This window comes from Haemaphysalis longicornis, unplaced genomic scaffold (genome assembly GCF_048455015.1).
Source record: "Haemaphysalis longicornis isolate Haplotype H1 unplaced genomic scaffold, Haemaphysalis longicornis Haplotype H1 scaffold_13, whole genome shotgun sequence".
Classification (NCBI taxonomy): Eukaryota; Metazoa; Arthropoda; class Arachnida; order Ixodida; family Ixodidae; genus Haemaphysalis; species Haemaphysalis longicornis.
Genome location: NW_027526233.1, coordinates 86,874,365 through 86,945,821, shown reverse-complemented (window position 1 = coordinate 86,945,821; position 71,457 = coordinate 86,874,365). Strand labels below are relative to the sequence as shown.

Here is a 71,457-nt window from a genome sequence, read left to right as displayed (position 1 = left end):
ACACGCCTGAGCACGAGTACTCCTTCTTGCCATGCAGGTACCCCTCCATTTCATCTGTAGGTGTCTTGCCGTCCTCCTCGTGTCATGCCGTCCTCCTCGGTCTAAAAACAGACCGAGGCACCTTCTTTTCGAAGCGGGCTCTCGAACGTCATTGTTCGTTTCATCTTCACCACCTTGGCTCATTGCTTCAGTGATACGGGCAAGCAGCTCTCTGACGTGCGCGTACACTTCAAGGCGCTCGTCCTCGGGCAACATGCGCAGTTGGCGGAATTGAGGCCAGAGGAATGTGGCGGTCTTGTGAAGGAGAGAAATTTTAAGCTTTGTGTTCAGCAAGTGACGAGCACGGGCCTTTAGTTTCTCGATTTCCACTGCCTCTACTGCAGACACCGGAGCAGCTTCAATATGTTTCCTCAACGCGGAAGCGTAGAGCACGACCAAAGGAAGTGTTGGGCGTTTTTCCTCCTGGAGTGCGTCGCTAGCATCTTTGAAGGGTTGCAGGAACTCGATTAAATCGTTGAGTGTTGACTTGTTGACACTTTCCATTATAGGATTGTTCCTTGACTCCAGTAGAGCTTCTATCTCCTCGAACTGGGAGCAGACAGACTTTAGCATGGATACCTTTGAGTTCCACCTGGTGGGGACTTCTTGGCTGACAGTTTGCTTTAGCTGGCTTGCTAAGCCACTTTGCTTCAAAAAAGTCACGACGGCGTTAGTCGCCTGCACCGTTTCGCTAACCAACGGAACCTCATTGGCGACAAATTCCTCGGCAAACGTGTTTCGCAGAACAGTGCTGAGCACGTGTGCGCTACAATCAATTCTGTCATAGGTCTGCAATGCGCACACAATGTTTGCTCCTTGGTCGATTACGAACGTTGCTTTTTTCAAAGTGGCATCACACACTCCCAGCTTCATGAACATTCGTACTAGTTCCTTCCGAATGTTGTCCCCGGTTTTCCGTTCATTCGGAAAGTCGCACGTGAACACAACGCGGCAGTGCATGCTCCACTTAGAATCAATATAATCCGCCGTAGCTGTCGCGTAGGCGATCTTCCTGAAATCATCTGTCCACATGTCAGTTGTTATTGCGCACCTGCTTTCACTGAGCGCAAGTTGGATCTCGGGCATGATGCCGTCTCTTAAAGCCCCGGCAAGTTCGGCGACTTTTCGCGACACAGTTGTGGGATGCGGCAGGATATCTTGAGCGTTCACGTTGCCGTATCTAGCACCAATTTTAATCAGCTCCTCTGCAACTGCCTTGAAGCCGCTGCCACTGACTACATCAAAGGGTCGCATGTCTTTCGCACAAAGGCGCGCGCACGCGATTGTCACTTTCTCCTTTACGTCCGTGGGCACGGAATGTTTGGGGCATTGAGGTGAGAAAAAAGAAGAAATACTTGCGCTGTTCGATGAAACCTTGCACTTGTGACGACTGAGATGGGACGTCCCGGTCTTTGCAGAATCGTAGACGAAGAAAGATTTGCACAACCGACACTGAACATGTCCTTCGGGGACTGACGTTCTGGAGTCCACGACGGTGAGAAATTTTTCCCACACAGAGCTCTTGGAGTTCGTCTTCTGCACAAGCTTGTAGTTCCCGCAGGATAAGCCGTGATTAAGCTCGCCGGGCGTCGCCGATGGTGCACCACCTTCCATTGCAGCCACTCGGGCAGCGAGTGGCAGTATAGAACTTTTCAACTAATCGAAGGCGTGAAGTGCGCGTCGCAGTGTGTCACGTGCGGGACTCTCGCCGACTCGCGAACCTCTTCGGCCGTTAATAACTCTGGGCCGCCTGCAAAACATACGGCGCTCCCTACCCTTGTCACCTCAGAGCGACCTCGTGGGGAGGCAAGGCCGAAGAGAAGCAATTGTTTTGACCGCCCTCTGTGCCTCCGGCTGTTAGGGAAAGGCCATGACCGAAGGCAGTGGAATTCGGGTGCAGCGAGCTTCAGCCGGAGCCAAAGTCGGGTTCTCAGAACCGCGCTGCTGGGGCGGTCTGCGCGACTGGAGCCCTAAACAGAAGAAAGGGAGAACCGGAATTGTCTTCGGGGCGCGAAAGGAAGCGGCTGCCTACGAAAGCCCCTCGGAACGACGAAGGGCCCGAGGGTGTCAAAATAAACGGCCATTATTTTTCCTGTCACTGGTCCGTGGGCTGGAACTCTCACATCAAGCGCTTTTGCTCGACGAGGCCCACTTAGCAGGTCTGCCGGCAGCTTGAGGGGAAGTAGGAAGCTTCAGCTAGAGGCGCGGTAAGCGCAGACAGCCGGCGTAGTAGACGGGACGATAATCGTAGCAGCGGTCGCAGTTCTCAAGTTTGCGTTACAGCGTTTCATATCGCACGAAGTCGTTGCGCGCCTATACCAACACCGCCGCCACGTGGAGGCACGCATTGAAAGCCGACCGGTGGCCCCTGCGAGCCACCTGTTTTCTTCCCTTCCATTATATAACTCCATTTCAAACTATATTGCTGCCAAGGCTTCAGAGCGTAATATGGCGCCTCTTGCGACGAGAAAAATAGTGCGCAATGCTGATCAAAGCAATGAATGGGAAATACTGTGATCACAATAATATAATTAGGATTTAGTTAGTGTTGACTCAACAGACTAAGTTTACGTACATTTACTGCTGGAATATTTTACAGCATTTTTATTTTACTATCTGTTTCTAAAGGAACTCGGAGATTGCGCCACGGGTTCAATTCGGGCCCATACACGAACGCGCCTGATATTTGAGCAGATGACGTGTCCGCTTTCATGACTTCATTTCTGTCTTTCCCTTCAGTGATGAAGGCAGCTAGCATTTTGTCTGCGTTTGTTTTCTTTTCTGCCTTGAATCATGGTTTTAAAACTTTTTATCCGAAACATTGGCTCTGCTTCGAAAATTGGTCCCCGAAGCAATGCACTGTTATGACAGCACCACCCATACGAAAATATGTCGGCGTCCGGCGTTACTACTTTCGGCAATAGAATGGGGATGAGCGGACCTTGAAGGCAGCAGCTGATGTCAACAAATCTTGTCTGCGTTGCCTCGGCATTTTTGGGTGACAGCTTTCTTTCCGAAGTGGAGGAACCGCTTCAGTAGGGTTTGGTTTCGCCCTCCAGGAGCATCCCGACGACGCTGCGGCCGCGCATGTGCGCTGTGACTGACCCAATTATTTTGTTCGACGACGACTTCGAGCCAGCGCGCCACCACCGGGGGGGGGGGGGGGGGGGGGGGGGGGGGCGGTCCGGCAACCGTTCGAGACAAAGCGAAGGCGCGGGCCGCGCGCGACCCTTCGTGGAACTTCTGTGAGGCGGACCCCGGCGACGGAATCTTTACGGCTCCCAGGGATGTGTTTGTGTTGTTTTGTGAATGACTGCTTCTCCCCGCGTCTCCTCTCTCGTGCTTATTCCACCAACCCCCCTCCTGTACACAGCAGTGTATTCGACGTGTGCACTCAAAAAAAAAACTCCCATTCTTCAGTCTCCCGCTTCTTATAGAGGCCCCGGCGCTTGGAATGCAGGCCACACGTCGTGACCAAGAAGCTGCTCGCTACCCTGGAGGTGGCAACATTAGACAGTGCGAAGTCTATGTCGCCTTTGTTCTGTTTGTTTTAGTTCAAAAAGCAGAAATAAAAGACAGTCATGTTGTATTGTGTGTCTGGAGTGCCCTCGTCTGGCCTGCTCTCTCCCACTATGCTGATAGGGCCCAGACTGTTTGTTTTATAATTGATGAGCGGAATCGTCTATTTATCATGTTTTTTAACGGCGCCATAGTGACATTGCACTTCGCTTTTTATTTTTTTTTTCACTTAACCTTAAATATCAATGGGAAAACTTCTTGCTATCAACAATTTAGAATTAGCGTCACACCACTGCCATGCCTCAGGCACTGCTCGGGCTGTGCTCGGGCCGGCTCGGGCCAGCAAGGCCCGAAACATTTTTCGTTCAAGCCCGAGCCCGGCCCGGGCCCGAGAAAATGTGTGCTACCCGGCCCGAGCCCTGCCCGCGGGATGGGCCGGGCTTGGGCTTTCGGGCCGGCCCGGGCCCGTGCAGTGCACTAGCGCACACTCCAGAGAGGGGGAAAGGTGGCCCGCGCGCCGCGACCGCCGAGGGCGAGAGTTCGTTTCCCCCTCGCCCGATGGAAGGGGAGAGGTCGTGGCACAGGTACTCTACACGGCAGGGTTAGAAAAGAAACTGGAAGAAAGTCCAGTAGGGTTCAACCCAACGGATATGCTCAAGGCGAAGTGGTACAACAGTGTATTCCGGGAATGTTATACGCAGACGACATTCTTCTTTTAGCTGATAACCAGACCTATATCCAACGGCTCATAAATATTAGCGGCCAGGAAGCTAGCCACCGACCTCGGATTAAATTTTAGCGCAGAAAAATCGGGAATAATGGTTTTCAATGACACTACCACTGACGCAGTGTCTATCCAGCATGGCGAATTACCCAGAGTGAAGGAATATAAATATTTGTGAGTGTGGGTAAACCAAGGGGATAACTTCTTAAGAACTCACGATGAGCAACTTAAGGGTAAGGGAAAGCGAAACGCAGCTATAATGATGCATAGAGCTCTATGGATGTATAACATATATGAAGTAGTGTGAGGAATGTGGAAAGGAGTAATGGTCCCGGGCCTCACATTTGCGAATGCTGTACTCTACTTAAAATCAGACGTTCTGTCAGGCCTTGAAGTGAACAAGAGGCTGTTTGGCCTTACGTGCGTATGGAAAAACAACTAACGAAGCAGTGCAAAGAGGTATGGGATGGGCGTCGTTTGAAGTTCGAGAAGCACAGCGTAAAATATGTTTTCAGAGCAGGGGTAACGTTTATGCAGGATTTCTATTTGTTGGGGGGGGGGTCGATGAGATGTTTGGGGGGGGGGGTGTATAAATCCCTAGGCAGGGTGGTTGTGGTTGTGGAATCTTCTTTGGGGGGGGGGGGGTGTCGAAGTCCTTCTGGGGGGTGTTAGGAGGGTGTGTATAAATCCCTGTTTGAGCTAGACATCAATGGATCAACATAGGCGGGCAGCTAAGGTGTTTAGGTACCTATACTTGAAAAGCGTGGACATGCAGTGGTTAATTAAGGAAGACTAACGATGAAATACAGAAAGAACAGTGGAGAATCCAAAACAGCCAAGTTAACCTAAAATGAGGTAAGGCAGATGGAAACGGATAAATGGAGAGAAAAAATGGAAGCTAAAACGTCGTTAGAGATGTACAGGGCGGAGAAATTGGACATCAGAAAGGGAAAATTTCTACGATAATGCCCAGGGCAGTGCTTCGCTTTTTGAGGCTAGAGCAGGTTGCCTGCGAACTAAGAGTTTTGTGGGGAAGTATTGGTATGCATGGTCTGAGGAAAAGAAGCAGGAACTATGCGGCACATAGTGCTAGAATGCGAGGGTATCCATCCAAATATACACGAGGGAAATATTCGGCTTCCAGAAACCCTAGGATTTAAGGGCATCACAGAGGAAGTTAACTTCAAGGCTTTCGAAGCGACGAAAGTAAGATTAGTATGCGGGTGGACGAAAAGCAGAGAGGTGAATATTGCCTAGGACAGCTACCACCTGTAACAGGGAAAAATATTTTGTGCCTAATAAATTTTTTGTGCCTGCCCTAAGCAGCGCTAGTATCAAACCAAGAGTATAAAACATTATGCATATCAGTCATTTTTGGTAAGATGACACGTCATCACCCCGCTACAGAGGGGAAACCAATAGAGCGTATTCACATGACGTCACCGCAGCGCAAAACGTATGCTGGCAACCAGGGTTGTGCAAGCGGCGGCCATAACAGTGGCGGCGACCAAACTTGCTTGGGCGAACTGGGAGGCGGTGTCGTTACGTTAGTGTTGTTATCGTGCACGGAGTTGACAGTCACCAGACCAGTGGTGGTTGTTTGGTTGTGTATGAACACTTGTGCTTCAATTTGTGTGCAGGCGCTTAAAAGTGCAACGAAGAAAAAGCATCGGTGGTGGTGGCGTCGATCCGTCGCTGCTCGAGAACCTCGAAAACCGACGCTGTGCTTCTGCCTACAGTGGAAGGCTCAAACATTGAATATTACCTTGTTCACACGATTAGTTCCGTGAAGCATCAACCCTTCAAAGCCGTTAAGTCACTAGGTGACCACAACCGTTTGACTAGTGGCTGATCGTTCAGCGGCCACAGCTGAAGCAAGTTGGCGGCGGCGTCGTTGTGCGCGGAAAGGTAAGCCCTTTTCGCTACGTTTTGAAAAGACCTTGCCCGTATCAATTTGGATTAGCGGCAGTGACTGTTTATAATTTCGTACGACAGAAACATCGGTGCAGGAAGCTAGCGATCGCACTTGCAGCAACTCTTGCGAGACTGCGGAAAGACGGGGCGAGGCAAAAACGCGAAAAACAACGGCGCGCTAGTCCTGTCTCGTTTGTTTCAATACGTTTTGGCTCTGTTTCATACGTTATGTTATGTACTGATAAGGTCACACGCGGGCGCTCTGCAGCTAGCGGCGAAAAATGCTCGAATGAGCGCTATCCGAAGCCAGTGTTCGTACGGCACATTTCGTGCTCGGCAGATCTCGGCAGCGTTCGAGCTCAGCAATGAAACGGGAACGCTCGCAACTCACTTCCCGACAGGGTAATGCTTTTCGTGGACAATTGCAACCACGTTGCGAAAAAACTGCACGGAGAGGGCAGCCAGGTAAATCAGTTTCAGCCCTCCCGGCCTAGGTTTTGTTGAGCACCTCGTAAGCATTATTTTGCTCATACTTAACTTTTCCTCATTCGCTCACTGATGCTTATGCCCCTCTGTTTCAGTTCAGAGGCCCATTTCATAACGACTGACTGCAGTAACCTTTATACAAGCTTTGTTATTGATGGCTATAATTTGACATTTGTTTTCACTGTGCCCAATACATACTTCATCACCCTTTAACCACGCTGTTTACATTTGCAAGTGAACAACTCCTAGGCTCTGTCAACACAGCCACCCGTGCCATGGCTGCTGCTGAATGGATGTAGAGGATTAATGTGTCCGACTCACCTCAATGCTTATTTTTTGTGGACGTCTGTGTGTAACGACGTATCAATTAGTAGTTGCATACTGGAAGCACCACGTTGTGAGCACATTGCTTATGATCTTTTCTTGTAAGGAGGCAGTCGCAGCGTTTCTCCTGGAGTTGCCGCTGGTGAGCTTAAAATGAAAGTTGTACCCCAAATGTGTCTCGTCGTTCTTTGTTCCCTATCATCGCTTAATGTTTGCAAATGTGGGTATGCAAGTGTTCATCTCATTTTTAATCTCAATTGCCGTTTTGTTTTGCACACTGAAGCAGCCTGTTCAGTGTCTTTTTACTTGTGTAAAATTTGATTGTTTGAATATTTATAAGAACCACTTACCCACACAATGGTCTATGAGAAAGGGGAGACGTTTATTACGTGAATTTCTATGTACACAAGAGCAAATGTATGCACACAGGGCCGTACCCAGAAATTTTTTTCGGGGGGGGGGGGGGGGTTATGAATTTTGAAAAGGGGGTAGTTTTGCTGAAAGCAACAGTAAGTATTGTTTACGTGCTGCCTGGAAAAAATTTAGGGAGGGGTTCGAACCCCCAAACCCCCCCCTCTGGGTACGGCCCTGTATGCACACGTCTCAGAGAGACGAGATTGTCAGTCTATGATTCCTAAAGCAGTCGAGCGCATGTTACATTCGAACCACCCACAATTTTTAATAATGCGCTATCACCTGGTGGCAAGCTGTCGAGTATGCTGTACTCTGTCACATTCCTGTTGCTTGTCTTGCCTCTCCAGCCTTCACAAATAAAAGTCATGACTCGCTGTCGGTCAATCCCAAGTAGAAACGTGGCAGTATTGTGATTATTGTAGCTAGATCACGTCTTTGCACCAAAGGTGACCTGTCACAAAACACGTCTAAACCGATGCTACAACTGCCACTAAAGTTCGAAATGCCTGTATGAAGCACGTAGGCACGGTGTGCCGTAGGTATCCTTGTTCTGGTCCCTTTGAAATGTAAGCAGGTGCACATACACATTGAGCCCCCAGCGTTCCACAATCCTTGTCCGAGTCGCTTGACTGACCTGCAGAAAAGGGGAGGGGCTGTGTAAATAGTGTCATAGTTGCACGTCTTGTCCTCAAATGCAACTACAAGCTAAACCATTTTGTTTTGTACCTCCTGTTATGTGTGTACATCTTTCAGAATCACTGTAGTTCTGACCCTGCAAACAAAAGGGCAGCCAGTAAGAAAAAAAGAAACATGAAAAATTCACTGCAATAAATTACGACCTCTAGCTGTGTCACCGATGTCAACGCATCCATTCACACTGCCATTATTTGGACGATTTGTGGTGGAAGGTTGCAGTACTGAGCTAGGGTCTGCAACTTTATGGTGCTTCTTTTTTTCAGCTCTCATGGACCGTCATTTACGCCTGCAACAATTGTACGGAAATTCCTCACCCTGCATCTTATGCAGTGGCAATGAAAATATCCATGGCACAACAGCACACATTTCCATGCACATGAACATAACAGCGCAGCATTCACTGGACTTGTCAGTGAGCTTTGAACTCTCAGACAAATGACTATATCGCTTGATTGTGTGTGTGCTTTTTGTGTGCGTTTGTGTGTTTGAGTATTCATGTGTAAGTGAGAGTTTTCATTATTCTTCATCACACCTTCACCCCCATTTGGTGTAGCAAGTCGGGCGCCCCGCCTGGCTGACCTCACTTGTTCATTAAAGATGTTTCTCTCTCATTCAGAACAATGCCTCACAGTGTAATTAGGGCACAACATCGCTTTCTGCTGGCAGTACTGCTTTTTCAAGTAAACTGGTGGATGTAATAAAACACAAGGAAGAAGATCCACCTAATGATGTACTGCACTTGGTGCAAAGAGTGAGCAAATACCTCAATCGAAGTAGCTTTGACGTACTTAGGTTGTCTTAGAGCCGCGTTGAGTTAGTGTCATCTATCAGGTAGTTTCCCCGCAAAATGCAAGCAGACGCAGAATTCTTGGCGGCGATAAGTGGAAAAAATCAGGACATCGAGGGGTTTTATTTAATCAGCGCCGAGCCGGGTGCATGTGGGAACATAACAGCGTAGGTTTCCAGCTTTTCGATAGAACATTCTAGCTGCCATCGCTTCGCACTTTCCGCGTGAAAAATCCGGGTGATAAGGCAGGTGATTACGGTCAGGGGGACGCGTACTGTCAGATGAATTTGCGGTTGATTACACGACTGCGAGCACCTAAGCTCGACGATTGTCGCTGCACATTGTTTGTGCGCGTCGTGGGCAGTAACGATTATGCGGAGGCACTTTCTGCCCTTCTGACACGCAACTCAAACCTATTAGCGCGCACAGGCAACATTAGGACCAGATGGCATCGTTCATTACATTTTTCTGTTGTTTTCAGTCCCAGCGAGATCGCGCTTGAGAAGGAAAGTGAGAAGCTCGATACGGTGCCAGCGCGCTTCTCCCGCCAGCGCGCTCGCTCGGCACGCTCGAAAAAAGCGCATGCACATGTGGAGCTGTAAATATACTTACCAGAAACTAAATGTTCGCAGTAAACTTTGGTGTGTATCTTGCCTGTTGATGCCACCGCCATTGACAGGACGAAACCACCCCGAGTGCACTGGGCGCGACGCTTTGTCGACATCTTTCGTCTTATGCACAGCGTCAGACTCCTAAAGGAAGCTCACCAGCTGACCCGTTTCCACATCCACCTCTATCGCATCGACGTGCTGCAGCAGTTTACGCAGTAGTGAAGTACTATTAACCGCCACCCACAGGCTGCTAACCAACAAGCACACCAGAAAACTACCGCCAACGTTATGGCGGATCGCCGAGTCGCCCTTCCCATAAGGCCTTGCGGCATCGTGGCTGAACCGCTTGTATCATTATCGTGGAAATACGGGGAAGAACTTGGTGTCGAACGCAACAGATTCTCCTGCTGCCAATTACGTTCTGTGCAATTGTATACGTGGGCAGCCCGGCCACGGCAAGATGCAGCAGTTTTGTGCTCTTTGGGACCTCAGTCGGTCGTGTTTCTTCCGTGAATGTGCGCAATCCAATGAAACGGCTTCACTGCTCAATTCGTCACAACAATTCGGCCTACCACTTTTTGAATGCAAGAGCCTTACGTGTCTCATCAAACGTGAAAAGTGACGGTGGTCGTCAGCAGCAACAATTCGAATTCTACTGAAACTACCGCCTTTGTAAAGAGAAAATAAATTGGGTTCATGTGGGACTTGAACCCAGGTCGCCAAAGCGGCAGCAAAATCCTTAACCAACCAGGCACCCTGGCAGAGTGGAACAATTACCGTGATGAGCGCAATATGGCGGGTGCACGTGGCGCCAGCACGTTTGTAAAAAGATGGACGCACACAGGGAGCCCTGACTGCGGGGGAGCTGAACCGTGAAGTGCATAGTCTGCTTGCCAGGCTGGCACGTGCACCTGTCGCGGGAGTACATGCATCTCCTCACGGCTACTGGTCACCGGCTCATACCAGCAGGAAAATACATGCACTCACCAGACGAAAGTTCATTGCCTACTGATTCCTTGACTGGAAAGAAAGCTGTGGATATTATCATCAACCCGGGGAGTGAATTTTCAATTCATGCAGTTATCGACGAGTACTGAACTAGATCCCTCTCGAAAGACCTCGGGCAAAACACAACACTCCGGTCTTGATCCCAGAAACCATATGTCTCCAAAGGGGGCGTTCAAGAAAGAGCGAAAACCCCTTTCGAAATAATTAATATGAACATATTGATTGGCCACAAGAACCAACCAATCCTACACATGTCCCCACCTGCGGTCACATGACCCAACGCTCTCTCTCATGCACTCAGTACGTTTCCTGTGCAGCTTATTGCAACCGACAAGCAAATACAAGACATCTGCCACCTAAAGTGACTGACCGTGCGGAGTGGTCGAATCATTACGGTGGTGCCTGCTCAAAGCCAAAGCTGAACGCTTAGAGCGGTCTTCGCGCGGCTAACATTTTACAGTGTACTTGCCTTGCCACCCCGCATTTGTACGCGCGCACTCGCCGGCACAATGAGGGAGACTTGGCTAATCCCCTCCCAGACTGCCACCAGACTACACTTCAACCCCAGGCGAGTGTTCCCGCGGCGAATGACCCATCAATGAACAGCACCGACGCCGGCTTCGCAAATTCTCAACAACTACGCCGCGCGCCTTTTTGACACTAAGAGACGGCATCCTTTCGCTTCCCGTTAGCTTGTCCACCTTGATGACGAACGACTGAGCCACTTCCCAAAATCGGCAAGCGCACTGTCCGATAGGGAACCCCGCGCCGGGGCTGTTTTAACTGCTGTGCACCCATCCGCCGTTCACTGAGACTGCCCGGCATACCAACGCAACAGAGGTACTCACGCTAATCACCCCGTCTTTTGCCACACAAAAGGAAGGAACACAAAGCATGCACCCGGCGACCCCCAACTTCGCGTCCCTGCGGTTGCATGAAAGGAGCGGAGCATGACAGCTACAAGCGGTGGCGACACCGATACATGAGCCACCGGCAGCTTTCATTAATTACATGAGGAGCCCGAACTTAACAGAGGGGGAAATGGAATACATGATGCACTCTAAAAAAGGCACCCGTACCATACCGTGAAACCGTTCTGCTGTTTTTTTTTGCTATGGTTATAAATGCGTCGAACTGATCAGAATAACGGAATGGTATACTACAACTGCCTGTGTATGCGGGCAATTAAGCAACAATACATCAACCGACGTCGGTTCTGAAAGCATGTACGCGCTCACTTTAACAAATTTTGATGCGATCCTTCAGACATTTGCTTAGATTTTTAGACTCCCATATGTCCCACCCCTTTCTTCCATCAGCTTCTCTAGCCGTGAGCGAAGTGCAGGATATATAAGTAAAATGATAAAAAGTGGCCCAAACGGAACACAGGCAGTCAGACAGCGCCACCCCGGAGCGCACTTGCGGCGCAGAGTATGGCAGCAGCAGACAACGCCTGCAACAGGGTGTTCTTGCAGACGTTAAGCGAGCCTCCATGGGCACTCACGCTCGCGTGGTGCGAGGAGGAGGATGAAATGAGGGTGAACCTTGGCGTGGGCGAAAATGCCATGTTTTGATTTGCTACAACTCTACTACGTAACACTCAACACTAACGAAATTCTTGAAGGAGGTGATTACCGGGACATTGGTTTACCTGAAAATGCGAACACCCAATGTATCGGCAAAACATCTTTCAGGGCCTCTTTAACGATCGCCAGGTGGTCTCAGCACTATGGCACGTCTCACAGCCCAGGCGAAGCTTCGGTGCGTTATACGGATTGATTGATTGTAGGGTTTAATGCGCCGTCGCAACGCAGGCTCGGGATTAATTTTGACCACCTGGGGATCTTTAACGGGCGCCGAAATGTCGTGCACACGGGCGTTTCGCTTTTCGCCTCCATCAGAAAAGCGGCCGCGGCGGCCGGGAATCGAACCCGCGACCTCGTGCTCAGCAGCGCAACGCCTTAGCCACTGAGCCACCGCGGCGGGTCGGTGCATTAAACTCCCCAGTCCCTCACTGGAAGTTCCAATGGTGCAGTTCCCAACTGAGACGGAAATTCACAGAGGATCACCTAAGGTTACCAGTCAGGGCCCGGTCAATTGGACATAAGTGAAGGTGAAGAAGCGAGACCGCACTTACTTCCTCTGTACACTCCCCTACCTGCCGCCTTGAACGATGCCTACAAAAAGCGCTGAAGCAGCAGAAGAAGGTCTGATGACACACGGGTGCTCAGCATTCCAGAGACATCTGCAAACCTATCCCCAAGCATGGCCTCTCTCTCACTGGGCCCTGGACGGGCTGGCGTGTCCCCTTCCCAATAAAGACAGTGCTCCTCAAGACTGCACAAGCAACAGCTTTGTTTCTCGGCTCTCCAACAGGCAAAGCGAAACAACGCCCTCATTCAACGGGGAACACAGGGGTGAGCAGAAGAGAGATTAAGCGAAACACTGATTTTCGCTTTAATGTGCAAATCTGTCACCCCCAGACACCACTTTGGGAGTAGGCTAAACAGTAAGTACATCACTCAGTGACTTGCGTGCGATGCCTGCACTGGTAACAATGGTGCAGCCAGCAATGCCAAAACGGCAGAAACGCGTGTGCGATGCCGCACCTCTTCTGGGCGGTGCACCGGTAAGGGGGTGTGAAGCGCTGCTCCGAGAAAGCTGCGCCCTCATCACAGCGCCCGCAACGCTACGACCCCGCGCTTAAACTGCCAGTCGGGCCGGGGCACATTACACCCGCTGCACACAAGACCAATCCTTGCACCAGGGCTGGCTGCTGCACCGTGCCTGTCTAGCTGCTATCTGAGCCCCAACCCTCGCCCCCAGTTCCCTCGACAAACGCCCCCGTCGGAGCAGTCGGCTTCCGTCTTGCCACACACAGTACTGCCGCGAGAATTTTCAGGCACGTAGAAAAGGGTACTGGACACTCCTCAGCACTTGTCCGGCTGGTCGGCTTCCAGGCTGGCCACGGCTGCGGCCAGATGCCCTTCCAACGCCTCCAGGAATGCATCCGCAAAAGTCCTGCGAGGAAGGTCGACAGTCTTGCATCATCAACACAGCCGGCCCCTGAAGGCATTCCAATGGCAAACTGCCTGCATAGGTTTCCCGCACGCTCGCCTTCAAGCACGCCCTCTGTACGCCACTCTTGCACTCTGCCACATTAAAGGGACCCTGCAACACTCTTTGTGCTGTGCAAGTAAACCTGCGTGACGTTTAGATTACACTGCCAGAAATACCTGAGCCAAATATTACACGCGCACGCGAAGCGGTAACTGCGCAAATCGCTGTGAAAGACACGGAATAACCAACCGCGCTCTCTTCGATTCTCCTCATTATGCACCCCTGGCATGGGCCTAAACGACATCACTTTGGCCATGGCTGTCCCATTGGCTGTCGCTGGTCAACTTTGCGGCTCAGTTCTCGCATTTCCTGTGACGATCCGCCGGTGTCGGCGCTGTGTACCAACCACTTCTAAACCTGCACCTGCACGCAGTTTTGGCGTTTATTTTGTGTTTTGAGTGCACGTGGAGTTTGAGTTATGAACTCAATACGTCCCTTTCAGCCAGACCACTCGACAACAAACGTTTGTTGCTTCAAAAATGACCTACCAGCCCGAGTGCGCGCTTGCGAGCAGGCAGCCATGCTTCTTTGTTCTGGCACCAGACCGGAAACGGACCCCTCTACGTGGCGGAGAAAAGGAGAAAACTCTCCGGCAAGTGATGTATCGAAGGCCGCCAAACAGAACGGCACGAGACGGCCCCCTCTCCGAAAGAGAGCCCGCAGCTTTCGTCCCGTTGTCCGCGGTCGAGTTGAGAGGGAACAATTATGCGCGGTTTCTCATTGTGCCTAGTTCCGGTGATAGTGAACGGATTTTCATAATTCCTGAGGGAGGAGATTTCTGGGACAATAGACTTTACCCCAAAATACGTTCTGAGTAGTCGATGGTAAGTGTTGCAGGGTCCCTTTAAGGCTGGGAGTGTCTTCAGAAAAAGCACGAAAATTTTAGAAAAACTGAGCCCAATAGTGAGTTCCAACAAATTTGCCGCATTCGCTGCTACCGGGGTCAACTCGGCTTGACCGCAACTTTCGCCGTACAGTGGTAGTGCAAATTAAAAATTAAGATTTCGGATTCCACCAAAGGTACAGCTTGGCTGTGAGTGTGCTGTTGCGGAGGGCAGCGGATTAACTTTGACCACCTGGGGATCTTTAACTTGGACTGAAATTTTTCGCCTCCGCCCGAATATCGATGAGGCATCGAACCCACATCCTTCAGCTCGGCAGCATCCCGCCTTTAGTGGTAACACGTCACAGTTCTGCTGCAACACTGCAAGTCGGTACTCTGCTTCGAAAACAGTGTTTAGAGCCAAGTCGTTCAGCAAAAACGATAAGATACGGGCACACTACCACGAGACCGAAACTGTGCCCCAAGCAGGTACCAGTACCATCCGTCACAAGCCACAACCAAAGTTCTGGACCTCGTTGAGTGTGCGAGCTGTGCAAGCAGATATGTGGTCCCAAATGATAGCGGATTTGCTTGCAGAAATTGTGATGTGGCAACATGGCAGTTTGGTTGCCTAAATACCCGACGCCATGGTTGCCCCCACTTAAATTCAAACGATGTTCATTTTACAAAAAACACTGCACCTAGTTCCGACCAGACAGAGTTCCCTATCACAAAAAGCTGCTCGAATTGCTTTTTTATTCCAGGTGAAATGTTGCCGTTCGAAAAAGCACGTTAGTGCCAGAGACAGGCGCGCTCTTACATGCTGGAAAAGCAGTACCTGCGCACGCCACTTGCACATCCCCAATTAAGTTAAAGGACGCCTAATTTTTGCAGCTACGTGAACAGCTAGCACAACTCATTCCAGTGAACTGCAACCCCAAGCACGCCTCCCACACCACCTTCAGGGCTGGCCACAGTCACAGGGACTATGAACTGGTTGAAGCACCTTTGAGCAGCCCATCCATTGGTGGTTGTAAGGTGGTGGCAACTGCAGCAACAGGCTCGTGGGTAAGCCTGCGTGGCAGCTGGAGCCAGGTACGAAACACTGCCACTCCGTGAAATTCCGGAATGTGTGCCCAAAGAGCGCCCTCCACCACGTTGCTCTTCCACTCCCCACCACACACGCTGGCCCCAAACTGTGCAACATCAACTGGAACACTGCTAAGACAACAAGCCACTGGATGGGCACACTTTGTGACATTCCACACAGTAAGCCAAGCTCAGTCTGTTTCCTAACCCAGCTCGAGCTTCACGACAGAAACATGGAGCGTAGAATTAGCAGTTTGAAAATGAAAAGATCTGCAGGCCAGTTTCTGGTGGCCACCGAGACCTGTGAAGCAAAAAAAAGACTAATCTTTCCTCTCTTCCAAATTTTCTGGCAGCTCAAATTGAAACCCCTGCAGAGCTGGCCTGTACACAGCAAGCACTAGCAATGGCCTCGGCTGGGAAAGGCGCATACATGATGTGCCTTGCACACGGGTTGGCCCCGACTGGAAGACAGCTGACAGTAAAGCAACATCACTCCTCACCAAGCTATCCGCTGTACTTCAAGTGACCCACACTTTTTTCACAATGGCGACAGCACTGTCGAGCAGCCTTCTATTGCAGCCTGCTCTTCACATACAAGGCCAATAACGCACACGCCTATGCCCCAATTTAGGGAAGAAAGGCTCGCTTTTGATTCGTGCAAGGCCTTAATCTTGGGCACACTCCTTGCAGTAATCCTGTCCGTGCAGAACTCAGGGGTTCAAAGCCAATCAGGGTGTGCTGAAGGAGAACATGGGATTCGTCTCCAACGACACACGCAGGCAAGCACAGCGGCACATCCATGGGCGAAAGTCCTAATGACCCTTCAATTGGCAGGCTGACTAGAACGGCTAACACTGAAACGACAACACAAAGCCCTGAAGTGACACTCTGTTCCAAGATGGGGACTAACAGTGTACTTCCAGTGCAATGCAGAATGTCAAATACGCGCGATGACATGCCCTGCCTCGGGCCTAAACCAGCCTGAAAGGCACCAAACCACTTTTACTTACGGAAGTAACGTGCAGGATTGAGCGGAGAGGACACTACGGTGGAACAAAATCCGGCATTCTCCGGCATTGGCTTCTGAAGCCAAACAGTAAAGCTCTCGTAGCAGCTGTGCCAAGGAAACAAAGGAGTGTTCCTGGGTACGCAGCAGATGGCGCTGTGTACACAAGGAAAATGCCGGGCTCGTCGCACCCCATGACGGAATGAAACCTGGGAACTCTGGGAACGCCACCACTTGTTCTGGCTAGCATCACTAAGGCTAGCCCCACGCCCCCTTTGTTCATGCTGCAAGGAGAGAATTATCGAAACCGGGTCAAAACGAAGCAGCCGTTCATGTAAAACGCTGTGTGGTTGCCTCAGCACACGAAAAACAATCCCAGGGCCGAAACCGGTTCCGCGAGAACCACTCCTTCCCAGCGGCCAATGGTGCGAGAGCAGAAGCAGCGCCCACCTGCACTTTCGGAGCCGGCCCAACAGCGCCCGTGCCCTGGACAGCTTCTGCTCCAGCTGCTCGCACAGCAGACGCAGCAGGTCCCACTCTGCACGAGGGAAGAAGAAGGGAGGGGGCAGTCTGGGCCGCCTTGCTCCTCCCGCAGCAAACCACCCTCCCTCCGGGGGACACCACCACATGCAGACGCAAGTGTTCGCTGCTGCAACCAGTAACGGTGCTTCCCGATGACGACTGCTGTCCTTGATGGTGCAGAGCCAACAGAGGGCAGAGGGCAGCACGAAAAGTATCGCTGTAAAGATTTGGTTTGATTTGATTGTAGGGTTTAACGCGCCGACGACACGCAGGCGATGATGCGCGCCGTAGTGGAGGGCTCCGGATTAATTTTGACCACCTGGGGATCTTTAACGTGCGCCGAAATCTCGTACACACGGGCGTTTTTGCTTTTCGCCTCCATCAGAAAAGCGGCCGCCGCGGCCGGGAATCGAACCCGCGACCTCGTGCTCAGCAGCGCAACGCCTTAGCCACTGAGCCACCGCGGCGGGTCTATCGCTGTAAAGAGAGAGTAGTACTGTGAAGTGTAACTGAAACGTGGCCTGTTAAGTAAAAGAGAGACGATTTAAAAAAAAACAAATAAATGCGCCGATATACAAGGCCAGGGTAATGCGCTAGTGAATATGCGCGATGCGGAATGAGCTTTAAAATCTTAATTTCCGAGAAACACTTAAAAATGCACTTTTAAGAGCAATTGCGGAATCGCCTTGTAAAAAGAATGATAGGTGGAGTGGAATACCAAGGGTGGAACAGGGTACATGTGTTTGGGAGTATATTTGGAATAGCCACAAAGGCCGTTTGGCAGTGCGCTGGCACAGCTGGCGGTGCTAGCCCCCTTCCAATTCAGTTTAATCTGTTCTACCGTGCTCTGGAACCTACTCTGAACCAGGAAAGCAGTCCTTGTACTACTTACTGAAATCTACAATATTCGGAGTTATCAGATCCCGAAGGATCAGACTCGAAGGCCTCGCTTTGTGCCTAGTAGGCGGCAGTGTTAAGGGGGGACACGGCTCAGGGTGTCTAGCAAATTGCCTAATTCAATTTCCCTGACTTTTCCATGTTTTCCATGACCATTTTAAACAAAATAATCTGACCTATACAACCAGCGCCATTCTGTGGAAATGGCCCGTGAAGCATGTAAAAAGCGTAGAGAAAACACATTCTATAATAGGGAAAAACACATTTGTTGCAAGTGCCCGAATTCTCAAAATGCACTTTGATTAACTTCAGTTTGTTTGTTCAGTTTGAGGATTGCTTGCCTTCAGTTACGGCTTCAGAGAGTTTATTTCATCTTGCGGGATAGAAGCTTCAAGTTGCGCTTCGGCGAGCACCTTTTGCTTTTTTTCTTGATTGTCCTGGCTCGAGATGCAACGTGAACTGCATGGTGTGTTTTTTGCACGCGATTCGGGAACGTTGGCGTTGCGCGTGCGATTTTTTGAGCCCGCGTCGACGATTCGCGCGCGCGACAGCTGCTGCCTCGCTCAGAAAATGACGCGCGTCGCGCGCGGCAGTGGGAGGAGCCCGACGACTTGCGCCAATGGGGAGACGCGCGCCTCATGGCGGCAGTTTCGAAGCTCTCGAGACAGCCACCTGGCTCCGCCAGAGATGTTTAGGCTTACCACACTGGCAGGTATTGCATGGGTGCTTTCACTAGCGGCGCGGATGATGCTTTGTAACACCGTTTTCGCCCACATTATAAGCTCCTTTACCTCACAAGCAACTTAGTGCGTGCCTTGTGCGGCATTTTAGAGAGCGCTTAGAAGCGGTCGTTCGAGCTCCCGTCACCACTTCGCGGTTGAAGCCGCCGCCATGTTGCCGCCTCCGGCACCACAGCGCGCAGCGTGCGGGTGGTTCCGCGGCAGCGTCAGCGCGCCTGAGACGCACGCGGCGCGTTTTCGCTAGCGGAAAACGCTCCATGCGGTTCCCGGTAAACCATGTCATGTTCCTTTTTGATTATGTAATTCTGGCTCCTGATGTCATAAGAATTTCTTTCAAGATTAGCTTCCAGAAAGCGCTGCCGTTTAAAATTAGCTGAAAAAAAAAGCACTTTGTGCGTGCGATTTGGGCACCAACTACATCATCCCTCTGCGCAAGTGCACCCAGCAACCTAAGCCAGCTGCGATCTGCGTGAGCCGCACGGCGAGTTTCTGCACGCGGTTCGTGCGCGGTATTTTCACGGCCGCGTCGACGATTTCGTGTCTGCGGTGGCTCCTTTCCTGCACAAGCAAGTGCATTTGTGCCTTGAGTAGCATTTTAATGAGCGGTTAGACACGGCCGCTCGATGGAAATTAGGTCCGGCCTGCCCATTCACGCGCCGCCAATGGGCAGGCGCGTGACAGCGGAGTTGTCAGTTGCCGCCGCAACTTTCGGCGGGGGCGCCACACATCGGTGACGGCTCTCGCGGCCCTCGCTTCGGGGCGCCTACGGAATATCGACGATCACCGTTCCTTTAAACGTCGTTCACTCGCGTTCGAACACACGTATCTGGAAAATAATAACACCATAATTTACGGCAAAGATATGTCTTCAATGTCGAAGAATTTCATCTGTTTGATGGCGGTAATTCTTGCTCGCAGTTTAAAAATACGAGTGCGATGCTTCGGCTCCCGCAACCCAGTTCCCGCGATGTTCTGGAATATGACTGTTCAGCCTGTTACAATGCTAATTCGGTGTAAACACAGCAGCGCGTTTGTGCTGGAAAATAAAACTCCATTACTGCTGCCATTCACCACGCTAATTGAAGGACAATTTTAAAGCGGCCGTGTTTTAACCTTGCCAAACACAGGCTCAGCAGCCCCAGGGCTGTCTCATGCTTGAATTCAGGCACGGTAATTTAACTACGAACCAAATGCCCCCAAATGCTGAAAAATTTTAGAAGGTCACAATTATTAGTAAACCGGATATTTACTCGTTTAACAGGGACGTAAAATGCTTAGATACGCTGCGCACGATGCGCTGCCGTACGTAGATGCGCTGCTTTGCCTGAGAGAAACAGCTGTGTACTATCGGTAATGTCTTTGTGATTTGCTTTCTTCTTTCCGTATTTCGTTTGAATTGTGGTTTGATTTCGCACGTGCGGTCGAGTTTCCCGTATGTGTGAAATTTGATGTGTGAAGTCTGATAGGCCGCTTAGGTGGATGTTAATACATTTAATAAGAACTGCTTGTCAGTGAGAACTTGTGTACTTTTGCGCATTCTATGTTGTATAGCATTTACGCTGCTTGTCATTTTTCATTATGAACAGAGCGGGCTTAGCTCAGCTTCCTGTTTTAATAATCTGTACATGTTAACTTCAGGAGGAAGCAATCGGAATTAACGCGGGCAAGCAACACAATTAGAAGGATTAATGCGGCTTGCAGCATTGCGCGTCGGCGACGGGCGAGGGCATGGGAGCGAAATTTACGGATGCCGGTTGTACTCGCGGTGGGGTTCCACGTATCGGCGCAGACTCCGGTTTGGGCGCGAAGAGCAGCAGCGGCGGGAATGTTGAAGCTCTCGTGAGCGCTTTCAGCTTTTCGTTTCGCAGCATTCCGCGCACTGCGTGTGTGATATAGCGTACTAGTGTGGTCCTGGTTATGAAATGCCCAAAACTGCTGCGTGCCGTGCTGCAAGTTGAATTCCTCGAAAATCCCGGGCGTCTGCTACCACGAGTTCCCACCAAAGAGCGACTCCGAGACGCCTGGCTGCACATTTCACGTCAAGGGATCAACAAGGATAGCCAACGGAAGCCAAGCTCCAGATCGGTCGTTTGCTCGCTGCACTTCAAAGAGGATGACTACACGGTGGGATTGAAGCGCAAGTTGTTGCTGCCAACAGCTGTGTCGACAAGATTTCCGTCGTACTCAACGTACGTGCAGCCGGGAAGCCCGAAAAGGAGGAGCGCGCTTGTTCGGCCGCTGCTCGAGGCGTGTGCGTTGGTATCTCAAGTACACAATCAAGGGCAAGTGAGCACAATGGTTGCAGAAAATGAAATGATTGAACGTTCAATTCTGGACCTAACTATTAATGAAGGAAGAGGTCAACCGCACTCACCGAAAGAGGCAGACCCAATCCTGCACGCTCTCACGGACATGCAATCATGCGGCCAACGTAATTTTGAGACTCGAGAATGGCAGACTTCGTTCGATCTGACAGGCGTTTTTCGATAACACCATGAGAAATGCCCGCCGCCTTAAAATGAAAAAAAAAAAAACAGACTAAAAGAAAAACTACAAAAACTCCAAAAACGCTGCGACAAATTTCGCGAACAAGTGAACAAGTTCGAGGAGGATCGCGCTGTACAGGCAGTTCGACAAAGCGGACAAATTTGTAAGCTCCCTTCAAACACCATATTCCCACACCTCGTAGACGGTCCGCTGGTGTGGTGCGCCAGCAACAGGACCCGTACCACTGTCATGAGCTGAGCAAAATGTTCTTGAAAAAGCTATTGAGGCTGCTTCTTGCCACCTGGGCTGGCGACGTTAACAGCTCTTTGGAGAATATACTGAAGCTTTTGCGAAAACATTTCTCGCCAAAAGTCTTGAAAAGCTGATTGTCGGTGAGCCATAGGCGAAGAAGACTTGCATATTTTCTGACAAACCCAATATATCTCCCTTTAAATGTTGTATTAAATTTACCTTTGATGTCCCAGCGATTTATTACGGTTTAATTTACCTCCCAACTGTATATTCTGTTGTGCAACTAGTGTAAATCAAAGAACGACTGCCGCAGGTTTACAGCATTTCAACTGCATCCTGTACTCATTTCCGTGTTTTGGTTCCCATGTAAATAGTGTTCTTGTTGGAATAAATCAGTTCATAGTTGCACTCGCTCCGTCCACTTCATTCGTTTGTCCTCCATAATTTTGTGTACCCTGCAACCTAACCCGCAGTCTAACAATATTTCCGAAGCAAATGGACCAATGGACCCTAAATGGTATTAAGATTTTTCTAGTTCTCTTTGAAAACGCAGTTAAAGCAAGGTGTGAAAATATCCACTCGCATTTGTCAAACGCGCATTGGGAAGGGCGTGTACGACACAGCATGAAACGTTTATGTAATTTTTACGTACGCGCAAGTTGTAAGCTGTTTTGTAATAAACAAATGCGGTTGATCAGACTAGCTTGCCACGCCAAATATTATTTCTGAAAGCCTTGGGAAAGTCTCTAGAAAGAAATCCGCCTATTGCGCTCGATGTTAGCAATGCGTCACCTGCTAACGTCGCATGCGGCTCGCTAAAATGAAAACAAATGTAGCGCTGTGCCTACTTCTGAAATGCTGGTTAGTCCGTGACGCCTATATTGTGAGTTTCCGCCTGACGTATCACCGCATATTACTATAAATTATAAAGATCCTGACTTCGGCCGTCGGTGCAGTCATGAACAACTTAAGCCGCATTGAATCCGTCACCGCGGCCGGCAGCCGCCGCTCTTCTTTAACCGATGATTAGCGCCATGACTGACGCTGCGGCGGAAAGGGAAACTAACGCCTTCACCGGTGGAGAAGCGCGTTCGGCAGGCCGGACCTAGTTTCCATCGAGCCGATTCGAGCGGCCGTGGGTTAGAAGCGGTCGTTGGAGCTACCGCACTACTCCGCGGCCGGTGCTGCCGCAATGCTGCCGGTGCCTGCCGCTCGGCACGCACCGTGCGGGTGGTTACCGTGGCGACGTCGGCGCGCCTCGGGCGCGCGGCGCGTTTTCGCTTGCAGAAAAACCAGAAAACATTTCATGCGGTTCACGCTTTCGTCGCGCCCGAACGTGTTGCGTTCGGTGACTTTTTGGGGGCCTCCAACACTGGTTTCCCATATTCTAAAACTCTGTGGGCAGGCCCCGAAGTGGTTTTCCCTGGCTGGTACTATTTGATTGAAAAATTCCCTAACAATTCCCTGACTTTTCCCTGTTTTCCCGGTCGCTAGACACCCTGAGACTCTTAAAACAATTTTTTAATTTTTAAGCAAACTCTGTGAAACTGGTCAGTCTTGCCTTTTTTCAACAGATTTCAAATATGCCATTTTTTTAGTTAGCCAATTGGTTACTAAGATAATTAGAGATAATTAGTCATTCTTGGAGGAACAATGGGCAAAGCAGTGTTGGTCATAAAACTGTAATCGTTGCATTTTCCTACACTATGAACCCTAATGAGTGCAATAAGAGAATCGGTTTTTTTTGGTGCATCGCTTGGAACTAATTTTGCAGCTCAATAAACTTTGGTGTTTGAAGTGGGCATTCAAAATGGTTCCTTCCCTTTGGTACCACTGAGGTTTAACGAGCTCCTCCTTAATGAGACAGAAACAGAAAATACGTACTTGTCTACTCTAACCTAAGGGGCCTTACTTCCAACCAGCGACCAAATTTCTCTGAAAATATGGTCGCATAGCTTTGGCTGCAGTGGACGTCAGGTGAGGGTCCACCGTGAGCGCAAATTGTGAGCTTCGAAAGACAATGGGTGCCCGCTTTATAAGTGCTGCACCATTCGTGTTCTATTTTAGCATTGTTTCAAAAACCTAAATCTCGTGGTTGGCCCGGGCAAGAAAATTGAAAATGTCCTTATAGTACGTTGAAGAATGGTCAGACATTTGAAAACTGAACATTGACCTTTAAGAATGGTCAGACATTTGAAAACTGAACATTGACCTTTTTCGCTAAAACCTCAATTTCTAAAAAAATAAGTTTTTGGGTTTTTCCAGATTAAATAGAAAACACTGCCTTCCAGGTATATATAGAGAAAAAGGGAAACATATGTCACGGGGGTGAGCATTTGGTTAGTAGACGTGTATTATTTAACTAGTGGACTAAAAAAAACAGTTTGTATAGTTTATCCAGCCTCCTGCCTCCCCCAGATTCGATTCCTGGGGAAACCCCTGGACGGCGCTGACAAACAATGCTGGCGCAACAGGGGTGGTTCGGTGCACGGTGACGTAGGCAAACAAGTCTGGCACTCAATGGCGCAAATGGGCACGGCCGTTTCGCCCCCGGAAAATGTTCTCTTCCAATTTGTGCGAAGTGCGAGTGCGTTACACCAAACACCCGAGCTTTTTAACGAAACAAAAGGCACTCAATCCTACAGACAGGTTCCCGAAGGAACACGCTGCTATGACAGTCACCCCGTACGTCCCCTCCACCAACGGGTGAGTCCCAGACCAAACCCGAGCTGTCAGCAGAGTGAGAGTCCGCTTCTGTTCACTGTAACGTTGTGGGTAAACGGCTGGAGTAACTGAGGGAGGCAGGCGTAATCGAAAGGGGTTCTTCGCAGATGTGCGGAAGACCGGGCCAGTCACAGCCTGGTGTTATTCATTTATTTGTTCACATCACCTGCAGCACCGGTTTGCAACCTTCCAGTATTGCAAGCAGTTTGGGAGGGACGGCCGCAACAAAGACACAGGCTGTCGGTACAATGGCACAGGCTGTCGGTACTAATCACAACAATGGGCCTGCTTTAGAGTCGGAAGGAGCTTAAAAAGAAGGGAAACATTTGGTACCTCGGTCATCCAGCCTGGCAATCAGCTCCTGCTTCACCTCCACACACTGGCTGAAGAACCTGGCAGGGGGGAGGGGGAAGGTGCAAGCACAGAAGCAGCATCACAAAACGAGCAACTCGGGGCTTGGAAGCCCACGGCCACTAAACCGGGGCGTAACCAATTGGAAGCCACAAATTCAGCGATGATTTGCTTTTCTTTGAACGTTCCCTAATGAAGCAACACCTGAAGGAATGAGCGGCAGTAGCCCACACATACGTCACCGCACCACCGTCCCACATCTTTTCTAAGTAACAGCTGCCCCTTCAATGCAGTCATTCATAACTCACACTTCTCAATGAAAATTAAAGATCCACTCTTGGACAACATGTTTTTCGAATTATGTGGCATAAGAACACACCAGTCTATTTCTGAGAATTTGGGAAGCAATAAAATGCACAATGTTACGACGAACACTCCACTCAAGATTGCATTGCTTTTGCACAGAGCTTAGCACAACGAAATGATGCCCATGACAGTAGTGGCAATACCCTTGACGCACATTTGATAAAAGAGTGGCCAAACAGAAAGGCAGACGCACCCACAACCCCGCACCAGATAATACGACTGAGGAAAAGTGTTTGAGTTGTAGCATAGCAGGATACCAGTGAATGTACATCACAGTATATAAGACGGCGGTAAGTTAGGTGCTCCTGTGTAACAGCTCTACCAGAGGCAGGCCCCCATAAGCGAATAGAGGCATTTGATAATGAAACGTCCCAGCACCTTGACAAAGCAAAGAGGAGAAAGAAATCACATGCATCCAAGCAAAAAGAAAAAAAAGGTTAACTTAAGTCGAACATAAAGAAAAGCTGCCATTGGCAGAAACAATCTGGTCCAAATGTAGCGCAGGCGTCAGCTGTGAAGACAAGTGGCGTTAATTCCCACCTTGCACTAACCCACGGTACTAATGGAGGCCAGCCGAAAGGAAGCTGCGACTTAAGACTGCCAAGATTGATTGATCATGGGGTTTAACGCGCCAACACTACACCCGGGCACGAGGCATGCCATAGTGGAGGGCTTTGGATTAGTTTTGACTCCCCGGGGGGTCTTCATTGTGCGGCAAAATCTCGAGCACACGGGTGTTTCCACTTGTTGCCTCGAAAACGATTGCCGAGTCATGATTCATGTTGGGGCCTCGCATGGTGCGTGCATCAAAAGCAGGAGGGGCGCCCACACGCACTTTCCACACTGGTCTCTGACAACTTCACCAGGTGGTTATTTCCATTCACGCAGGTTCCTGCTGTTCAAGGTTCAAGTGCAGTTCAAATGGGCGGCGCTCACCGACTGCTGTGGCACGTTCAAACGGTGGGTGGAACAAAGGGACAAACCCATACAAACCCACTGCAGAGATCCAATGGTCGGCCCCACACAAAACCCAAGCCACTCGTAACGTTAATTCCTGTGCATCAGAGAACTGGGCCTAGTGCGCAAAGCGCAAGTTCGAAAGGTCACGAAATGACTCATCAGCTCAGCCTGGTACCGGGGCAAGCACTGAGAACCGGCCAGGAACTACACCAGTGCAGGTCCTGAGTGACCACAGGGGCAACTTCCTGAGTTCTTTTCCTGCAACCAGGACTAGCACACCCATCATTTCTGGCGAGAAAAACCAAACATTGGAGCTTACAGGATGCAGGTCACTGATTCACCTGCCTGCCTCAAGCCAGAAGCAGCCCCTTTGCTTATGCCAGGCGGCTAGGGTGCATGGCACCTCCTGTTATTCATTTGCCTTGAACAGAGACAGCGAGGCCCGCACTGAAGACGACTCCCCAAACCATGTACACAAAGCTATGTAGAATTCCCCATTTCCGAATAGGAAGCTCCGAGGCATAGTAAAAGGTCTTTCTGATTCAGACACGTTCACATTTTTATTAGTAGCCGCATTTGCATGCGGCACTATGCCGTGGTGCTTTTGCAACAACACGGTGTAGCAGACTCAGCCCGTCGTCTACTTCAGTGGACAGAACATAGCTACGGAGCAGGGCGCTTCGGGGTACCATGCTCCAACACATATACCTGAAGCCAGGCAAATGCCTAACGTATGCAGATGTACGGAAGGAGGCAGTTTGACCCGCTTGAATATACCCATCACAATTTCAGGAGCCCTAGTTTTCAAAGGCGGAGACTAGCAGAAGTCATCACTGGAAACGCAAGCCCCAGCAGAAAGAACAGCCTCATCAGTTGCATTTCCCGCGTGCATGCAACATTAAATTTTTCACCTACTCGGAGCAAAATTCTCACTCGTCACCCCCCCCTTTTTAACTAAAATTGAAATGTGCAAAAACTGCCCATCATTGCACCAATTTTTCTCGGCTCATCAAATCCCCCACGGTGTTTTCATTTCCTCGACAGAAGGGCAGTCTGGAAATGCAGGATTACTCACCAGACCAGGTCGACCTCCCCGGCCTCGGTCTGCAAAGGAGTTTTGTTGTATAAACCTTCGATTAGAGCTGAGCACACTACAAAATACTGCCCTCAAAAGAAGTTGCAAATGAGTTATCCACTGCTCCCCATCTAGGAACACAGAACTTAAAGGGACCCCGAAAAGCTTTGTGAAGGTGGCAATCAAATGCATTCAGGTGGTAGAACACATAACGGGGGATTTTTGAGCCAAGTGTGAGCCCCATACGTTGTACAGATAATTTGTAGACAATTTTTGAAGATCGCCTTTCTCAACCGATGAGCGCGACGCCGCAGCGAGCCGACCGCGGGTGACGCAACGGCGACCGCGGGTGACGCAACGGCGATCGCTGCTGACGCAACGGCGAAGGCGCCCCCTGATTCGCCCAATCGCCGGCAAGGTCGGCCGCCGGCGGCGTCACTGCCATTGGCTTCCGGCTGCTCTTCCTCCTTCCTGCGCGATCCCGAGGCAAAGGCGGCAAAGACGGGTCCGCAGTGATTGACGCGAGCCTAGGCGGAGGAATGTAGCTAGATGCTTTGAAGGAGGCAGAGAGGGAGGAGGAGTCGATCGGCAAGTGGGGAGAGGTGCATTTAATTGCTTCTGGCGCAGCTAATACTGTATGTAGATCAATAATTCCAACGGCATTGCATCGCTATATTGGTGCTACGTGACAATACAGACCTTTTGTAACTTTTACAGAAGGCTTTTCTGGGTCCCTTTAAAGGGGTCCTGAAATACCTTCCGCCGATGCATCGATGTACATGTAACCAAATAAAGCAATGTATCAGCAATCTCCTCCCGCAAGAATTTTGTTAAAGCGATGAGTATTAGCTGAGAAATCGTAAATAAAAAACCGCGCATTATCGTCGCGCCGCGTTTCCGCCTCCTTTCAACTTACTCTCCGCTGTTGACGGTGCGAGAGCCTTCCCTCCCATGATGCTGCGCTCCTAAGCGGTGACGTACTTCCGCTGTTTGCGCTGCTCAGACTGCCGTCTGCTACAGGCGAGCTTTGTTGACACCATGAATCCCGCACTCCATTCAAGGCTGGAAAAGCGAACGAAAAATCTCGCCGCATGTGTGCGACGGCCTGGCCTTGTCCATTCGTGGTGTACGTTGCTGGAGTTGCTATTGGCAGCACGTGACTTTTTATCGGCGGCGAACTCGCAGCCGCACGGGGAGGATTGTGCGCTCGTTTCCTTTGATGCACCGACCCGGTTTATCCAAAAAGCGCCGTATCAGATGTGGCCCCGCTGGTGCCGGGCTTTATTTTGCGGCGGTGGTAATTCCTGCCGGCGGCATGTGAAAAAAGACATTTTAAACCGATACAGAACCCGTGCACAAAACGCTTCAATCATGTGACCAGTTCAGCTTGGGGCGACGCGTGGTGGAGAGCGGCAACGTTGGCAAAACATGCTCCGCTGCGGCTCTGAGCTTTCTAGCGCTGGAGCGAGTGCCATTTCTTTGAAAATCTCAAACATCGGTTGCCTTGGCAACAAGGCACAAACCACTCTAGAAGTCAGTTACGGTTCCGTGATCCCGGTTCAGCTCGGGGCCCTCCCTCGCGACATGTGGGTACTGCAGGCGTACCACTCACTCCCATTGAGAAGTGCGAGATGCGTTTTGCATTACAGGAGGCGATGGTGTGTGTGTGTGGACGCCTTTGTTTCCCGATTAAATGCGACGTTGTGCTTCTGCGGGCGGACAGTGCTTCCCATGGTCCGAAATATCTTTCTCGAGCGACGTACGACTCAACCTCGCATGCGGTATGTGCAGTGTGCGTGGCTAAAAGCCATCTCGGCTTGTGCGCCAAAGTGACTTCCTGTTCGTCCCCGTAAACCGCGCTCGAGGTGAGGGCCGAATTTACGATGGTCAGGAAGAGGCAACCCATCGTCTGTCAATCGCGGTTGAGACTTGCAACGCATGTTGTGACGTTGTGTCGGTTCGAAACGCATCTCTGGATTGTTTTCAAGTTGAATAAAATTTGTGCGTCAAACCTGGGCATTCGGCTCAGGGCGTTCTCTGCGATTGCACGAAAGAAGTACCACGGGGCTTCAACGCTTTCTTTATGGAACGTACTCAGGTAAGAGAATATCCATGTCGTGTTATGGCCATGTTGCATTTAATACAAATGGTTAAGCGTTTGTTTACACGTGTTTCGTTTGTCATAAAATGTCCAAGCACTCCGGCACTACGCTGGCAGATCAGCCGGCGAGCCGACGCTGAGCAGACGACTCATCTCTTTGCCGGAAGTGCGTGAAAAAGCCGCCCAATAGCAGGATGTCTAGCTCATGACGAACATCTGGGAATCGATGACGTAGACATGTGAAAATGGCGGCGTCCAAAAACACGAAGGGAAGGGTGAGAAAAAAGCGACAAACTTTGCAACAAAAGTGTGAGCTTTCCGCTGCGCGTAAAAGAGTACTACTTGGCACAGATGACGTTGAAGACCCAATCTAACGATTGCGCTAGCTCATTTAGTGTGCTCAAAACGCCTTTCAGGGCCCCTTTAAGACCACTGGTATGGGGGCACTCGACCGTATCACACAGAATAATAAACAGACAAAAAACTTCCCCATCAAAACCACCCCCGGCCTGTGCAGGAAACACCACAGTGAAGGTTTCTTTCTCACCTTCAAAAGAATGTGGACTCTTCAAAGATTCTAAAAGAGCTGCTTGATGCTAGTACAGCACTGCACTCTTGTACGAACACACTCAGCAGGTTGTGCATTGACTCTGAAACTTAAAAGTGCATTCCCGCTTGTACACTGCAGACACTGCATGCCATTTGCCACGTAGCAAGGTGGCTGCCACTTTTCGTCATTTTGCAACACTGCTACTAGTAAGGGTACTCTGTAAATAAACAAATAAATTCCTTCTGGACTGATGTTCTTTGTTGCAAGCTGCCCCTGAAAACCAGTCGGTTAATTCCGCAAGTACAGCCGGTCAACATCGCGATCCAACCAGAAGCTAAACGTTTGTTTACTTCTGGCACAGCTAGTGGTGGCCGGTCTCCATTACATCAGCAAGGCGAACTGCCGCGCACTTGAGTTCTGTAATGAGTGGGTTGAACATTTACGGTCGTTCAGGTCACCAAACCCACCGTGGGACTCAACGTTGTGCAGAAACGTCCTGCATTGTAGAAGCAAGCGATCTTTTTGGATAGCAACGTTGATGGCCGACGTCCGGCCTTTCGCATTCTGACGGTGCACATTTGATGGGATGAGGAAACGCAACTAGCTTCAACAGAGCCTGAACTTATGCACACATAAAATGAGGCAAGCTTTATGGGCAGTGATGCGAGCGATGCGGCGTGAAAATAAACTCATTTATGCCTGCAATGTGCTGTAGAGATTACCCCGCTTGATGTCATTTCTGGCCTTTCCTCCGAGAACGTGCAAAGCTAACCGCCCTGCTTCTGACCAGTAGCGTGCGTTCTCAGTGACTTCTAGCTGTTCTTGTCCTGTCAGTGTGACTTCTTTTTTTCTTTCTTCTTGGAGTGCAAACATTCGTCAGAAGCACAAATAAAGTTGTACAGAGGAGGGAACAACCCTGATACACGCAGTCGCATTATCGCTAAACTTGGCATCCAAGAGGACTTTATGCATTTCTTAGGACTGTGTTGTCTACTCCTATTCACACAGCGTCAACCTCAAGTAATACTTGCTCACAAAGCAAAACTGGCATCAGTCCCTCATTCCCTTTTAGTACAAAGTAGTTTAGCCTTACTTTCAAACACAATGTTAGCAACTCTTTCGGACTTCTATCAAGTGGTGGCAGCTGAACACAGAGCGATATTTTTTAGTGGCATTTACTTTTTGCAGTCATTATACAAGCACTTTTAACAAAGCCTTCATACATTTCACTTTGACTTTTTAAATAAAGTCTCCTGTCGAAAATCCACCCAAAATTAACATTTCACCGTCTCAGTCAAAGACAGAAAAGACATGTCCCCGCACCAGAACGTGTAAAATGCAGCCCAACCATGTTTGCACAGGGGAGACTTTACAGATCCACGTGCTGTATTTTCCGGCGCATAAGCTGCACTGTTGTACAGGCCCCACCGCCCCACAACGGGCCTTTCACAGAAAAGCTCAGTGGCCAGGTGTCAGCCTAGCAAGTCGCAGCCACCGCTAAGGAGCTCCCACCCCAATCATTGTGCAGACAAGCTCTATCTCTTGCAACTCCATAAAAGAGCCCCCTGACTAAGAGAGCCCGGGCACGTGCTTTGGCAAGAGGGTGATGTGACACGCGTCCTGTTACAACTCACCGTGGCCTGTGCCGCTTGGTCCACGTGGGACGCACAGTCCACGACGTGGTCCTCTTCCCCAATGCGTGCGGTGATCTTCCCCACTAGTTCCCTGACTTGGTGCAGCAGCTCAAAGTCGGCCTTGACTCTCTGGAACAACTGCGGGGGAGCGAAACAAACAACAAGATTTCTAAATTCCGCCAGAGAAATGTGTCTCCAGGGGCGACAGTTGTCGCCAGCAGGCAAAATTTCCTTACTTAACCTTGGAAAGTGCTACAGGCTCTGGCATAGCTGCACAAGTGTCACCAGAGTTACTCGATATGTACACCAGTCCCAAAACTCCCCACAAGCACCATGCATCAAAAACCGGTTCCCTGCGATGGGTCAAACAGGGGCCAGCACGGGGCAAGTTCTCCAGCCTGCCATCTGTGGACAGGAAGTTGACGTAGTACTCCACTGCTTGCGGCTACTGCCAAAAGGGAGAGACCATGAAAACAAGGGAGGGTGGGCATTCCCTAATTTGAAAAGCAAGCTTCATCTTATTAATCGGTGCCACTAAGTGAACGCCCACCAAGGTTCAGTTTTTGCCCCCAGTACCCTTCCCCTGAGCTTCGACGAAGTACGTGCGTGGCCCCTACCCTGGATCTGAAGCAGAGTTTCACAACTGCCCCATTCTAAAAAACTGTCACAGTCTCCAACACAATCACGTTCCAAGCCTCGTCGGTTTTGTGCTTTAAGCATCCAGTCTGACGACTGCGGGCACGCTATAATCAGCGATTTGCTAGATACTTGCAGAGAAGAAAACCAGCAGCTGGCTTCCCAGGATCATTTCGTGAAGGTCGAGAGAAATTCCATCCTGGAGGCAGCATCGCCACCCTCACAGCCGCTGCATGTTGGAATTTCTAAGCCTAACGACAGTTCACTGTGCACGTGCAGAGCATTCATCGATCGGTACCTCTGCTGCTCGGACAAAGCCTCCAAGAAATTCACTTGGCACCCTCGATTGCTGGCCCACTCTGCGGCAACAGAGCTGGCCTGAGTTGCAGCACTGAAAGTCCGGGGCTTCGTGCAACATTGTAAGAACTGGCTGCCTCTGACACTCTGGCAGTCAGTGTGGTCACGAAAGAAACAGTAGAACGGCTCTCATCTCTGCGACCTTCGACTTAGACGAGTTGAACTGGACCATAAAAAGGAATCACTGCACAGCAGCCTACAATAATCCTGTCAACCACCTCCCGGCGCAATTTTTCGTATACCTGTATCTACGCTTTCTTCGGGAAGATAGATCAGTTGCCAGTCAGCACTGTGTCCTGTATTCCTTGTCTGTGAGGTGTTCGTCCCAGTTCACGACAATTGCCTTGCGAAAGAAACAGTCCGTTGAAAACTATTTGCTCAGTTGAGCTTTCCCTTGGCCTCCCCCTCTAGGTGGATGGCGAGCAACCACAAGTGGGGCATACAAACAGGCCTGAGGGAAACACTGCCCAAAGGCGGCAAGCGTGCAACCGGAGTTGCCGTACTTCCGTTTCCACACACACCTTTATGGCCCTGCCACACAGCACGATGCCTCGGAAACACCCGCGAGGGGGGGGGGGGGCGTGAAGATGGAATGCAAACTATCAGAAGCCCTGCCTTGTCCCGATGACAATGATGCCAACTTCATCGCAGACTTCGAACAAGCAACCAGGAAATCAGGGCCGACAGAAGAAGCAGTGGTGACTTCCCACACACTCTCCGGCAATTTTCCTACTATGACGTCACAGGAATCCTGCTTGTGCGATTGGTGCCCACCAACACCGGGTTTCTTACAATACACACCAGGGAGGATTCTGGCGCAAGCGTCTGTGCGCTTGCACCGTGGCCGTCTGTGCCGTCGTGGGCCGCCATAACACCGTGCGCTCGGCTTAGTTTCATCGTTGGCTTGGATTGAAACATTTTAGTGGCCATTAATTCAAGTACAGTGCCACAGTAACGCAAAGCAGAGTGCGTAATTACACACACTAAAAGCTCGTTAATTCGAACTCTAAGGAGACCACACAACTGGTCGAATTAGGCGGAGTTCCAGTTAGCGGGCAGGCACTAGAATGAATGGAAATCGCGCCACACTGCGCGGGCAGTACACAAAAGCCACCTGTGGACGCATTATAGTGAATTAGGCGCTGCTACACGTTTGTGGCAGGTGATTTCATAAATAATGCTCATGAATAATAATGGCTTGCGCCGGAGCCCTAGTGCTAGTGGCGTGGCACCCTCTTTAGAACCGAAATAAGCTGTTGCAGGAGTGTAGTGTGCGCGCCACGCTGCTGTTTTTCGGTTTCGTTGTTTTGCATTTCCAGAAAATTTGGTTTGGTTTGGATCTGCAACACATTGCAATCACTCTGGGCTGACTTCTGCGAGGAGCGATGCAAACAAGGGAATCCGAGTTCAAAACAACCGTTCTGGATACCGAAGCGTTCGACTTATCGGGAGTTTTCCCCCACTGAAATAAACAGGGCTGAGCTGGGACCAGGGTGCGAGTTCGAATTAACCGGAAATTCGAATTAAAAGAGTTCGAATGAGCGAGCTTTTACTGTAATTATAGAACAAAACATGCTTTTTTAAAGCTAAAGAAAGAGTAAGCCAAGCGTATGCCTTTTAATGAAAGTCTGTCAGAACGGTTGTCGTGGCATATCAATCCATAGTGAAGAAAGCAAACCTATCAAAAATGCTTCAGAATCCAAATGTCATGCCAAGCCCAAGCCAGAAGCTGTTGTCTTCCCATAATCCTACATGACGACACGGATTCTTAGCCGCAGTTTCTTCTCTGGTACACTTACTAAGCAGCTGTATGGTTGCCGAGGGGCATGCTGTGACCGGCTGTGACATTGCAGAGAGTCCTCTAGTTCCGTTTGATCGTATCACTTGAACGCTAACAAGCAGTTCATGCACTGATAAAAAATGCTGTAGCGCCAGCCCAAGACACGCCACTCCTCCCCATATTATGCGCGTGTGGTCCCAAATTCAAGCTTTCCACTACTCCCTGCGTTCTTTCGGCTGAAAAAGCGTCTGTCACTTACGGAATAGCACTGAGTGATGTACCAAAGGCAGAAACGTAATAACCGACACAAAGGAGCGCACTTTTGGGTTGAACACTACACCAAAGCGAAGGGCAATTCTGCGCTGAAAGAGCTCCCCTAATGCAACCCATAATGGGCAAAAAAAGGAAAGAAAATTGCCCATCCTAGGTCACATCTTGCCCCCTTGCAGCCCCCCTTCCCCTCTCCCTTCTGACGTTACCATCCCATCCCAAGCGCGCTTTAACACTCTGTGTTTCTTTGACGAGGGGAAAACATCTGTACGCCCGCGAGATTCCTCGTGGAGCCTCGAATAAAGAAACAGCTCCGTTCCCATTACCAGCCCGGGATGAAACCTTAGATAGCGAGAACAGAGCTTTCCCAGCAAGCTACCTTGAGCAGCCGGGAAGAAGCAGTGTGCCTGAAACAATGGGGTAAAGCAGAGGCTTTTCAGTGCACTGTCAACTTGTAGGCAACTAGCAGGGCTCAAGCCCTCCACTCCGGACAGACCACCAGGCAGCGTACAAAGCTTGGGTCAAACTCTAGCAGAACAGCTGTTGGGCCAACCTCCAAAGTGAAACAGGCGAGATGCACGGAGGTGCGTACCTCTTTGAGCTGCTCCTCGTCTCCTTGACCAAGCTCGCTGGGGAAGAGGAAAATAAATAAAATAAGGTTAGCAGGGGGCTGATGACCAGTTCCCTGCCTATGTGCACGCCTGTAGTAGCCCTTTTGCATGCACATTCGAACAACAGCACTTGCTTCGATAGTGTGTTCTGGATGACCGAACACTTTCTCACACCTTTGGGCATTCGAGCCAACATGTCTGACCACACCGTTCACTTGACTTATGCAGGACTCATCAAGAATGGCATCGAGAGAGGCACCCAACAAAGTGCCGAATCGACGCAAACCTTGACTAGATGCGGCGAGGCTAGCGCATGCAAGGTACTGCAAATGGGTGCGAAGGCGATTCGGACCAACGTGACAGGCAGAAACGTAATAACCGACACAAAGGAGCACCTTTTTGGGTTGAACATTGCACCAAAGCGGGGGGCAATTCCGCACTGGAAGAGCTGCACTAATGCAACACATAAGAGGCAAAAAAAAAAATAAAATCAATTGCCCACCCCAGGTCACATTTTGCCCCCTTGCAGCCCCCATTCCCTCTCCCTCCTGACGTTACCATCCCATCCCAAGCACGCTTTAACCCGCTGTGTTTCTTTCGCAAGGGGGAAAACATCTGAACGCCTGTGAGATACCTCGTCTTTTGCCCCAACGCTACCCTCGAGGGCATGCGCTCCACACAAATCTGTTGTCTGTTCCTTTCACACAATAGGACACCCTTGGCGAGAACACAAACTCAATAACACCGCCACAATACAGCGTGCACAAAACAGCTCTCAGTAGTTGGCCCTATGAAACTGGCATCTGCACAGAGCACTCTCCACACCCACTCTAACCCATTCAGCCCCTAGTGTCCTTTTGAGGACGTTACCCATAGTCCCCCTGGCACATGCAGAGCAAAACCAAACAGCTGGTTTTCTGGGACGCAGTTCTTCAGGGATGCCTCTTGCAAGAGATGTCGCCATTTTCTGTCGTTTCTCTACAGATGAACACTAAAAAGAGGAAGGCATTGCAGTGAAGACCATGCTCAAGCCAAAGACGAAAGTCCTAGTTTGACGACATGGCTGCAAGTCTAAAAACACTGGCACCACCAGCCTTACTTGGTTCTTTGTCGGCTCACTGCTTTCTCAAGTTTAGAAAAACGCCAAAAAGATATCATTCTGCTCGAATTTAAAATTTTCATTGCCTACTAACCTTATTAAATGAAATACCAATATATGGCTAATTACTTGCACCACAACCTCAATTTTCCTTCTGTAGGACCATAGGGTCGAAAAGTTAAGGAAAACACGCACGAAAACATTTTTTGCTCGAAATAAAAAATTCAGGGCTGAACGGAACAAGTGCAAAGCTAGTTCGCACCCTTGGCCACACTCCGCACCTTTTTCTGAAACCAGAATCGAGAGGAAAAAGTCCGACTCACGCCTGCAGCTCTGTTTGCAGCTGACTGCAGCGGGCCTCCAGCTCCTTGTTCTGCTCCTTCAGAATGCTGCCCGGGCGGGAAAAAGACAGACAGGCACTTTGAGAAAGAACGAGGGCGGAACACGGCGGGAGTCTCCGCTGTCAGTCGTAGCTGCATCCCACGCCTCTTCCATGCGCGGCTTTCCTTTTACCAGTCTCCAAACATTATGTGGGCATCACTCGCGGCCGAAAGTGCCGTGTTACAGCCAAACCCGGCCACACTGAACTCGCAAAGGAACCCCTACCAGTTCGATAGAGGGCACGATGCGATACAAGCAGGCTGGAGAATTGGAGGTCATAAAAGCACCGCTTCCTTGATGAAATGGCCTACTTTGGCGTGAAGCAGTCCCGCATCCTTTTCTGTCTAAGCAACTGCGCTGCATGAGGCAGTACGCACTCCTCTGCATTGCCTATGGAGTTGGAACAGCTGAGGCCGCAACCTTTGACCTTCGTGAAGAAGCACCCGACTGGTGCGAGGGCACCCATCCATCACCTCGGAAGTGCTGTGGGCAAAGGATCGTCGTTGACTTCCTCATTCAGTCTACTTTTACTTGGGCTTGATGCGATGCCAGCAATTAGTCCTAGTTGCGACGCCATCATCCACACTCGCAAACTTGCCGACGGTTGACCCAACGACGACGGCATCGGGAAATTCCGTCAGCTCGCTCCACACTTTGGCAACACCAGTGCTGACTTCCTTGCCCTGATCAGGATTTCCAGTCACCATTGGAACGCGGAAGCAGTTTCGGGTGGTTTATTTTGTAACATCTGCCCAGGACCTCCTCAGCAACGGAAGGGCACCAAGCAGCTCAACCTTAAGCTCCCTGCCAACACGAACAGTCGCGGCTTTATTCTTCAAGACCACCTGATTTCTCGGTGCATTCTACTCGAGCTTCACGGCAAAAGGCAAAATCTGCCCCTTCGCACCATCTGTAACAGCGACACTGCGGAGAAAAACGAACGAGAGAAGCATGGCAGAAACTCGCAAAGAACCTCAAAGTGGTTGTCTAAACAAGCCTGGCAGGCAAGCCAGGATCATTTTACAGTGAAACTGTCTCGCACTAGGTCCTGGCCTAAATTGGTCGTGTCGACACAGAATCGCGTGACTCACTCCAGAGGTAGCGTAAAATGCCACATTGGCATCTAATGCAGGTGTCTCGGAAAAAATGGTTCAGTGATAGTTGTCTTCGTGGCCAATTTGAGTGCCGAGTTTCATTTACGTGTCATAAGTAGCAAGTTCAGGGTGAACTCGCATATGCGACAGGACTCCTATCTGCTGCCAATACATGGCCAGTTACGGAGGCAGTATAATTACGGGAAACGGCTGTAACTATTGTTCTAGCAAAACTATCAAGAAAAAAATTCATTTAGAATAAACTGCAAGGACGTTATGTGTATGTCTTTATTCCATTCCGGATCACGTAGTGAGTCACCACACGTAGCTCCGTATAGTTATCGACTGAAGCATCTTTGCTAGCCTCCTCAGGCTGCCTTGTGTGTGGCTTTCCCACACGGCTGCCGTGGTATGCAAAAACCCAACTTTAGAACTGCGGCTAGTATTTGGAGAAAATAAACGTCCATGCAAGCGAAGAAGCGACCGTTCTGCATCGCCAGCAAGGCTTAGCAAAAAGGAGGACAGAATGGAAGTGGGGCAGAGAGCTTCAGGAAGGACTTTGCAGAGCCCAGAAATGCCTCTGCGGAACCCTTGGGGTGTCCTTATTTGAGAGCCATTCACGTAGGCTAACACTTCTTAGCTGTAACTAAACTGCTCGATAAATGAATCCCGCTCACTGGCTAGCAAGGCTTCAAAGAGCCTTCCCAATGGGTGCAAGTTAAAATTCCTGCCTGGGAAACTCTCGCAAGTGACGTGTGATAAAAACAGGTCCCCACGCAGTGCTGAAGTGACCGCCTGTTGTCCGGACGCCTTCAATGAAACGATTGATTACGCGCATGCGGTGATTTCAATGACTTCTTCAACATGCCAACAACCTCGGTTATGAGAAGCGCCGTATAGTAGAGGCCTCCCGATTAATGCTGACGACCTACAGGGGATCTTTATTAGTCTGCGCTCAAATCTCCCCAGTCGGAAAGCAGCCAGCGTGGCCAAGAACGTCCTTGGGCTCGGCAGCACAGCACAGCCTCAGCTACTGAGCCACCACGATTGGTGTATGCGCACGCATGAAAACTGAAGTTACAGATGGACATGTCGCTCATCACTACGAAAGTATGTTCCCTACAGCACTGTTCCAAATGAAAAGCTACGGTGCGGCTGAAACAATGCCATGCGCCGCAGAGAAGACCCAAACTGGAAGGCAAGGAGCTGCTTCCCATGCACACTACCTCCTCTGAACTCGGTGACAGAACAATTCGGATCACCGCACCAGGTTAAATTTTTAGGGCGGTGGACCTTTTATACAGTAGCATCTCATTGCAGTTTAGTCAGGCCCGCAGCAACGCCCCCACAGAACGAGTTTGCACGAAGGTAGCCGCAAAAGTTGCCTCTGGCAAGCCCATGAGGTCAATAGAGAAAGAAAACAAAACGTGTGCAGGCTTTGGTCGCCAGAAATCAAAGCAGTAGTCACTGCTACCCGCACGGAGAGCACTGCTCACGCAACAACTGCCCAATGTGGCAGTTACTCAAGGCACAAAATTGCAGGTTCCTTTGCTCCAAGAGCCACTTCAGGACGTTGCGTGCCAGACGAGGTGTCCCAGGAGTCGCCAAAGACTTTCACACACCTGCACACGTGCGCACAGCGATATTCCCTTCCCCCATGCGACACACAAAACGATAACAAAATGAGCCGACCTGCTGCGCCCCTAAACCGGCCTGAGAGATACCAAAACACCCTTGTTCACAAAAAGAACGCGGAGAATTGAGCCAAGACAACAGTAAAGAAAAAGCCAGGCCTTTCGCATCAAGACCCCTGGTTCAACGCACCAGGCTGCTCAGGCCAAACAGCGAGCCTCTTTTAGCAGCTGCTCCAAAGATCTGAAGGAGTGTAGGAAGCGAGCCAGTAGGTGGCAATGGCTGTGCACAGGAAATGCTGGGCTTGCACCCACAGCGGAACGGAACTTCGCGTGTGCGAAACCGTCACACGCCCGTCACAATTTCCCCAAGGTGCCACAACAGTGAAGTGTCGCAACGCATGTAGCTGCAAATTTCTCGCTTGCATGAACACCCTGTTCCGCGACGAGAGAAAGCAGTCCGTCGTTCAACCAAACCTTGTCTGGCTGGGGTTCACATTTGGAAGCTTACAATAGCAGTCACTGACCAAGTAAAAAACAAAATGTTTGACGTTCTAGAACCCGTACACGTTCCTTGTTCGCAATGATGCAGGTCAGTTTATACGACTTAGAATGCGTTAGCTGAACGTGCCTGGCAGAATAATCGATGCATCCGTTGGGACAGCGGTGCTACAGTAGCAAAAGAAAGGACATTTGGCTTCTGGAGTTTCTGTTGAGTCACTGATGATTCAAGCCACACCCGATACAGTCAACTTGACCGAAGGCAGCTTGCCTGCAATGTACTCGATATCGCTGCGCCGTACCTTGTGTTATAATTTGACGACAGCCCCTTGCCCGCATCATTCTGAACAAGGAATCTGTATGGGTTCCCAAAACATCAAATATTTTATTCTTGACTTGGTCAGTAACTCCGATTGCACGCTTGAAAAAAATTGGCCCCGTATCTGCTCCCTTTGCCGCAACAGTCGTGAAGCAACGATAGTCTTGTGCCGCCCCTGCCACGCACCGTATTTGTGCGCGCATAACCCGCACGAAAAATGCAAAAGTTTCAGCGGCAAAGTACGGGTGCGGATAAACTGTGGGGTTTATCCTTTAGTGCCGCTTCACGGCAATGCGCATTGTGTGGTTAAAATGACCTTGTGTACAACAGTGAGGACCGTGGCTCAAGTGATAGCTCTAGCGAGAGCAGTGACACTGAGTGAATTGTGACTTTCGCCTTGCAGTCTGTATTCTACTTGCTAAATATATGCATTTTCTGCCTACATAGTACGTGATGTGTTGCTTGAGCAGTAGCTTTGGTGAAGCCTTTCCGGCATCAAATGTGCGGGCAATACACCAGGATTTTTCTTTTCTTTTCCGGCGGATGAAAGTGGGGGTGGGGATCATATAGAGGGGTGCGTTATATGCGCAAAAATACGGTAAATGCCTCTTGTCTCTCCTCTACCCCGGCCACCTCTCATGTTGTTCCCCTCCCACTACACATAGTGACAAAGGGTTGCTCCAGTCTATTCAATTTTGCCGCCTCCCTGCGCTCGCGCACGATCTACTGCAACATTTCGTTACTGCTGGAGTTTTTGGAATGCTGCCACAAGGCTGCCACAAGGGTACAAGCTCTTGTATTTTGGGATCCAAAAAATCATTTGCAGAGCATGTTTTTTGCTATTACAAGAATCAAGTGCACATCTATTTTAAAGCAAAGCTTTCTACCTCTACTCCCCAAGGGTTCTTTCACGACCGTTGGTGTCACCAGAAAACTCCAGCGATCAAATAAAACAATTTACCACCACCGCCGGGAATCGAACCTGGAACTAATAGACTTACAAAGCGAGAGCCCGTTGTCTTACCGATTTAGCTACGAGTCCACGCGAACACGGGAAGACAAATGGTGTACTGGCCAAGCACATCTACGGGTTTACCCCCTGCCTTCTCGCTGAATGCCACGTGAAAACGCCACACGACCACTCACGCCCGTCTAGCGGCCCTGTCCGCACCTTGCTCATGTCTAAGAGTTACAAAAATTAAGGAAGCTCACACCAATCCATGGAATTTCACTTTTAGTACGCCAATGTGCTAAAGCCTCCAATGTGGCCTCCAGTGTTCACGTAAAAAATCACAGCTCCTTGTCGTCCACCCTCGCCACAAATTAAGGAATACGTTCAAATACTCCTTGATGACCAGGCCATCACTCCAAACCCCAGCATCAAGATCCTGGGCCTACATTTCCAGGCCAACACCAAGAGTGACGTCTCCTTGCAGCGCCTCAAAAACAGCATTAATCTAATCATACACGTGATCAGGCGAGTTGCCACCAAGAACCGAGGCCTAAAAGAATCCGGTACCTTTCGATTAATTGAAGCTTTCGTCCTCTCGAGAGTTACTTACGACAAACCCCTATCTTCTTCTCGGCGAGGAAGACATAGAGATGCTTTATATAATGATTAGAAAGGCGGTCGAGCAGGCCACTGGTCTTCTCATGAGTGCGTCCACACAGAGGCTGCTTAGCACGGGGCTCCACAACACGGTGAAAGAGCTGATAGAAGGCGATCTTTCTAACCAGAAGGTCCGACTCAGAACTGCGGTGGGTAACCGCATGCTTCACCAGATTGGCTGGGCAGCCCAGAATGTCACTCCGCTTGACGTACTCCTAGACTCTTGGCGACTAAAACTAAAGATGCTCCCTTTGCTAAGAAATATGAACCCCTCACATGACGAGGGTGAACGAGAAGCACGGGCTCAAGTGCTAAACACCACCCTCGGTGGTGCTCATGCAGTTATCTACACAGACTTCTCCAAACATCGAGGGCAGCAACACGCCATCATCGTGGCTACCTCCAGAACCAACCTCCTTGCGTGTACCTCGCTTAGACCCAACAAATGACGGCAGCAGAAGAGGCAGCCATCACCTTGGCTCTCACTCAACCAGGGGTTCGGAGGGTAGTCACTGATTCCCAGCAAGCCTACTGGAATTACCAGTCGGGTTGGGTGTCCTGACCTCCACTGTGCGTGCTAAAAAACCACTTCCCAAACGGTTCTATTCAGCTCATATGGACACCGCCTCACGCTTCAATGGAGGGCAACAAATACGCCCACCCAACAAGCCTGCGCTTTTACCCCCCGTGCTATGGAGCTGCACGAGGACAGTCACCCACTTGTCACGTCCAGGGAGATAATCCAGCATTATCGCCTTCTGAGACAGGCGACACCTTCGCTTTACCCTGACCTTTCCAGAGAACAACAAACTACCCTGCGGCAATCCGGGCTCCTTCCCACAGCCTACGCGTCTTCACGTAATGCATCCGAATCGCTACGACGCTGAATGTAAATTTTGCTCAGAAGTAGGAACACTCCGCCCCGTAATCGGGGTGTGCGACTTTAGCCCTGAGCACCCTCGTCTCTTTCCGTCAACTACCCAACAAGAGCAATGGGAGATGCTGCTGTCCAGGCCCTCTCTACCTACCCAGCTTCAGCGGGTGGACAGTACACAGGCCGCGCGGACTGCATATGGGCCCCACAGAAGAAGGAATCAATCCCCAGGGCTGCACTCCGGGCCGTTCAGAAATCTGAACAAAAGTATTCCTTCCTCCTCCTTCTCAGCCGCAAGTCTCGTCGCCTCCGTCCGCGGCGCAGAGACGGAGAAGTCAGATCGTCTAACACCGGGTTGGAGCTTACTTTGATTTTATATAAAAAAGTTTCCACTCTTGTGCTACACCAATACAACTCAACCAAACACCGTTCATGCACCATGCATTGATTTAACCTTACCTCTTTGAAGTAATAAATGGTGTGGTTAAGTGCATTTCACTTCTCTCTGGTTTTACTATTTGTAGAGCAATGTGAGGGATTTTAAGTGACGTCGCATGAGTAATCGTTATGGGTGCCGTTTACAGCTTTGCTTTCCAACCACATTCATGGGGTGGATTGGCGCGATTTTTTTAAATCATAGCAACACTGCTTGGTTCCACTTTTGCATTGATGTCGTGCCTCAAATACAGTCAAACCCGCCTGTATCAAACCTGGTCAAATCAAATTATTCTTTATATCAAACTATTTCTGGACATAGTAAATTTACAATAAGAATACAGTACATAGCAAAAATTACGCTTATATCGAACAAGAGTGCGAGCGGCAACCGATATATCGTACGAGAAATGCCGCAGAAGTGACCCCCCAAGTTGGCTTTCCCTCGGGCCGGAGGACAAATTCCACCAGCACACCCCTCAAAGTGGTCTAGCCCGTTTGCTCACGGGCGGCTCTTTACCCTCCCTCATTTCGCTCTCCCTATCATGACTGCGCCATCGCGGCGTGTAAGACGAGCCGTCGAACCCCCCCCCACCCTCCACTCTTTTGCAAAAAATGAGCCGATGGCATTGGCCCAGTCCACCCGCCATGCTTTTTTTCGTTGGTTGTGTTGGCGTTGTTCGCGCCCTGTGGGCTTTTTCTGAGGCGTAGGTGTGATGGCTAGCATTCGTGTCAATAAAGAAAAACGTATTTAGTGGCTCTAGCTAACGCGAAGCTGCCAAATTTTCCTTTAGCTGTGAAGCTGGCAATCGTAAATCGAACGTGGTGAGAAGACGGACGTCCCCGTCAGGCACGAGGATCCTGCACTTGGCCGAAGTAGGTGCTGGGCAGACGTTAGTGAAGGAACCGCCCGCTTCAAATCTGCCGGCTTGTGCGTGCCAGTGATGACTGAAAACCGTGACTGCGACGAAGTCCCCGCCGGTGTCGCCGGAGTGTGGAGCGGGCTGTCGGAGTTTCCGGACGCCATTGCCGGATCAACGGTCGGCAAGTTTGTGAGTGTGGATGACGGTGTCACGACCACGGGAGAGTTTGGAAGACCACGTCGCCGATCGCAAGTGAAAGCGGGCGCAACGAGGAAAGCAACGACGATCCTTTGCCCGCAACACTTTCGAGGTGATTGGTGAACTCGCACCAGTCCGACGCTTCTCCGAAAATGTGGAAGGCTGCTGCGACCCTTTAGACAGGGTGGAGAAGTGTGCACCATCTCGGGCAGCGAGGTTGTTCAAGCAGAAAAAGATGCAGGGGTATTTCGTGCGAAAAGCAGTTTCATCAATAAAGCGTCTTATAAAGAGAGAGAGAGAGAAACATTTTATTGAGCCGGTGAAGTGGGAGTGGTTCCTTATTCCAGGAAGCCATGCGATGAGCCGGCAGCCTTCGCTCTGGAGGCCAAACGTGTCTGGACGTCCAGATCGCTGCTGGTCACAAGGTTCTCCCACAGCTCAGGGATTGGAAGGGGGGATGGAAGAGGGGGGAGGTTGGGGTTGTGCTTGCACTCTAAAATGATGTGGGGAAGAGTACCGGGTTGTAAGCAGAACTTGCATGTGGCCGGGAATTGCGTGGGAAACATGCGATGGAGGCGGGCTGGGTGAGGGAACGTATTGCTCTGCAGTCGGCGAAGTAGGGATTCTTCTTCTTTTGAGAGTTTAGGATGCGGAGGAGGGAAGTGCTGTCGCTCGAACCGGTAATATTGAGTGATGTCCTGAAAAGTCAGTAGCGGGACGGACGGTTCGGTATCCTCAGTAGCCTGGAGGGACAGGGCGCAGGCTTGCTGGTGAGCAAAGTTATTGCCCGTCAGTGAGGAATGGCCAGGAGTCCAAACGAGGGTGACTTTCCGGCAGGGTTGATGCAAAGACAGTAGTTTTAAGGTTGAGTGGGCCACCCTTCCGGCTAGAAAGCTTCTGCAGGCTGCTTGAGAATCTGTGATGATTACGGGGTTCTTCGTATGAATGAGGGCTAATGCGATGGCGAACTCTTCGGCAACCGATATTGACGATGTCTCGATTGTTGCTGAAGCTACGAGGGCGGTCTTGGTGGTGACTACGGCTACTTGATTCCGTCCGTTGGGGTAGGTGCTAGCGTCCGTGTAAGAGACATCTGCACGCTTTCCATAGATGGTCTCGTGCACTTGACTTCGCGCTTTTCGGCGTCCGGGCTGTAGGTCCGGGTGCATATTTTTTGGCAAGGGGCGAACCCGGATAACACTTCTCCAGTTATGAGGGAGGGGCTGAGAGGCAGTGGATTGGCATGGGACGTGAAGACTTTTCAGGAGGGCTAAGCCCGCAGGTGTTTGGGTGAGACGGAGACGTTGACTAGATAAATGGCCTTCAATAAGTTCTGACACCGTGTTGTGGAGGCCCAGTTGTAAAAGACGGGCCGTGGACGTGTTCATAGGAAGATTTAGCCCTTGTTTGAATGCTTTTCGTATAAGCCGGTCAATGGTGTCCGTGTCTTATAAATGCTACGTGCTTTCATGACATCCCGTTCCTTAGCTTGCTTATACATCGAATTATCTCCTCTGTCGAACTGATAGGCGTTTTTTTTTGCGAGTACGACATCACAAGGTTTGCCTGTATGCAGGGTTTCTACCAGGGACAAGAATTCAAGGATATTCAAGGCCTTTCAAAGCCCTGCCAAGGCATTTTCAAGGGTGCAGGGGAGCGCGTGTACAAACGTTTCACCAATGTTTTCACACGCTAGACGTTTGCTGGTTTACATCTCAAAAAATGAGCTCAAGAAAAATCTCTTTGGAACAGCTCCACCCTTTGGAAGCGGACAATTTTACTGCCCCCCCCCCCTTCCCCAGTAGTACTGATGCAGCTTTACAAAAGCCATGCCATCTTGAACTTTTTTTGAGGAACATAACTTAATGCCCCCCTGCCACTCTCATCCCCAAATTTCTGTGTTCATCAAAGGGTAAGGGCGGCATTAACAACTGTACTCGCTCTGTCCACCACACACCCATGAAAATAAAATGCTCCAGCAAAGCTTAGGAGCTAGATGCACTGTCAGACTTTTGCTTATCTGTGCTCATTTTTATTCCACCCTGCAGTGTCAGCACCGTTCGTTTTCAAAACGCAGTGGGGCATGGCTATGGTGGGGCACAGCAACTCCCGAGAAGATATGTGCAATGAATTACAGAATGAGGCAATGCAGACAGCAGTATCAAAAATTGGAAGGGGAACTATGTTAATTTCTGCCTCGTCTGATGCAGGGATTTTGTTCCGTATGAGCCAATGTGTCAAGCAGCATGCCTGTGCTCCCAAGCTCACTTTAAGCTGTAAAAACAATTGGCTGCGTATCTGCTCCTTTCGTTGCAAATGCCGTCAAAAGACGATAGTCTTTATCGGCTTTTGCGAAGTAAATGCCTCTCTTCGCTTTCCCGCTCACCTCTCATTTTGTTCCTCTTGCGTCGCGCTCCTCCCAAGGTAAAGACGCCAAAGGTTGGCTTAAATCATTTTAAATTTCCCGCGTTCAACTGCTCCAAACCGGGTGTCTCGATGCCAACGCTGCCGTACGGCGAAGACGCGCGTTAATCGAGGCGCCCTACTTCAACGTTTATAGAACTGCGTTTTCCTACTCCACGTGCGTTGCAAGCAGAACGTGGAACCTGTCTAGTGGAACCTTTTGTAACTGTTGCCGGTTGATTTCTTAAAATGGCGCCAGCAGGCGACGGCGGAGTGAATTTTTTTGTGTGTTGATGAAGTATTAATTTCGCAAAAATCAAGCATGTTTGATTTTTTTATAAAAGAACACTGTAAATATCTCTTCTGTATTGATTTGTTGTCTCATATTTGCGTAATGTCTTGTTCTTCTTCAACAATGCTGACAAGTATGAACATTACACCGGACTTAGACGGGTAGTTTTAGCTGTGACTATATAAGACTATCGCGCAGGCATTGTTTTGCTTTGACCGGGTGGCTGAATCGAGTCACAGACAGACGGACGGACAGACAGACAGACAGACAGACAGACAGACAGACACAGACAGACCAAAATTTCTGGGTTTAAGTAGCCCAAGAAAGACTATTGTCTTTAATAAAGCAGCGCTAGTGCACCCGCAAGCTGGCTTTAAATCGTGCAAAGTATGTTTCGGACGGGGAGCACACAGGGCCACACTGATATAAGCCACGAAAACCCGGTCACGCAATCGGGTCTCCTCTTTGTTGCCCAAGGAAATCTAGCGCTTTCAAGGAGAAGGACAAAAAATTCCGGGCTGTCAAGGGCCTTGAAAACTAAATCTTCAATTCAAAGCGTTTTCAAGGTTTTCAAGGACCTGTACGAACCCTGTAAAGTATGTCTAATGTTTTGTTTTTTCTCAGCAGTGTTGGCAAGCATGAAGCACTCTCTCTGCCAGGTTTTGTGGCTTGCAAAGGTTTTGCCGATGTAAACCTCTCGTCTGAGAATTCCGCCATACTCTGGGCAGGCGGCTGCATCGAGGGACAGGCAGAGCGACAGAGGGAGTGAGGAGGACCAAGATTTCCGGGTTTAAGTAGGTCAAGAAAGATCTTCGAAAGACTACAGCAGCAGAGGCGGCCCACTGACCTGACTGCCCTGGCCTCCTCCGCGTCCGCCTCGTCTAGGCTGGCCTCGAGGAAGTCGTTCTGGGCAACCATCCTGTCCAGGGCGGCCTCGAGGAACTCAGGCCTGGGCAACTCGGTGCCGGGCCCCCGCCACGCAAACTCCAGCTCGCACTGGCCGGCCAGCCGCTCTTGCAGCACGAGCAGGGAGAGGGAGAGGAGGAAGTCCACGCACTGCCGCGTCCTCGACCGCAGCAGCAGGGCCGGCGTGAAGTCCCGCACGTACGCGCACGCATCGGGGTCCTCCTGGGAGCGTGCGGCACGGCCCAGCCTCGTTGCAGCAAGAGACACTCGGGAGCACGCGAGACGTCCGAAGGAAGACGGCTTGGCCGGCTTTGCCCGCGTTCACCGTGCCGGCGACACCGCACACAAGAGGCACGCTTACAGGAGACACTCTGCTACTACGGGCAGCTTTTTCACCTCCCTAGAGTAATCTCTGCACCATTTAGAAGAACCAACGCAAGGGGGCCCTTATGTGGAGAACCTCGTAGAAAACCGCCTTGAAAATGAAGCTTGGGCCTGCATCCAAAAGACTGGAGAGGTTCCAGAACCTTCTGCGTCCACACGTGCAGTGTGCTCCGAGGAGCTCACAGAACACATGATCCCTACACAAGCGAGTAGTGCCCTAGAGGATGAACCAGAGGAGTAGGAGGATGATGATGATGAGGACGTTGCAGGGAAGAGTGTGTCGGCAGTTGAGGCTGACAAACTTCTATAAGCACTTTTGCAGCATTGTGAGCAAGAGGAGCTCTTGAAAAGCGAAAAGCTCTACCTCCAGAAGGTGGGAAGGAAGCTAGACATACCACCTGCAGTCCCTGAAGCTACCAAGAATGACTTCTTCAGCCGTCCCGTGCGATTTCCTGTGGACACGCTTAGGCACGCTTCCATGCTCATGTATACAAAGTAGCTTAGCCCGACACTATGTTTTCCCTATTTGGCTGCAAAAGACACGTTTCTCGGGTGCCTGGCCTGTCTGGTGTAACCAGGTTTTACTGTACGCACTTTCTGGAGAGTGCACCCAGCCGTCACCTCAGCTAGCTCAGGGGGTTACACCACAGTAATGAACATTCATTGGCCTGTATCGTTGCAAAATCAAATAGCTATAAATTCAGTTTCTCCCTGAAACCCTGCAAGACTGGAGTTCGCTTACGGCACAATTATTTCTCTACTGCAACTGTGTTGCTGAGCTCGGAAAAGAGTTCTACTAAATTTTGGGGGCATTAATTCAGCCATTCTTGTCACCGTGCATACCGTCGTTTTCAATTTTTGTGAATTGCATCATCTTTTCTGTGTCTACCCACTCCTGCTGGGGCAAAATTACTGGCCTGCACTATTATTAGCAAATAAATAGGCCTACCTAAAGCCCACCAAAGCTACTGAACTGAACTGACCAAAGACAAACCTAAAACGTGGCAAACAACCTGTGGTGAAAAAAAAATAACATTTGCATACGCTTCACCGCACGTTTCTCAGCCAGCCCTTTGCTTACCTATATGAAATGCTGAAACTAAACTTAAGCAGGAAAGACAGCTGAAATTGGTCATAAAACGTGAACCACGTGACACAGGACAGACCGGGCACGACAGCGCCTGGGTGGTCGCTTGCTATCGCCACTATCGTTCCGGAGGGGCCACACACCAGCAATAAATGCTGCTCCCTACACCACACCACGGCCGAATATTCTGTCAAAGCCAGAATTAGCTAACAGTGTCAAATTCTCAATTAGAATACAAGCTCGGGGGCGAGAGACGTTCGACTATGGTCCGAAACTGCGAATGTTCGCACACCCCTCCATTTCCCTTGATGCCTGAATGTAGGCCAGTTTAGCAATAACAATGCAACTTCCTCAGTGGGGCACTACACTTTATGCAGTGTTTCTGCAGGGTCAAAAAAGAAAAGAATGAAAAGGCCAGGGTCCCTGCCCGGCCGAGCCAAGGCACCTGGAGCTCCCGAACCCAGGCAGCAATGTGGTCCCGAAACTGCTTCTCCTCCTCCCCGGGCTGCACAGGCCAGATGTGGCTGCAAGGGAAGAGGCGCCAGAGGCTGCAGCAGAGCGCCGCTCGACCGTCCTCCCACCGCTCTGCTTGGCCAAGCAAAGAAGCTCACCTGATCGCCCTCTGCGCCTCCTCCTCTCCCTCGTGCGCGCAGTAGAGGAAGTGGAGGACCTCCATGACAGCCGCTGAAGCCCGCTTGCCCTTGAAGTCGGCCCTGTTCGTTTGGGAGGAAGGAAAGAAAAGGTGGGGGGCCACAGGCTCTCGGTTACTTGTCCACATCGGATGCACACCTGCCAGGTTTGCCGGGACGGCATTAGAGAGATCCAATTGGGGCATGAGGGGTAGAAAAACTAGTGGCGACAAAAAAGGAATAATTTTCATGGATTGTAATTTAGCAATAATTCGTCTTTACCACCTGCTTGATCTTCAGGAATTAACCCCATTGTTATGGAGAGGAATACGTGAAAACGAAGGTGTATTTCACACACGCATGCACAGGGTGGTGTTGGTGGTGGTGGTGGCCCGAAAAATGGCGCATACCCACTTTGGGGGATTGGCCAAGAAGAGTTATGTTTTCATTACAATCAATCAAGCGAGGCAAAATAATGGAGCAGAAAAAAGAATTTGGTCGAGGTTAATGAGAGAGAGAGAGAGAGAAAGCACGAGAAAAAAAACCACAGAGAGAAGAATAGGAAAACTATAGTAAAAGTCAGCCTAATCGGAATGTGTTTAACACTGCAGACGAGCTGTCTCCAAAATGAAGGAGTGGATGGCGTTGCACACGTCCCTATGGCATCGGCCCAGCCTAGTCCCCCCAAACGACAAAAGCACTGGGACAGTTAAAGGCAGTCCAAGACGTAGCAGGGGAATCTCCAGCAGCCTTCTCTGATGGTTAGAAAATCGGCGGCACAAAAGAAAGAAATGCTCTTCGGATTCCATTTCTTGGCAAAAGTGGCACAAAGGGGTGGTTATCAGATTTGCTCTGTATAAATACCGATTAAGTGGTGGCACACCACAACGAAAAGAAGTTATCAATACTTCGCACAAGCGAGTTTGGCATAAACTTCTCTCCCAGCGGTACCTGAGGTGTTCAAGTTGAGGAGAAGTGTTCAGACCATGGTCGGAGGCATCTTGATTGAACAGGTATTGGCGATAGCGTGCCAACAACACGCAAGAAAACGGGGGAAGAACCTCGACGATCGGTAAAGCCAAAGCTGTTTTAGCTAATATGTCAGAGTTTCATTGAGGGTTAACCCACAGTGGCCGGGCAGACAAACGAGCCGAATCTCCCGTACATGAGTGGGGACGCAGGAATAAAATGTTTTGGCAATAGGATGTAAAGTTTCTGAGGAGAGAGCCATGCACACGGACAAGGAGTCGGTGAGTAGCATCACGGAAGAATTCGCCGGATCAAGTTTCAGGATTGCAAGGAGTAGAGCAAGAAATTCTGCATGAAAAATGGGGATAAAATCTGATAATCGCAATGAAAAAGACCAGTTCAACGTCGGAGAGAAAATGCCCACCTCAACCTTTTCGTCTTTTTTCGAAGCGTCAGTTGCAATGACCACGTGGGATGGGTATTCGGACCGGTGAGCCAGGAGAATGTTATTGAGTATGTTAGGCGGAATAAGGTCAGCGTTTTTAGGGAAGATATTATCAAACGAAATCCTTACTACTGTGGATGGTATCTGCAAGGCGGGAACTGACAGGAGGGTGGTGTTTAATGAAGTAAGCAACGAATTGGCAAAAATGACCTGTGGGCGCCGGAGACGAGACCAATATATACCAAAAAAGGACCTTGCATGCTGGAGGAAAACAGCCTGTGGTCTGGCCAGCGGGGACTCAAAGAACTTTGCGAATGCATTAACGGTTAGGTATTTGAACCTGGAGTTCAGCGTTAGGACTCCGGCTTCTAAGTACAACACTCTAATCGGGACGTAAGCGGGCAGGCCAAGCAGCAGCGCAATGCTTGACGTTCAAGCTTCACCAAAGGCAAGAGCTTATAGGCCGCAGAGCCAGAGAACAAAACGCACCCAAATTATAAGACTGGGCGAACGTACATGCGGTAGATCATCAAGAGTGTATCTGCTCTCAGACCTGATCGCTTGTGGCTAAGGCCACTCAAAAGAGCGACAGCGCGGGAGCCGTTCACTGCAATGTGCTCAATGTGGAGACGCCAATTCAATTTACTGTCATATATAACTCCAAGGTATTTTAGTGAATCAACCTGCCGAATGGACTGTTAACGATAGGATAACGAAATAGATATTGGGTCCGTAAGGGGGAACACGAGAATGGCACACTTATTAATATTTAACGAAAATTTCAGAGTGTCCAGCAATAATTCTAGAGCATTCAGATACGACTAAAGAGAATGAAACAGGGAATGAATATCCTTCGAAGAAGAGAAAAATGCAATGTCATCTGCATAAACGTATGTTTGTACATCAGGCTGACTAGGTATGGAGCTCAAGAGCACATTAAATAGCACTGGGGAGATGACAGACCCCTGGGGGACTCCACGCGTCTGCTTATAACGAGAAGAGGCGTAGCCATGTTGGTAACAAAAGAACTCTCTGCTTTCTAGAAAAGCCGCTATCCACGCAGTGATGTACTCCGGGAATGAATAATAAGCCAGGAGATCTAGGAGGATGCCATATTCCACGCTGTCGTAAGCTTTTGAAATATCCAGAGTGACCAATGCTGCAACCTGCTTATTCCGTCGTACCCACTGAATGCGACTTTCTAAGTCTATATGTGCCCACCAAATGGAGCATCCTTCTCTAAAACCAATTTGTCTGCAGTTTAGGATATTCTTATCAGTCAGAAACCTGTTAATCCAGGGAAGGAAAACGCGCTCAATCACTTTAACTAGAGTAGATGTGAGAGCTATCGGCCTAATGTTATCAATTGAATAACCGAGCTCCGGCTTCTTGGGGAAAGGCAGAATTTTGGCCAAACGCCATTCAGGTAGAATCCATGCGTTTCTAAGTGAAACATTAACTACATTTAGCAAATCTGCCGGAGCTTCATTATACAACAATTTTATCATTGCGGTGGTAATACCATCCGGCCCTGGCGCAGACTCTGGGAGGGAAGAAATCACTTTACCCAGTTCGCCTATAGTGACCTCTTAAAATTAGCTGAGCCTAGAGTACGACGGCTTTTAGGAGGAATTCTCGACGCAAATCGCAGCTGTAGGTCACCAGCAATATTCTCTAGGAAGTCTATGATTTCTTCCGGCGTACGAACCAGTGAGGGTGCGTTCAGAGAGGGGGCACATGATTTCCTAGACCTCATAAACTTGAATAATGCTTTTTTACGACGTGGTTCTGATAGGGCTGAAAATCGGCCAATGTTAAAGGATTCCTTTGCACGTAGTACAGTTCGCTTGAAAGTTGCGCGGTAAAATTTAAAATTAACCCAGTTAGCCGGTCTCTGATTGTGAAGAAACTGCTTCCAAGCGGCTTTCCTACGTCGAAAATCTCTGGTACATTCTTCATTCCACCAAGGACTACACGAGTTGTTGTGGACTGATGCAACAGTAAATTTTGCTTTACGTATGGAATCATTAATAGCTGTGATCACGCTTTCAGCCCTGCAGGTTTGTTCCATAGGTGGAAAAGTAGAGAGTGCATTGCCCAACGCCGAGGAAAATTTAGTTATATTGATGAATGAATGTACTCTGCGGCTAGGTATTTTCGCGGTGCAAACTATTTCGAAAAGAATAGGGATATGATCACTGTTCGTCTCGCAATCAACTGTTGACCACGAGGACACCAGCCCTGATGTTGCAAAAGTGTGGTCAAGGACAGACCGCGACTGACCACTAATAAAAGTGGCATTGCCCATATTTCTACAGTGAAGGTCATTATCGCCTGCCCATTCCCACAGACGTTTCCCTGAGGTGTCTGTCCTAAATCTCCAAGATACATGATGCGAGTTGAAGTCTCCCGCCACTACATCAGCTTTCTGGAACACCGCGATAGCCGAATCTAAAGGTCTGACTTCGAAAACTCCGTGGGGGAAATACACGTTTACCAATGAAAAAGGCTTGCAACCCGGCAGAAGCAAATCAATACCAAGAATCTCACATTGAGAGGACAAGAGGTCAAAAGTCTTAAAGGCATTACGGCAGAAATTATTAGCGAGCACCGCGTTGGACCTAGCCCGAACCTCTTCTTCTTCCCAGCTGAGCCCTAGCACATGTCTGCAATGCTTTGGGCTATGTACTGACATTTCGTTCTTTGGCTACTGACACACTGTAACACCAGGATCGAATTTGCCGCATGGAATTTCCCAAGCGATGGCTTGCACCCACGTTACACCGTGGGCAGCCACCATTTTTGGACAGTCATTCGGGTGAGAACCTCCTGCCATGTAGCACACAAGAGCGTTCAGCAACAAAGCTGATCGAATCGCCATCACCAGGCGTACTAGGAGAACCGTAAATGAGGCAACAGCGCACGATGTCCTTCATGCTCAACAAAGCAGTGCTCAGACTTGTATTTGTGATAATTAGCCACACTGCAGAGTGGTGCCCAAAGTTCTTTCATGAATGTGCGCAAGCATGAGTGTTAAGGAGATCGTATCTATGAAATCTGATTCTCAGTTTTGAAGTTAAAAACACGTTCGGGCAGGCTATACTGCGGTGATTGGCGCAAACAAGCTTGAGGGTCTAAAATGATTTAAGGCGAATACTGAATGGAACGCCTTCCTACGTGCATCGAATGCTGATAGGTTAGCATTCGCTTTAGCTCGTTCGCTGTTTGAAATTACTTTATTCTTCAGAAGGCGAAAATATCAACTGACATTGTAACGGGGAGGCCTCAACCGCTGTGTTGACATATATGCTTTGTGAGCTCAAGAATTCCTCGATTGGTGTTCTTTATGTGCTGTTTGCAAGAATCACTTTTTATGTCCCCATGACAAAGAATAAATTTTTTTGCTGTAAGTTTTGCACACAATCTGAGCCATCTGTGTTCGTGCCAAATGGCATGCGTAACGAGTTCAAGCGCTCACATGAATGACCATGTGCGAAACCCCAACCATTGCTTGATCAGACATTGTTCTTGCCATGAACGACGATTATCTGGCGCAATTAAACAACAAGAGCGCAGAAAACGCGGCGATCACAAGAAATAAAAAAATAAAAGAAAGTAAACGATGTGCAATGACGTCCCGCAGCAAAAATAACATAGAAAAAGACACAGTTTGGACACATTTTTGTTGTGCAGGTAAGTTTGGATGCTTTCGTTTGCCACGTAGCACAGAAAAGGATTTTTAAATGTAGTCAGTGCAGGGTTGAGAGGGTAGTGAAAAAAAGGAGGAGGCAGCGAAGGGCGTGGTTGTTTCTTTGGCCATGTTCTGTGTGGCGACCACCGTCACACTCCATTTAATTTTATCAGATTGATTGATTGATTGTAGGGTTTAACGCGCCGACGCAACGCAGGCGATGAGGCGCGCCGTAGTGGAGGGCTCCGGATTAATTTTGACCGCCTGGGGATCTTTAACGTGTGCCGAAATCTCGTACACACGGGCGTTTTTGCTTTTCGCCTCCATCAGAAAAGCGACCGCCGCGGCCGGGAATCGAACCCGCGACCTCGTGCTCAGCAGCGCAACGCCTTAGCCACTGAGCCACCGCGGCGGGTAAATTTTATCAGATGACTACAAGCGAGTGAACAACAGTGGTTAATAACAACATTTCTTTTTCTTTTTTGCTCAGACCTAGGATAGAGTTATGAATCAAGTTTTGGGTATTTAATGCGCCGAAGCAACACCTAGGCGCTGTCAGGCATGGCGAAGTGGAGGGCTCTAGATTACTTTCCGCCAACTAAAGGGGATCTTTAAAGTGCACCTGAATCTCGAAATGCGAACGTTGTTTTTTGACTCCGTCTGAAAAGCAGTCACCATGGCCGGGAATCAAACCAGTGTCCTTGGACTCAACCAAACGACGGCTTAGCCACTGAGCCACCACGGTGGATGTTAAGGCATGGTGCTTCCCAATAAGCGCTGCAACGGGTCTAGACACTGCCAATCCTCTCGGAATCAGTCGTGGACTGGGGAAAAAAACACCGTGCTTACGCTGTGATTTTCAGCCCAGAGTGAAGGGCGGCAAGATTCTGCAGCAGGTCGTCGATCTGCGAGAAAAATGCACCAATCTTCGAAGAAATGCAAGCAGTGCAAAAAAATCTCAAGCTGACCACACTGGAACTCGCACACACGCAAACACAGCTCTAGCACTATACATCAGAAACGTCACTTGATAGTTAAAGCTCGTAAGAAGCTGTTGCGGGTGCCTTAACACAATTTCGCAGTCAGCACTGAGTAACAAATGGTCAACCGGAGTTGACCATTCATTGCTTAGCACTCCCACAAGACGGGACGTTAAAGACAAAGCACGACTTCGTTAAATCTGAAAGCCTTCGTTGACTCAGCTCCATTGCAGCCACAAAACAAGCTTCTTGAACGGAAACGAATGCAGGAAATATTGGACACTTTGGCATTTCACTTGGAGTGGTGCAATACGGACATGAGTGACGTATTACAGGCCAGTATTAAAAACATACTTATCAGTGATTTAACTGCACGCTTGCATTCAAGTGATATGATCGGGCAGAACTAGAGGCCCTCCACTACAATCGCCCAGGCCTGCTTCTTGACCTGAGCGGTTCGGTCGCACAAACAAGGTTCTCTAACATCATGGCGAAATCTCCGAAAAGCGGCTGGGGGGGTTGCTGCTGATTCACAGGTTTGCCCAAATGTCTGGACTAACTGTTTGAAATTCGCGATAAATTAGCACCAATGTTATTACGACAGAACAGCCTTTTTAATAGCACACACCTTAGCGCCAGCAGTATTGAGAGCACCTGCTTGATAATGTTGAAGGGCTGAAGTTTTGAAAAACACGCAGGTTCTAAAGTTTCATACATTAAGGTTACATTTACACGTGCCTGCCTTAGTGTTATTTCCAGAAAAACGCTCAGACAAGCTCCAACAATCATTTCACTGTCCCAATTAGCGATGCCACAAATTGTGCAACAGGAAAGTGGATTGAGCGGCGATGTCCACTTTGCCACTTTTAGCTTTCGTTGCGTTCTTGAGAAAGTGGTGCTGGTGCGTGCGATGTACATGCATTCGTACCACCGCGACCTACCAACGGAGGCTAACTAGTCCCACACTTTTATTTGCCTTCAAGTAACTTGGTACAATTATCATTACACAATAGCCCAAACTTTTAAAAGCTGGTGTTTATTGCAAGACAACAGATACGCAGATGTTCAACGTTTCTTTCAGATGCATCTGCAGCATTTATACGAGAGTAACCACAAGACCACTTTTAGAGGGGCCGCTGAGATAAAATACAAGTCTGGTTCACTCACAAGACTGCTCTGTTCGTAAACAATGGCGCCACATTAAACATAAAGTTGAAATGATTATTCCAGACACTAACAAGGAAAACAGGTGAGGCAGGAGAAACGTGCTTGCCAAGAAACACGCCTCTGCGACTGTAGTGGCCACAATTGTCCCCTTTGAGTGCGGACACAGGGCTGACACACTGCAAACCCTGTTTGCAGCTTTTCCTCTCTTGGGCCACAACTGGCGTTACGAGCTGTCAGGGTTGAAAGTGTCGATATTCCGTCTCTAAAGGAAGAATAACCGCTGCCATGGCTGAAACGGAGGCGAGTGAGTTTAGCTACTCAAGGCTAGTTCTTCCACATTAAACACAACTGAAATTTCCCAACACAGTCCCTTTAGTGAAAGACAAATCTCGCTGCAGACAGATTCTTACCGCGGATGGCACGTCGTCCTCAGCAGAACGTGGATGTTTTGCGCCAACAGTGGATTTTGAAGATGCACCCGCCATCCTGGGCCTAGTTTCACTGGTGATTAAGATGAGAGCAGTGGGGGGATGAGAGAACAAGAAGCACAGCTGCCTTGCTGCAAGGGAGCAGTTTGAGCAACGAGAATGCAGAAACGTGAGCGTTTTGACGCCTTTGCACCACACCTCACTTTTTCGCTGCTACTCCTCAGAAAAAAAAGAGAGAGAGAGAGACTGCTCCTGTGTGCCAGCTTTAGCACGACATTTCTGTGTGACGTCTGAAGACGACACACTCGAACTGCATAATCAGTGGGTGGCATTACAAAGACATGGCCACTGGCAATGCTCTTCTTTTGGCCCCTGATAACGCACGCAATTCGGCATTCACAAGTAATTGCAGGTTGATTGGGCAGCTCGTCTAGCCTGCTTGGGCAAGCATAATGCAGCGTGCATTCACTCTGGCCCGGCGAGGGCAGCAAAGTACTAATAGTGATTTCACATAATTCCCGTACGTTTTGCGTAGTGCTCTCGGTTTTGTTTCGTGTGCGTTGCGCGGGCGCGCGCGCGTGTGTGTACGAACTCCTCGCAAATTTTGCTGCTTCTAGGGTAAGCACTGTGAAAGCAATTCGTTCGACGTCCGGTTCTGGGCGCTGTGATATCCGCGCAGGTCGCAGCAGGAACAGCAACGTGCTCTTTTGTGAATAGAATAAGCGAGAGAAAGTACGCTTACGAACTGTTGAAATAATTCTCATTGACGGCCCCACCTGACAACCGCCGTCGAAGGGCGCGACGGGAAACGCAAAGTTCCTTCTTGGCTCTGACGAAGCACAACGGCCCGTAGACTTTACGTGCCTGTGTTTGCAAGCAACGCTGACGGCAAAGCGGAATACAACCCAGTCGGCACATTACGACAATGACAAACAGCGCACAATGAGTGGGCATAGAGGGTGGGGAGGGGAGAGTATATCCGTTTCTTTTCTGCTGTCCAAGTTTTCGGGCAGTTTCTGTCTGCTACAATTAATAGTGACGCCGTCAGGGCAGGTTTCGCGAGCTGCTCGGCGTTAGCGCAGGCTTTGTCTTTGATTAACAAAAGCTTGATCAGAGCTAGTTGGTTGAACATACTGAATAAATTTGAGGCGCTAAACAACAGGGACCAGAAGAAAAACGTAGACACAGACAAGGCGCCTTGTCTGTGTCTACGTGTTTCTTCTGGTCCCCGTTGTTTAGCGCCTCAAATTTATTCAGTTTGTCTTTGATGAGCGTTATGGCATGCGGCTAATTCGCGCCCCACAACCGTTGTCGCGCTCTAGAATTTCAGTCGGGGGCTCCTCGGGGTAGCCAAAATTCACCGCGGTTTCGTGCATGCGGACGCTCAATGCAATGTTTTCGGTCGGGCTCCTGGGATGACGCCCACAAGACTAGAGTGCGCATTCGGCGAGGGGTGTGCAAATATCGTTCACGGAACAGCGCAGCTCTCCGGTGGACCTCGGCGAATGCTTCAATTTAAGAAGGACATGGGCGCATTAAGCAGGACATTTCTGGGGGCGTTCGGCGTACTGCAGGCGACGCGGACAAGAAGCCCGTGTTCCGCCCGCTAGCTCGCTTCTTCGCAGAGCCTGAAACGGCGAATGAAAGCGTGAAGCCTTGCGCTGTCAGACTTCTCGCGAGTGCGTGGCGTCACCGCAAAGGGAAGGTCAATGTTACGCGATACTTACCTTGATCTGGAGACAGAAAAGAGACGATTCGCTCCTAGTCGCAGTCGTAGGGTCGTAGGTCGAATGGCGCTATTTTTCAGAATTTGGGGCGGGGCGTTCGCTGCATAAGAGCCCCCTTGTGTGGATAGCTGATTGCACTCTGAGACAACAATGATGATGATGGTGGCGCAAACTTTATGATGTTAGGGTGATGAAAAGCGCTACTTGTACCCATTCCAGCTGCAAAAACCCAAACAAAATATTTTGCTCGCCAAATTTACAGTTTAAAAACAACAAAAATTTTGCCTCAAAGGTAAAAAAATCATTTGCGACGGGATTGCTTATCTATATGAAATTTAGGAAGCCATAATAACTGACTAAAGTGCGAATAATCGGTAATTTCAATTTCGTTCCGGTTCAGTTCTGCATCAGTTCTGGTTTTACTGAAATACACACCGAACAAACAGGTTCGGTTCCAAGCCTTGAACCGGTTCGCCAATTGCTTCGGCAAGAATAATTATAAGTAGTTAAAAATAAACGTTGTAGTTCAATAATACCATGCACCCCCCCCCCCAAAAAAAAAAATAAATAAATTGGGGCAGCTTGCATTCGCGGTGCAAGGCTGGGGAAGTCAACGTTGGGAGAAGTAGCAGAGGGTTGCAGACAGTTCATCGAACGCTACTTCATAGAAGTCGTTTCATTGATCATCGAACGCAGTTTGGTAGAGGACGGAACATCGAGGACATTTCATCGAACTTGGTTGTGCACAATGTAGCAGGGCTTTCAGAGCGCATGGATGAAAATAAATAATATTTTTATTTTTTCTATAACAATATCATTTGTTTTAATGATACTGTAACAGTTGTTGAGTCTCGCATATCCTGGCGTTTGGCGGATCATCAGCCGCCTACAACAGTGCAAAAAGCTACGGACGGTCGGCTGGAAGCATGGAGGAAAAAAAGCATATGCACTGCTGCGTAGCCAGCAGCCGCCGAAGCACAGGAAGCACAGGAAACATTTTCTTTCCTCCATGCCAAAGAAGCTAGAGTTCCTGTATAGGCCTCCTGCGCTGCCCAGGGGGCGCTGCGCAAGCGGCTTCCGGGCAGTACTTCCGGGTAGTACAAAGCTGCGCGGGTCCCATAGGATCCCGTGTTGACAGAAGCAAAATGAGCTCGACGCTCCAGATTATTTTGCGACGTGGTCACCAGCTCATCCCCGATGCGTCCGATCTATTTCAGCGATCAACTTGGCATTAGGGGAAAAAGCTTTGCAGCGCTAAACACGTTTACAGCGCCGACAAAAGTTCCAGGACCGTGACGGCGTCTGCTACGCGCAGGTTCACTGATCCATGGTCGTACGAAGTGAAATTTTAAGTGAAATTTCTAGTTTAAACTAATACTCTAGGTGACAAAGACTTCTCAAAAACAGCCGATCAAAAAAGAAGAGTGACGCAATCGGCGATGATCGCGGTTTAAAAAGCCAACGAGTCCGGCAGACCGCAGGCTCTCCTGCTGCGGTGCGCCGCTCTTTTGCGACCTGGTGCCGAATTCTCTAAAAAACTGCCATCGCTTTGAAACGACGGGGTAGCGCCATTGAAATGTATGTGTTCTGGGGTTGGGGCCGTCGCTTTGAGGTGCTCAGCGTGAAGTAGGAGCTGCAAGAAAAGCACTGTTGCAAGGACGCGAAGCGACACCCACTGCCCTCCGTCATTTCACTTGTCGCTTCGCGTCCTTGCCACAGTGCTTTTCTTGCAGCTCCTACTTCACGCTGAGCTCCTCAAAGCGACGGCCCCAACCCCAGAACACATACATTTCAATGGCGCTACCCCGTCGTTTCAAAGCGGCGGCCCGTCGTTTTGGAGAATTGGACCCCTGCACACTATGCGTGCACTTTCATAAGTGCTCGTTTCCGCAACCGTTACAAATACATGGTGCAGCGTTAGCTTGCCGTTTTGTTGCGTGTCTCAGTGACAAAATGCCGCGACCGCCACAAGCGTGAAATCTTTTGCGATTCCGAAATTAGTGGCCGTAAAACAAAGTTGTCGGGCGAACTGAGGCCGCTCGTCTTCCTTGTTTGCTCTCACTTTACTTAATTACGCTCTTGCAGCATACATTCCCAGTTCGCACTTAATAGCCTAGAATGAGGGTCAGCAACGGGCGAGTTCCATGCAACCGACACGGCGGAGGGCTGGACGGCAAATCGGGTGGGAGGAGGAGGGGGGCTTTGAGCTTTGAATGCAAAGAGAAAAAATTCAGCGAATTTCTAATAATATTTGACAATAAACTGGCGAAGTGTGAAGATGGGGGGGGGGGGGGCGGCAATTCAACTGGAGGACGCCAATTCTCTGTTCTTGTCTCGCTGTCTAACTCCATTTGAAGTCAAAACTGGCGTGTCGGCGTTCAGATTAGTAGCGTATAAGGGGAGGAACGGCTGGAAACGCTGATTGGTTAACAGAGATCAACGCTCAAGAAGGCGATCCGTCTCCCTAGGCGACCCAGGGTGTCTAGGGAACCAAAAAGGGTCCCCAGAAAGGTCCCTGGCCGCGCGGCGGCGCCACCGCGCTGCGACCACTGCGACCGACCGGGCCGGTCCATTCATTCATTCGGCCCCGGTGCATGCGGCGGTTTTGTGCTCGATGTGCTGCTCGCCGGTGCCACTTTTTTGGCGCGAAAATTGCTTTCGCCCCGTCGGAACGAAATCGTGGTTCTGCAGGAAACGCACAACAATCTCAAGGTAAGCAGTACATATTCCCGGCAAAAGGGTTTTGCCCCCTTTCTTTTTTTTTTTTTCAGTTGCAGCAGGTGCACGACGTGCTGCTCGCCAGTGCCCCTTTTTTGGCGCGAAAGCCCGTCGGAACGAAATTATGGTTCTGCAGGAAACACACAACAATCTCAAGGTAAGCAGTACATATTCCCGGCGAAAGGGTTTTGCTGTCATGTGTTTTGCCTTTTTTTTTTCAGCTGCAGTAAAACGTGCCACCCCATGGCACGCCGTGATGGTTTCCGCCCGCTGAGCCTGAGCCGCAAGGACGGAGGCAAAGTAAAGCCTGCGCAGCAGCGATCTGCTAAAAAATTGACGTTGCGCGTGAAGCTGGTGGCCGTTATCTTTTGTTATTTTCAAGGTGCAGCACGTGGCGTTCCATCGGCGGCCGCAGGGGACCGCAAGAATCTAAAAACCAAGGTAAGGCACGCTAGCTGTCCATGCTGCTGCAAACTGACCATGGCATTGTGAACGAAGCTTTTTTTTTTTGCGTGGAGCTGGTGCCGGTGATAATTCTTCTTTTCAAGGTATCGCACGTGGCGTTCCCTGAGCAGCCCCAGCAAAGGACCGCAAAAATCCGATAACTAAGTTAAGCCACACAGCAGCCCGCGCGGCTGGAAACTGTCCTGTGTGTACACAATATTGTTTTTGTTTTATTGCTTTCCTTCCCTTTCAAGGTGCCACCTGGAGTACGGCTATCACCCCAGCAACTGGTATTACGCGCAACAAAATTCTGGAAAGCAGGCTGAAAACCGGCGATTTAGGCAAAGTGGCACTTTTGTTTGGCGTGACCACAGAAAAATTTGCCGTGTCGTAGTCCAGCGTGGCAAAATTTTGACCTGAAGAAAATCTGCAACAATTTCAAGCTAGGTAGCAGGCAGCTAAAAGCCGGTGATTTACATAAAGTGGCACCTCCTTTTGACGCGTTCACAGAACAAAAATCTGCTTTGTTTTTGTCCGTCGAGTAAAAATAATTGCGTATCACGAGAATTCGCATAATAAGAGTCGGAATGAATTTTTGTGTTTGCTTGTTTGGTGTACTTGAGAACAATAAATCTGTCAAGTGCTTATCTGTGGTCTTTCCTTCGTGGTATGATGACCCCCACTGGGCGTTTATATGTTCCACATATAATTATGACCGCCAAAAGAGGCAGTTCACTCCCGCAAGAACTTAAGAGCTGCTGCAATGCTTTTTTTGCCTCATTTATTCTTATCAATAAACGAGCTATTGCGCTTCCATTTCTATCCCATGGCCCCCGGCCAGCTCTATATGGAATAAACATGTCAAAGAAAAATAATACCAGCTGCACTTTATTCCGGCACAGGAGGATGGCGGCAGGCATGCTGCTATCGTGTGAACTTCATGCTAGCATTATAGCAGAGCTATCAAACGAAACCAGATGCCCCACTGCAATAATGCAATCACTTGTTGGTGCCTTGCAATTTCACCTAGTCCCTGTGGTGTCCCGAACAGAGCACAAAAACGTAGCTGGCAAGCCCCCCCCCCCCCCCTTTTATTTAAATTCTTTTCTTGTTTAATAAGAGGTTTTCGTTGAACATATCGAACCTAAAACATCATCTTGGTGCACAACCTAGCGGTACTTCAGTCGCAACACGTACCTGATCGTGAAAAGCGCATGCCACACAAGCTCATAGCATGTGGTTGTTGCATTGACGACTTAAACACAAATCCTTGGAGTAATTCAGCAATCTGTGATGAGTGCAGAATTGGCAATGTTTCATAGCACTGTTTGACATTGAATTTGCAAGTTTCGTGTTATAACGAGTCTTTTTGGGAAGCTTGCCATTAAATGACCTGCCATCAGATACAAAAATGCATGACTGAGTATGCTAATAACTGCAGAGGAGCATTTCTAGCCAAAATGCTTGCATCTGCCCCTATAACCTCACACCTTTTTTTGCTGTCATTAGTTTTTAACACTGAGTAGTCGACACCCTCCTCCATGTGTTGTGTTTTCATTCCTGCTGGCACATTGCCAGGCACCGTGCCCCAACAAGGGCAGGTTAATGTTCTCTTGCACACTCCGAAAAGGCCAACCTGGCACATTTACTGGCTCCACTGTCCAAATGCGATAAGAAGTGAATGCTAAGCATCAACAGAAATTTACCCGCCACAGTGGCTAAGGCGTTACGCAGCTGAGCACGAGGTCGTGGGTTCGATTCCCGGCCGCCGCGACCGCTTTTCTGATGGAGGCAAAAAGCAAAAATGCCCGTGTGCACGAGATTTCGGCGCACGTTCAAAATCCCCAGGTGGTCAAAAATAATCCGGAGCCCTTCACTACGGCATGCCTCATCGTCTGCGTTTCGTCGGCGCATTAAACCCTTCAATCAATCAAATCAATGGAAATTTTTTCTGGTATCACAAATTGGCTTTCTTGAACATTTACGGTTGAGCACTGCCTGCTGTTGGATGGTACTTTTAACAAAGATAATGTTGATGCATACTGAAACACAATGCTCCAGTTCTGCTGTAATTATTGAACAAGTAAAATGAGTTTTGGGTGATACAGAACGCCCAGGCTGAAATATCTTGTCACTGACAGTACAGTAGGCTCTCAATAACTTGAAGTCACTTAATTGGAAGTAATGTGCTGGTTCCGGCAATTTTACATGAAATTCAACGGAAGAAATTGCTTGATAATTTAAAGCTAGAACCCATTATATCAGTTAATTGGAAGTTATATTGAATAGAAACATCAAGGTGACTGTCATTTCTCGATGAAAAACCATTTTCAAGTGTCGAAACAGTGCCCTAATTGTTCTCTACTGATGTCGGTGCCATCACAACTAAGGTAGTGCACTGTTGATAAAGCAGCAGGCTAGTTCAGACTCACGCCAATGTTCACATCTCTTGTGAGGCCCTAAACCTTCTTTGTTTCTCACAGCACTGTGTGAGCAGTTAGGTGAATATTTCAGGCTTTAATTTTAGCGATAAGTCTGCACTATCACGACAACCCATGACATATAAGCTCGACTTCACGACAAAAGTCAAGATTCTGAACGAAAGGAAAAAGAGAACGAGTTGCGGACTAATGACAATGCTGTTCAGGTGCATTTTGTTCAATTGAATTGTGGTCCCTGTGGAGTTCGTATTATTGGGAGTCAACCGTGCCTTCAAGCGTGAAAGCAGTACTGATGCTGGATGTTTGCTTCTAGGGGTGCTCAGACAATAAAACATACAACATATGCATTGTATAACACCTATATACGCTCTTTGACTAGAGCTTCTTGAGTTGAATTATCAAATCAAAACTTTATTTTATATGAGTGAAAGTGAGGGAACAGGAATTACGAGAAGGCACACTGACTTCTAATTTTTGTTCATGTCACACGTATGTGATGCTTTCTTCCTCAAGTTATTGAACATGCATTTTATGTGCATTTCTCTTCTTTCTGCATCTTGAACTGTGAGGAGACTTTGTCCATGACTGCTGTCTACGAGAAGGGTCACGCACCCCTTAAGCCATCAATGAATGGCTTTCTTGCTTGGCTCCCTTTCACCGTATAGGGATGAACAAGTACAGAAGTGAAAGGAAATGCAGTTTTGGCCACGTAGACAGGAATCTTCCCATCTGTTTTTCACATCCTTTCAAGTCAATACAGCTGAATCTGGAACTTCCCCCGTTGAATCGTTTGCCGGTTAAAAAAACAACGCCTTCTCACACAGCTATCGACAGCTAAAACAGTCGAAGAGGCTGAATTGCCTAGTCTTAATGCAGCATGCACAACTTTAGGCTGTTTTTTTCTTTTCTCTTGTGATGCTGAAGCCTTTCTGGGTATCGTACTTATCAAAAGGTTAAATTTATGCCTCTGCATCCGCATGTATCTCTTGGTACCAAGTCAGAAGGGAGATCATCCCATTATTGCACTCCACACCGAATGATCTCTGTGCCTCATAAGAGAAGGGTCATGATATCTCTGCTCATTCTGTTCTTCACACTACCGATGAGCAACATCAAGAGAATTCCACTCTTCACATAAGTGAGGAACAAGACGAAGCACCATTGTATACCACAAAAAGCAAGATCCTGCTCCTCAATTCTTTCCTTGATCATACTAGCAAGGAGTTGGGTAAAATGGAAAGTCCATCATGAGGAGCAGTTCAACTCTTCAATGGTCAGCCTCGAATAACAAACACAAGGCAAGGAAATGAAGGGATGATATGCACCGTGCAACACCGTGCACGGCTCTGTTTTTTCTCCTTTTGTCTGAGTCTCCAGGCTGACTGTCGTAGAATTCAACATGTAACAACTGGCTCAGATTCTTCCTATTTGATGCTGAGAAGGGAATCCCACTCATCACACGATAAATCATTGTTAAACACCACTGTTCATCAAATGAGAGTAGCATCATGATCCTGCTCTTCAATTATGATCCCCAAGTTAATGAGTAGTAGTATGACATACGAACCTCAGACCAACTAAAGATGTTTTTTAACTTGCTGCTTTTTTTATCCTTTGTATATTACAATTTCTTATCTTTACTACCTAGTTCATCATACAATTGTTATGGCACAAGACATGGTCCATCACGAGTGGTTGCAGCTGTGGAACCATGCATCATTCACAACAAAAAAAAAACTCTGACGAAAGTGGAGCAAGTTTAACAGAACAATCAAGGTGCGCAAACTGTTTAATTGCATATTGTGTAAGTGCTGCAACGGTGCCTTCTGTTTGAACTCAAACTGGCTGGAACTTTGTAATATCAGTGTTTGGAATTACTTCTAATGAATATGGGAATTAAAAAAATGTAAATATGCTAACAATGCTGGTAAAAACATTAGGCTGCTTTGTCTGAGCATGACAATTCCTAAAGCTAATATTTGTAAAATTAAGGGGCCAGATGTTATCCCCCAGCAAAATCTATCTGCTGGGACCATTTAAAACAAAACTAGTTCCAATTTCGACCCACGTCGTTCAGATGCTTGTTTGACCTGGTGCCTGGACTCCCAGATGGAGCCATTTTTAGATGAAAGGAGAGCCGGTGACTCCTAAATAGTTTGGACATCGTATGAACCGAGAACAGAGACAGTTGATAGCATACAACCACCACCGCTCCCACTGATTTTCAGAAAGTCGGCTTCGCTTCGTGCACGAATGCATCGATCGGAAGCTATCTCTCGCTCATCGCTCGCGACGCTTATAATGTATTAATAATGACACTGTAACTCACCAACCTAGCCTCCCCCCGTCCTCCCTCGTCTTAGCGGTGTGCAACGCAAGCTTTTTTCCAAATTTAAAAAGCTTCAGGACAGGATGATCGGGTTTGCTTTGTTCAGTTTAAACTTCCTTAACTCATTTTGAAGCCCGTGACCTTCACTGGTCGCCGTGCATCGTAATTTCGAGAGGTATAAACAGTGTACAGAATACCGCCTTCATTCCTAGCTATTAGGTGAAGAAATAAACTATCGCCTCATATATTCTGTCTGGTACTGGGGGCGCTGAGTAAACACACGTGTTTTAAGCCTAACGCGAAAAATGAATAATAACATTTCCGTTTCTGCATACATCCCATCCCAAAGGAGCATCAAGCGTGCTCTGCACATCGCTTTCCAAGTTATGAGGTTCTTATCAGCTGGCACGACACTTTTCATCAGCATTTCCGACTTTTCGTTAACAAGCACGGAGCGCGCACGTGTTTGCTTTGTATTTTATTCGATTGCCTCAGCAAAATAAGCTGCAGTTCTGCATAATTCTTCTATTTTGGGGTCGAAAGATGAGCCGTACTACCAACCGCTATTAAAACGTCATAAAAGGGCCAGATGGCAAAACGTCAGCATTTCAAAACATACCTCAGTTACCAACGTACATGCATGGTTGCGTATATATTCCTTAAAATCGTGATACGAGAGATCGTCCCATGATGCACATCGTGGGGCTCAAGTGCACCAAATACAATTGCAGCAAAAAGACAGCTCCAAAATGTTCTACTCAGATAAAAAGAAAGGGCAAATGCTAAATGGTAACATCTTAAAGATGCCTAGCCTGCATTTGGCGTTATGTTTAAACATGAGTGGATTAATTAGGAAGTTTCAACTTAAAAAGTGTGCAATATATGCTTCTCGGAAGCTATTTTATAAGCGAATTCAGTTTAAGGCACAATATGTGTGCTTTGTGGATGTCTAATTGATTGTTACCTTATCCTGTTTATCCCACTGATGTCAGCAAAATGTGATTCTCTATACACACGAAAAACTGTGCAAACAATTTATAGCAAGGCGTATTATATTATAATCCTTGCAAGATAAGTTTGATTAAAAGCACCACGATGCAATTTGCTAAATTACAGACAAGGGCAGCTACGTGCAAATGCTGCTGCTCTGGAGGGAACTACCAGATCCTGGGTCTCTCACCACAGCAAATCGATCACTGTCACCTATTGATACTTTGGATGTGAGTAAAAAAAGTGTGGATGGGGGAGGCAAACCGAGAGGCACCAAACTCCCTTTGTTACCAAAAATAAGACATGTAATAACATAAATTGCGTCCCTCTTCACAGGGAACTGATACAGGTGCTCTGTGCCACGAAAGCTACCAGATTACATTTAAACAATGCTACAGTTATCGCAATATTTTGCTTTTATTTAGAAGTTTTTAGACACCATTTATTTGAGGGACGTAATACATGAATACATGTTCAGGAATGATGACATGCACTATCAAGTAACACGTATGAAAATGTGACCGCAGTCTTGGGATCAAACTAAGGGAGTTTTATGCGATGAATCCAGGTACAGGCTATGAGGCATGCCACAGTAAAGTGCTAGAGATATCGCAGTATTGGATGACAACTGTACTGTTGACCATGATGCATTGATTATGTTTTTGCTAAAATAGGTTCGCACTTTTTTGCTGAGTTACTTTCAGTTTCTTTCAGTTAGTCTATTAACTGATCAATCAACCGAACATAAACTCAGGGGTTGACTGCTTTGAACATATAAGTAAACTGTAGAGATTGATTTTAAGTGTGTTACTTCACACAGTATTTTTTTATCAGTGCACTACGTTCCTTTTGTACAGATGTAAAATATACATTGAGATCATGACCTATGAAGCCAGTCTTGGTGAATGTGCTATGAAACTGCAGTCATAAAATATGCCTTATATTTTATTTGCATACATTTTCCAGTACGGCTACTCACAGCATCTGTACATGTTCCGAGTACACATTTGCTTGATATAGAAGGCATAATTTATAATTTGCGTTGTAAAGTCCCAAAGAAAATGGTACGCCGCAGAGTTTCCTTTAAAAATTCTTACAATCTTTTAGGAAGGCCATAACCACCATCATGGGAATATTCTCAATGACAGTAAGACGTTTCTGCAGGGCAGTGTTATTTCTGAAGAATGCAGCAGCACAGTGAAACTAGGAAAACACTAGTGCAACTTAAGACGATACGAAGCTCATAATATTTGTCTAAGTTTCCCTGAAAGATGGCCCTCAGTCAGCAGTGATGCGCTTCCAATTTTTCTTGACAACCTAAACTCTATGTGATGCTGCAGTAAAACTATAATTGTGTGAAAATTCAGCTTCCACTCAGCAGGATATTTCAAAATAAAGCCCCTACTTTGAAGTGAAGCAAATTGCACTTTTCTTCTGGTCAGGCATGAAGAGAACAGTATATATACTCACTCATTTCATATTTAAGTATGACCGGCACTGACCTTCCATTGTGTGCAAAAATGCGATTGCCGTCATCGGATAAAAAAGCCAAGGTAGTTTTACACGCTGAAACTAGAAATGGCTACAGGGAATGCCATAGTGGATGCTGGGAAATTGTACTCTTCGATGAACTCTACTTCTGACCATGTGTTGACGATCTTTCCTAAAATAGGTTGGTATTTTTGCTGCTGAGGTTTTAGGTTACTTTCACTTAAGTTGGAAGCCAGACGATAGGCTCGCTGCCCTTCGACGCGAGGCTTACCGACGTGAACACTGTCCATTTGTCAATAATGCTATTCAGTGTTCAAAAGCAAAAAATTCTGTTTGAAGTTTCCCACTTGTGGCACACCATTCTTCAGTTGGATACGTCCAAGGGCACCGCAGGTTTTTTGCTAACCAATCAGTTGGTTTGTATTTTTTTTCCACTCAGGCCAACAGGAAATTGAATAAAAGAATTCTATTTGTTCCCAGGACTTTGCTTAAACACATGTATCACCAGCCATTTATAGCATGGTGCAAACTGAAATGATTAACAGAAGTCAGCACGTTTAGAAGTGGTAGTGCACTGAAAATTGCACTTAATGATGGGAACAGGATGCGTCTTTTTGTCACAGTCATTTTCAGTGTAGTTTTCTTTTTTGCTTGCATGCATGGCTACATAATCAGTGGTCGCAGGTTTGCATGAAAAGTAAACAGACACAGCTGTCAAAAGATGTGGACACACTTTATTATTGAGGGTACATGGGTATTGGGTTCAGTCCTTGAAATTTATTTACACTCTAAAAAAGAATAACTTTAGCCAGTGCCATCCTCTTGCAGTCTTGCAGGCAATAGTTCATTGAACCCTTGTTTGCACAACGCCAGCAATCGCAGCATAGGCGTCTCTGCACTCCTTCCCGTCATGCTGCAAACCTGTAATGTTGAAAGGAAACAAAATACAGGGTACCCACAAGTGTTTTGTAATGACAAGCTTATCATTCATTGACAAGGAAACAGCATGGGTTGCTAAGGCATTTTGATACAAAAGGCACTGAAACACTGGTTGCTACACTGAAACACTGGTTGCTACTGGTTGCTACTGGTTGCTTTGCTACAAAAGGCGACTGAAACAGGGCAGGTTTCATGCAGTATTATTGTGGACCCATAGAGCACCTTCTGTAAGAAGAGCTCGGTAGTCGTGTATACGATGCACACCAACGGTGGGACCCATTTGTGTACTTCTTTCCAGACGTGCCAGGCAGACAGGCCGAGAGATAATCGAAGCGTGTAACATTTGAAAACTGGGAGGCGATTGTGTTACATACATCGCAGTACTTTGTGACGGAGTTCGCCTTCTTAACCAGTACATGCCGCCAAACGCAAGTGCGGCATTGAACTTCATGTTCCTCCTTTATGAAACTCTGTTATCAGCTCGGCAGTGGTCCATAGCTGAAGGATCATGTGTGTCAAGTAAAAGGCTTTACCAGAGTTTGTCATGTGAGGGGGGCGGGGGAGAAGGGCAAGGAAGTACGTTCGAGTGGAATCTGTTCCATCTCTTTTCTTCTGTTGATGCCAACGTTTATGTTCAGTGCGCATTCCACAAAAAAATAGTTGTGAATCAGCACTCGACTTGTCTGCTTCCTTCGTTTCAGTCTTTTTCGTGCTGCTGTTAAGATGACACATACCAACTCGCCGAGCTCACCCCTCTGGATATGTTACGGTTGGCTATGCTACAGCTAGTAAAATATGAGCAACCACACGTAAAGCCATACGATAAAAAAAGCTTTCAAGGTGGGATTTACGGCAATAACTTCTTTTGCAAGAAGTTACTGCGGTAAGCACCCAGAATGATAAAAACCAACTTGATGTGGATAAGCCGAGTCCAATCGTAGTGCTACTGCACGGGCAAAAAGTTTTAAGTGCGAATGCACTTCTTAAGCGAGCCTGAATCGTCCGCCGCCGTCGTCCGCATAGCAACAGCTGCGGGTGCGCGCGCTCCTCGTCTTCCCTAGCAACGGGGGGAGATGGGCGCGCGCTACTCTCCTCCTCCTCTATCCGCTCAGTGACTGCG

General features: G+C 48.8%; 2 protein-coding genes across 2 annotated transcripts; both read right to left on the bottom strand.

Annotated features, from left to right (window-relative positions):
- Window positions 1-13,452: 13,452 nt before the first annotated feature.
- Window positions 13,453-32,090, bottom strand: LOC144163935 (uncharacterized). Its single transcript, XM_077694587.1, has 6 exons — window positions 32,080-32,090; window positions 31,220-31,460; window positions 26,935-26,963; window positions 24,516-24,574; window positions 16,915-17,098; window positions 13,453-13,543 (listed from the first exon to the last, which is right to left on the bottom strand). Exons 1-6 carry the CDS (start codon window positions 32,088-32,090, stop codon window positions 13,453-13,455), a joined length of 615 nt encoding a protein of 204 aa, XP_077550713.1.
- A 2,644-nt stretch (window positions 32,091-34,734) lies between these two features.
- LOC144163934 (uncharacterized) lies at window positions 34,735-59,027 on the bottom strand. The gene is made up of 8 exons (XM_077694586.1): window positions 58,986-59,027; window positions 57,241-57,352; window positions 55,533-55,588; window positions 49,561-49,662; window positions 49,395-49,473; window positions 47,420-47,700; window positions 36,296-36,361; window positions 34,735-34,891 (listed from the first exon to the last, which is right to left on the bottom strand). The coding sequence occupies exons 2-8, from the start codon at window positions 57,313-57,315 to the stop codon at window positions 34,735-34,737; spliced, it is 816 nt and encodes a 271-aa protein (XP_077550712.1). The 5' UTR covers window positions 57,316-57,352; window positions 58,986-59,027.
- Window positions 59,028-71,457: the final 12,430 nt, after the last annotated feature.

Coding starts and splice junctions, on each gene's coding strand:
- LOC144163935 (XM_077694587.1), bottom strand. Junction 26,964..31,219: donor ACCAAGCGGCACAGGCCACG/GTGAGTTGTAAC, acceptor ACTCCTTTGCAG/ACCGAGGCCGGGGAGGTCGA. Junction 17,099..24,515: donor TGCCAGGCTGGATGACCGAG/GTACCAAATGTT, acceptor TCCCTCGTGCAG/AGTGGGACCTGCTGCGTCTG.
- LOC144163934 (XM_077694586.1), bottom strand. CDS start 57,315: ATGGCGGGTGCATCTTCAAAATCCACTGTTGGCGCAAAACATCCACGT. Junction 36,362..47,419: donor GAGGAGGCCAGGGCAGTCAG/GTCAGTGGGCCG, acceptor CCGCCCGGGCAG/CATTCTGAAGGAGCAGAACA. Junction 34,892..36,295: donor CTGCAAACAGAGCTGCAGGC/GTGAGTCGGACT, acceptor CCTCTTCCCCAG/CGAGCTTGGTCAAGGAGACG.